Source organism: Vanellus vanellus (genome assembly GCF_965231255.1).
Source record: "Vanellus vanellus genome assembly, chromosome: 1".
Taxonomy (NCBI): Eukaryota; Metazoa; Chordata; class Aves; order Charadriiformes; family Charadriidae; genus Vanellus; species Vanellus vanellus.
In genome coordinates this window covers 94229571-94290518 of record NC_138905.1, presented here as the reverse complement: position 1 = coordinate 94290518, position 60948 = coordinate 94229571, and the positions used below count along the sequence as shown (strand labels likewise).

Sequence of the window (60948 nt, the reverse complement as noted above, 5' to 3'; positions counted from 1 at the left end):
GTGAAGATGAAGTAGTAGCTTTTGGAGGTAATCTGTGCACAGAAGGAAATAAAAATGGATGGATATTTCCTTACTGTGGGATAAGAAGGAGCATTGACTTGTAGCTACCTGGCACAGGATTTAGCAAAGCAGACACATGTAATAGCTTTGCAGCCTTTTTTGCCATTGCAATTCCTAACATTGATGTTTTCTTCATGTTGCTCTGAGTGATGCAGCCCTCTAGTTCAGGGCATAAATCAATTTTAACTTCTAAACACCTTTGTAAGTGCAGCGTGTTTGCAAAGCTGGTTTGATGTAATGTCATCTTTTCAATGTACCAAGTACCAAATTTTCAAGAATTCCTCCAATTCTGACTTTTTTAATAGACAAAATAAATGAGGTTGGATGAGGCTAAAGTTTGCACTTACTCACTCTTGAGAACTTGTTCCACCTAGGCTACTATCTGCTTCATTAATCCCAGTGTGAAAAAGACAAGAGAACCTACTTGGGTCATTGGGTTTTTCCTCAATTAGACCAAGACAAAATACTCAGATCACCAGCTCACTAAGATAATCATTGTATGTGATGCACTCACAATGTTCTTTAGAGCAATTTACCAAAAAAAAATGAAACAAAAAAAAATCCCATGTTATGAATTTTTCAGTTGTACTTACGCATGGAGGAAGCCTGTTCTGACCTCTGACAGTTTTAGTGGTTTGCTTATGTGCTGAAACAAGGAATTTTAGCTCCTGTATAAAAGAAGTAGCTTTAACTGTCACGTATTTCTTGGAGCTCTGAAAGCTATCATTCATTGTGGATATTTGTAAATATACAAATAAAGGGACACTTTCATTTTTATCCTATCTTTTCCTCACTTCTTCAGAGGAAATGCACTGTGATCTTTCCTGTTCTCTTTTACATTTATTGGTTAGGTTTGTTGCAAAAATCTGGTGTTTAAACGACACATTGTATTTCTCTGAAAACAAACAAAACATTGTATACTGATTCCAGCAGGTCTCTTGCTGTAGAGAGAGGAACTGGTACTGCAAACCATGGTGCAATCCAGGGCATTGGTGATAGCTCTGATTCTGCTCCTTAGCACCACTCTCCCTGGTAAGTCTGAAATGCTTTTCTGTCTGCCTGAGACAAGGCTCAGCTCTACAGGTTCTCACTTGCCTTAGAGAAGTCCAACACATCCATAAAGTAGGACTGAAGCCCAGTAACACAGTTCAAGACCATGAATATATAATGCTCAGCAGTGTGAAACAAGTCGGTAGGGGCCTGGCATGAAAATTGTCCATACCTGATGCAAATACTCTGCCATGTAGAGCCCATGACCTAGCTGCCCAAAAATGAGTGATGAGGTGCTGCTGGATGCTACTAGAGTGAATTCTGGGGAAGGCTTTGAATCTCAGAACCTCAAGTCACTTCCCACTGTGCCTGGGGGATGATATCAGCAATACAAGTGACTGGAGAAGCCTCATGTTTTTTGCCTCCTCTTTCTCAGAAGTGCACTCAAAGTCCATCTTTGAGAGAGACCGTCGTGACTGGTTGGTAATCCCCGATGCAATTGCAGCTTACATCTATGAAACTGTGAACAAGATGTCCCCTAAAGTTGGCCAGTTCTTGGTGGATGCTGCCCAGACTCCAGTAGTTGTTGTGACCAGGTATGGAAAGATCTTCTGCATTAGCACTGCAATAGCCATGGGTGGAAAGGGAAAGGGGGGAGTAGGAGAAAGAACAGATTAATCAAGTACCTGTACCAGGATACCCAATGGGAAATGAATCAGCAACCAAAGCCTGATGTGACTACAATGGCAGTGGGGTGCTGGAAAGGTGGGATGGGACGATATCATTTCACATGAAAGTACAAACTCTTCCCAGGAGTGCACATCGAACATGGCAATGCTCATGGGGTTAGTGGGCACTGCTCTTTATAAATGGGTAGTGAGGGTGGGGGCCACTGGCTGGTGGGAGATCAGCCCCCCCTGGAAAGGTGCAGTGGTGCTGTCTGTGAGGGGCTAAGTACTGAAGGTGCCAGAAAACACTGCTGTCACTCAGTGCAAATCACAAAATTGCCTCTAGCTGTAAATACAAACTCCTCAAAGAAGTGGAAAGGGTTTCCTCCCAAAAGGAAAAGCATGATGACCCAAGAGATACAGTTTCATGTAACTCATGGCAAACACGTACTGCTGATTCATGTCTTCTGAGGAAAGCCCCTCTAGGACTGCTGAGGAGCTCTATGCTCTCAGTGACAGGCAGTGTGATAACTACAGCAGAGATTACCCTCATGTATTTGTGTATCTTACCACATACACTGTCATCTCCTGCAGGAACTTCCTCATCAGAGAAACAACTAAACTCAGTATACTGGCTGAACAGCTGATGGAGAAAATAAAGAACCTGTGGTACACAAGAGTTCTAGGCTACTAGCCAGATGAATACAAGTCAGCGTTTCCTGTTGGGAGTTGTTAGCACCCTGCAGTGTCCTCTCTCCCCCTGCCCCTACTACTGACCAAGATCAGTCAATAAGACAGAATCGATGCTCCTCTTCATGCCTCTAGAGGGAACCCAGCTTCAAAGACCAAAAGATGGAAGGCATCTGCTGAAGTCTCCCCCCCAAAAAAAACAAATGCTACTGGGCATGGGGAAGGCAATGAGATTGTAGAGCTCTTCTGTAGCCAAATCCTGAAAATTAATTCCTCCTGAATGGCTTGGTCATTGACCCTCGAATAAAAAAATGTTCGTTGTTACACTTCCTCAGGTTTCCTGTTTGTATTAACTGCTACAAAACCACATCCACCTCAGCATCCCATGCTGTTGAAAATGTAGCTGTGATTCACAAGAAATTCTTGCAGACAATGCTAACAAACCCTGACCGTTCAGGCACATTTAACTAAGCTCAGGTTCTTCTTGTCTAAGGAGTGTGGGGGGTGGGGCAAGGGCAAATAGACAGATGGATGACATGACTAGCTGATCATCTTTTGGGGTAGCCACAACATGGCAACTGTAACCTCACATTGGGAAAGACCATGAAATGTTGAGTCCTACTGATTGTGCTCCTTGGTTAGGTAAGAAGCAAGCAGGTGCACCTGTATCAAGTGTCTGAAAATTTCAGATCATTTGGGAAAACAAGTGCCAGTAAACTGAACTGTCCATCAATCTGAGCATGACTTTGAAAGTACGTTTCATCAGCCCACCACTGAGGCGACTGAATAGCCTTTCCAAAGGAGAAACAAGGGGAAAATTTCTCGCTGTCTTCACAATGGAGGGTGATCAGTTTATGAGAGGGGTACGTATCCCCAGGACTGTCTATGAAGACCTGGCAGGTCCTTGTCAGCCCTGTGTAACAGCCTCATCTCAGATGCCCACACTGCATATAGAAATCCATCTACCTTATCATTAAGCAAGCAGAAACAAGTAGGCAATTTGTCTGAAATCACAATGGGAGACTGCAGCAGAGGCTAAAACAGAACCCTGATATCCTGAGGTCTAGGAATCACGTGCACATGGGCAGAGCCACTGCTTAGATGGGAGACCATCACTACAACTGGCAGAAGGAGATTCCTCTAATAACTGCAAAGCAAAGTTACTGTCTTTTAAGGTGCATTTCCATTTACTTTCCCCTCATTGGTGCCTTAAACCTAAAACTTTGTTCTACTTCAGCATTACCCTTAGCTGTGTGTCAGGGCTTGAGAGCACTGGTAATGGCCCTCACCTGGGACCCTCATACGTGCACCCTGCCTATGGACCCAGGAGCCACATCTAAGCTCAGGCTCTGGGCACTCCGACCTGTGGCTGCTCCCTGCTGTCTTGGCTTACTGGTGGGTTTTCTTGCATGGATGCTGGACCTACATTGTAGGTAGCCTCATTCTATCCTTGATTGTGCTTCCTGGATGGACCTTGGACCCATGCTGTAGCCTTGCCTCCAGCTCTGCCTCCTGCTGTCCTGAGTGGGCTCCCTGGTACAGTTGAAGGCCTCTGTCACAGTTACTACCTCACCTCTGATTGGGTACAGTGGGACTGTGCTGGGAGTGTCACTACCTGTGCTGTGGTCTTTGCTGGCTCCTGGCTTGTCCTCCCTCTTGGAGCAGCCCATCTCTTGCTGCTCCCTGACACTATTTCTAGATTATCAGGTAATCAACAATTGAGTAGGGGAAGCAGGAGAAGCGGAGAAGCCCAAGGAGTAATGGTGAGATGTCAGTGTTTGGCCCTTCCCATGGAAGCATGCAAGACAGCAAAGGGAGAGATGAGTGACAGGGAGAAGGCAGAAGTAATAGAGATTGAAGGAAGAAAAAGAATCAGCAGCAATTGCTCTAAAAGCTGAATGTATTTCCTCAAGGCTACCCCTTCCCTCCCTCTGGGTTTAACTATGGAAATTAAGTCAAATAGCTGACAAAAGGCTAATTAACAGATGAAGGCTATATTTCATGCCGTATCTCTGTGCCAACCTCCACTAGCATTGGTGGGAGAGCTGCCCCCAGGTACACAGTTCCAGATCTTTATTTTAGCCTGTTCTCCACATTTTACAACAGTATTTGACCATCTCAGGAAAGCAGGCTTTGCCGCTGCTGAGCTTCAATACTCCTATTGCTTAGGCAACGTTGGGGGTGGAGGAAGAATGCCCTAAGCTAATAGTACGGCTCTTTCTCCAACCTAAAACGCTGGATACTGAAAATGTGTGTGTCCACTTTCTTTCTCAATGATCAGAAAGACTTACTGCCAGCAGTACCTGATTCTCCAAAGCTTCCTATTGCCCCAGTCTGAATTTCATCTCCCAAGATATTTGCTACTGAGAAGAATTTGCTTCAGTGCAAACCTGAACATGTTGTAGCTGTTATCCTGTTGGAGCAATTTGGTAGGTTATTGATAACACAGGAGAAACAAGTCCCTGATGTTCTGGGGTTGGGTATTCTGTTGTTTTGGTTTGGTTTTGTAATTATCAGTCAGCTCAGCTATCAATATAAACTTCCACTTAACCATTTGCCTGGAATAAAAAAATCTCATTTTGCATTTTCTGTGTCTCAGCAGCTGCTTGGTACCATGCACAACTGGAATAAAATCAGTGTCCCCGTGCAGAGCAGCAAGTTCTTCCATCTCTGGTTGCTTCACCACTTCTGCAGAGGTCTTTTGCAGATTTCTTTATTGCTGCCTGTTTTGCTGAGACTGCCTGTGCTTCCCTGGTCACGCATGGATGCACGCATGCATATGTATTATGTAAATGAACCGGTATTTAGAAGAAGTTTTAGAAAAGCACAGTTTGGGCTGATAAGAGCGTTTACCACATGAAAAAGACAGAAACTTCATCTCTTTTTGCTACATAGATGATTTCCTATCTGCTTGTTTTGCATGTGTCTGCTCAGTCTTTCTTTTTTTTCCCTAAATATAACCCTGGTAAGGAAAAACCCTGCAGCTTAAATCCCCTCTCGCCCCAGGGAAGAATTCAGCATTCTGAGCTTTCTCAGGATAGAGCTTGTTCTTTTGACACTTCAAAAGTATTTATTTCTGAAAGAGTGAAAGTTATGAGTCATCTGAAAGAAATTAAATGTGCCCTTAAGAATTTGGTGTCTTGGAAATCATTGGTTCAGCCTTTTCAATCTATTTGTACGCACTGCCAAAAGGGGCAGAAAAAGGTTTGGAAAGTGTAGGGGGTCATGTCACGTTTCGAGCCTGTGGTGTGACTTCATCAATGAAAACCAGCAGCATTTCTGTATTCCAACACTGCACAGCTGAAGCACAGCAGTACCTGGTATGAATTCCATGCTAAAACTTAACAAAGTTTTGATATTTTATTAAGCGCACTTAATTATCACCTTTTAGTTCTTCTGCAATGTAACCTCCAGAAAATCCAAGCCAGCCACATGCTGATTAGCTGCTTGATATCCGACTGATTTTAGTATACAGGCAAAACTGAATCAGCCCATAGAACTCTGCATTTGAATCTCCTGATCATGTAGCTATCTATGCATTTGTATGCTTTAAAAGAAATAAACAGAAAACCTTCCAGATGGTTAATCTGCTGTACAATCTACAATGTAGGGCAACCTACGAAGAGCAAAGTAGACAACCTCCCACTGCCACTTCTGAACTTGGCGTTACTGGCATCACCCTGTGGTGAGTTCCTTAAAGGCAGAAACCAGCAGCTGAGACAACATTCAGGCTGGGATCAGGTAGGGAAAAAAAAAAGCATTTTATCCCAAAAGGGATCCCGGGGTAAACTGATGTGACAGGTAATGACAGGGCCATGTTTCTCTCTCAAAGTCAAAATATTTCACATCTATTCCCACTTTTCAGTAGGAATTAGCTTATTCTGCAATTTATTTGTAAAATAGGGATGGAAACCACTTCCCAAGTGATGTCTGTGAAAGAAAGTTCACTGAGTGCTTCAAGATTCTTGGAAAGGCTTCATAACTCAAGTGTCCATTTCAGTGAGATTCATGTCACAGAAACTTTCTTTGTGAGTAATCATCATTCACTTAGCAGCTTTGGGAAAGCTTGTGGTATAACTGGTTCAACTGAGTCCATTGAAATGAAATCTTAAGAAATGTCAGTTTTCTGTTGTTTCCGAGATGGCTGAATAACACCTCACTTTACACCATTTTCAGTGGCTTACAGTGTTGATGGCACAGAACCATTTGGCTTTTACACTTCCTAGTTCCCCATACCTCTTACTTTAACACTTGGAAAAATCATGAATTAATGCTAATGAACAAATGCTTAGGGCCCTGCACCGCTGTCAGAAGCAGCAGCTGTCCTTGTTGATGGTGACAAACAGCCCAAGTCCTCCAGCAACAGAAACCCGAACGCGAGGTGTTCTCTCCTTCCAAGGACCGATGATGAAGGCTGAAAGAAGTCATGGAAAATAATCGAAATTTATGGATGGTGGCCACATATTGAAGACCCATGTGGCATTCTCATTCTCCACATACACACACTTTCCATCTAAAGGTATTACATATTTTGTCCTCTGGCGATGGTAGCGCACGGCTGCGCGGGCAAGGACAGAGGGGTGCAGCCGCCGCCATGAGAGAGCGGGCAAAGATGGTGGACGGCTGCTGAGGTGCGGAGCTGACACAGCCTTTCTTCAGATGGTTCAGCGCTTTCCATAGCCTTTCGGCAAAAAAAAAAAAAAAAAAAAGCTTTATGAAAACTGGCACCCAGAGAAAACAGGTGGCTCCAGGTGTCCCGGTCCGGCGCCGTGGGAGGCGGCTGGCGGTCTCCAGCGGCTCTGAAGGACGGGGGCTACCGCCCACCGCCCGGCGGGTTTCCCGGCGGGGGCAGAAGCCCCTCAGGCGGGCGCGTTGGGAGGCTGCGAGGCGAGGGGAACTAAACGGGGGCCGGGCCGGAGGGGCAGCGCCGTCCCGTCTCATCCCGTCTCGGGTCGGCTGACAGAAAGCCTTGCGTGCCAGGCGGCCGGCGGCGGCCGGCAGAGATCAGTCAGTGTCTGTCTCCCTTTCGCTCACAGTCACCGCCGCGGCGAGCGCTGACTCAGAGCGGCACCTTCGCCGCCACCCGCTTCGCACGCGATGCCGCCGGCCTCCCCCCCACCCCCAACACCCCCGCCTGGTTCCCGGCCCCGCTCCCGGCCGCGCCGCCGCCGCCGCACTCCCACCTCCTTGGGAGCCGGGGCGGCGGCACGGCCGGGAGCGGCCCGGGCGCGCAGGTAGGGTCGGGCAGCGGGAGCGCCGGGTCGCGGGGAGAGGTGTGCTGCTGCCAGGGCGCCTCCTCCCCCGTGCACACACACACACTCTCACGTATTTACCTCAGTTTCTCAGTTTTTTTATTTGGGGGGGGGGGTGGTGGTGGTGTTACTTTTTGGGAAGCTGCGGTACCCCAAGCCCCCCGCTTCCTCCGGCCCCCAACAAGGAGCTCGGGCAGCCGCCGCGGGGCTGGGCCGGGGGGAATGGGGAGGAGGGTCTCCCGGCAGCCGGTTGGACACCGCCAGCCCGGCCTGGGAAGGCCACGGGTGTCCCCGGCCCCGAGCCGGGTCTGCGCGGGGAGGCGGGAGTCGAGCAGAGAGCGGCTGGGCGGTGAGGGGGGAGCGGTTATCAATGGCAGTAAACCCGCGTTTAGGTGCGGCTGGGAGGGGAGGCGGGGGGTAAACGGCGCCCTGCCGGCCGGCGAGGGCCCACCCGTGCAGGCCGTGGAAGGGGAAGGGTGTTCTGGCATGGGCCGAGCTGGCGGGGCGGAGGGGGGGGGGGGGGGGGATGTTGAGAGGCCGCGGGTGGGACGGTGTTGGGTGGGGAGGGTTTGGATGTTGTTTGCCATAATATGTAGAAAGGCGGTTTGTCACATACGTTTGCCTGCTTACCTGCATGCTTACCAGCGAGGTGGGAGTTCTGTCCCTTGAGTGTATTAATCACGGCGCCGTGCTTTGCAGACCCTAATTTTTAATTTTTTTTTTTTTTGAGGGGAGGGAGCGTGTGCCAAACCAAATGGCCCCATATTACAGAATTCCTCTTTACACTTAGATTCGGGGGTGATACAGGACTAGGTCACTTCTCAAAAAAAATGCTGTAAGAAACATCTCTGGTTTTGCTATTCAGAAACTTAGAAAATCACAGCTTAAGTGCAAGCTAACTGCCTTGACTTTATTAAGTTTACCAGTGCCATAAACACGGCAGAGTTGGAGTGTGTGCCACAGCGTCAGGTACCATCCATGTCGCGTGGGAGATGCACTGGGTGCTCACTGCCGTGCAGCTGGAAATGGTTTATAAGAGAAGTGGCTATCAACCCCGAGTTGCACTTGTGACCGAAGATTTTAACTGTAGAACAAATATTTACAAGCACAGCTGTGATATATTTCAGTGAAGAGCGCAGATCTTTTATTTTCACAGCTTCCCATCTCCAGGTTTACAGTAGCATCCCCGTTAAACGGGTTCAGATATTGGGTTTGAGACTGCTTTATTCACAGAGTCCACTTAATAGACGAAAGCTGCAGGTGCAAGAGAAAATGTGTAACTCTTGTGTTTGAAAACAAGTGGATTAAGTTCACTGCTTAGAGCAACCACTTCAATATTTTTTTTTTCTAATTGTAATATTTGCTCTTCTCTCCAAAGGCTCCCTTGCCCCTTGCCTTTCTGCAGGGTGATGATGTTGAAGTTCTGCCAGTGGAGGATCGCTCCCTTTGAAGTGGGGTACGGACCCTCCCAGGTAACCTTCCCTCCAGAGGCGTCTTCAAAATGGCGTGCTCAGATCAGATTTGCTGCTTGGAGAGCGCAGAACTGTAAACCAGCCGGCATGGCTGCGTGATCTGCAGGACTAATCTGTTTTCAGTTGTGGTCACTAAAACACAAAGTTCTTTTTTTAAAAAGAAAAAAAAAAAAACACAAATCAAACCTTATTAATAGTTATAGGCTGTTGCATCCTTAGTTTAATAATGTCTTTTGTCTGTTAAACTGCCACTGTAGCCGTTAGCTAATTCAGCATTTTAGGTTTCCCGTGATTCTGAGCCGCTTTGCTTGGTGCGAAAGTGGGAAGTCTCATATTTCTCTTTTTTGAATGTCAAAAATAGTTGGAGTTACATAGCTATACAGTTATTTTAGCGATTCGAGTAACTCATTAAGTCTTTTTTGGCAGGTAAAAGCTTGCGTTGATTTTTAGATTTAAAAGGCGCTTTTAATATTATGATAATAAGGTTCACTCAATAGAAGTCACATTTTGTAAAAATAACTCTGGTAGATATTGCTGGAGGGAGAGAATGCTAATTTTTTTTTACCAAATAGCACTTTGATCCCTCAGAAAAATAAAGATCTAGTATATATAATCAATATACACCTGCATGACATGTAATACTTTAATACTTATTGAGAAACAATGCTTCATCCAAAATAGTCATTCACCTGATTAATTTCTGTATTTGTAGAAACGTCCTTTGTCCATATAAACTCTGTCCTCCCTCTAAGGACTTCTTGTGAGTGGCTAGGTTTAAAAATTTTCCACTTCAATCATAAGCAGCTTTTGCTCCATCATGTGTTACTGTGGAGGGTGCACTGAGTGGCTGAATGAGCAAAGAAAAGAAATATTTCTGTATTGAATTGATTCAATGTAGGTCAGTAATTTTTGCCAGCTCATGTGCAGTGTTGGAAGTACGCTGCAGGTGATTGTCATCTGTCAACCTGGAGAAAAATGCTTGTGGCAAAAAGACAAGAACACCAGGCACTGTGTTACAAGTCTTTTGGGCAACCCATTGGTAGCCAGCCACCGTAGAGGGCTGGCAGGTGATGCAGACATTGCTAATTCATGTTATGTCATAACACATAAAATCAAAATACGGAGCATGAATGCGCAAAGTACTTCAGTAATCCACAAGTGCTTGCTCCCATAGGGTACCAGAGTTTATGATTTACTCCCTTGACTGAGTACATCACAGACCTGACTTACATAACTGAGTAAATAAAAAATCTGGTTTTGAAGCATCTAAACTGGCATGTGGGAGCGTGTCTGTTCCCTGAGTGAACTGACAATTTGGTGATCCTAATAGCTGCTTATGTCTTCAAAGCTTACTGCCTTTCTTTTTAAATGAAGGTTTGTTTCCCCTCCTGTTTGCAAATAAAGCATGTGGTTAAAGGGTAAACCTATGAGTTGAAAAGCAATTAAAAGGATCCTCTGAATATATTTGCATGGCATCTCATGATTTTCAGTGAATTTTGTGAACTCTGAGGATGGCCTACCCTTATGCTTTTTGACAGATACATGTCAAAGATAATCTATGTGTATTTGCTCTTAGTGAACTAGATGATCGCCTGAGGTCTCCTCCAGCTGTGTTGCACTGGTAATGCTGCTTGTGTTAAAGCATGAGTCAGAATACAAGTTTGCTTTCTTAAAATAAAAAGGAAGAAGGCTGCATGTCACTATTTGTCTTTTCTGTGAACATGAGACACTATGTCAAAAAACAGTAGTATTTTACAGCTATTAGCAGACACCTCAGCCTTTGTGTTTTTACACTACAATTGTATCACCTTCACTCTGTGTTTCACACACTAATGGAATTGTGCCCATTGTATGGCAGGAGCCCTTGGTTTCTTTTTCTGCCTGATAAAAACGTCGACACTTCCATGCCGGGTCTGAATTCAGCAGAAGGCAAACTGACAAATGTTTTTGTTGGTTTAGTTTAATTATAAGACTGAAAATGTATACTTTGGTCCTTGTTCACTATGTGCAGTGTTTTGGAAATCCTGTTTTTATTGTAGTCTTCCTTTTTCACTTCCTCTGGACCTTTTCACAAGACTTGATTTAGGGCACATGCTTTCCTATCTGGTCTTAAGGCAAACACAGATTATTTTTTTTTTACTTTTTTTTTTTGGCCACTTAGCCTCACTCATCACCTCTGACTTTCAAGTATGACTCAAGCAGGCATTGTCTGGGTACATGGCCTAGGGGGGCATCCAGAGATAGAGCAGCACATTAGCTGTAGCCCTGCTGCCTGTTTTGCCTGTGCCAGAGGCTTGGAGAGCCGGGCTGGTGGCTGACTACTGCAGGAGGGCTGGGTGTGCAGGGGTGGAGATGCTGCCGGGGAAGGATGGCCTTGCAGCGAGCAGAGTTGGGGGCTTGCTCCCTCCAGCACCCTCCCAGCTGGGTCCCTTTACGTGGTAGAAACCTTGTCACATCCTGAACCCAAAGCTTTGGGCTGGCAGGCTTGGTTTGGCCTGATCTTTTGGGGATGTTCCGCAGTGATCCTTTCTGTCCAGCTGCTGAGCAGTGGAGGAAGGTGCTAGCTTTGTCTGTTACAGAACAGAGAGGGGACTTAGCCTTCAAACAGACAAACCACTCGTGTTTCACTGTGTAATGCACTGGCCTACAGTGCAGCCAGAGCTGTGGTTGCCACGTGGGTTAACATACCTTTTCTACTTTTCATTTGACTAGTTCACAGGCTTGGTGTAGATGAAGAAATGCCAGCATGCACTTCAGTGTCAGCCTGCAACCCAAACGTACAGTCCCAGTCCCCTGAGGCTTGTTCATTCCTTCCCATCACAGCATCTTTGCTGCCTTGCCTGTGGTCACTGCGTTTGGGTGAGCAGGTTCACAGCTTCCAGTGCTGCAACTGCCAGTTCAAGCTGTGGTGCAAATGAAGTCTAATCCAGGCACAAAGTGCAGAGGGACCTGTGGTGCTTGCCCAGGGGAGGTCCTGTGCCTGGCATTGCTCCCTGACAGTGCTGGCTCACCTTACAGCCACATAAAAGCATGCATGCCTTAGCAGAAAATACAGGTGCCTAAATTGGCATGATCTCGTCCTACACTTTATTGAAGTTGCTTAAAGGCAGTTTAAGGAAGGTGCAGCTAATAGCATCAGGAAACCTAGTCCAACAGCACAGCTGGGATCATCTATTCAGATGGCTCCTCTCTATATGGATGAACGAGGCCATATAATTATAGGAGTTTCGTGGATCTTCATATCTTTTGGAGATGAATCATTAGCATGAACTCTGAAAGAGGGCACACTAATCCAGCTGGCTTCACTACTGGGTAAGTAGCCTGTGGGTTAGGCTTCCGATCTGCTCATTCAGCCAAACCCCACCTCTCTTGAAGTTAATCGTATAAAACTGCAGTTGATTTCAATGAAAACAGGAGTTTCCCTACTGACTTTAATTGGTATTTATTATTGGGTGACAGTGGAGGTAAGGACGTGTAAGCATCATTAGCCTAGTTGCACAAGTTCTTAAAAATTAGAATAGTAGGAGACTTACATCTTTCATGAATCAGCAGGCATTTCAGACATTTTTAATAGCCTCAGGATGGTTGCAGCCTCTAAAGTGGCTATGCAAATGTGAGCGTGAGACAGCACCATTGATTCCTGCTGCCAAAACATTAGCCCTAGAACCTACTGAATTGTAAGGGTTGTTCAAGGTTTATTCTCTCCTTCTCCCTAGCTAGATCTAGTTCTTTTTCTGTGCAGCAGCTCTGCGCTGAAATGTTCTCTAAAGTGCTAGCTAGCGTAGTTTCTCATGGGTACCTTGCTTTAGCACATTTCGTATCTACCATATACTCTTTGTTCTACTCTTGTAAAAAAAAAAAAAAAAAAGGTGCTCTCCAGGACTCTCCTCACCTTTATTCTCTTGATTTTTCCCTCAGCCTTTTTCTCCCTCCTGGCAAGATACCCACAAGCCCACAAAGGTTTTTCAATTACTTGAGTGTTCCTAAGTGGTCTGAAGTACCATGTTCTTTGACTAGAAATCAGGATATCTGGCACCTTATCTACAGCTGAGCTGCTGTGAGATCTTGGGCATGCCATTGCACTTTTCAGTGCATTTGTCTGCCCTCTCTCTGCTTCTTAGCACCCGTCCATCCATATTGTCCTTGTTAATTATGAGGAGAGCAGAAGTTTATATACATATATGTGTTTCTTGAAAGCTGTCGAGCTTCTACTCTTACCTGCAACATTTCCTTAGGTGGCGTGATTGTACCCGTGGCAGATAACTGCCACAGGTTCAAAGCTATGCAAAACCAAATATGCACCTCTCTCTTTTTTTTTTTTTTAATCTTTTTGTAATGGTTTTAATGTTTTGCTGTGTATGAGGCGTGGGTAGATGTTTCTGTGGTTCCCAGAGGAGGGAGGGTGAGGAGTGGGTGACAGGGGAAATGGGTGGTGTGGTCATGCAGGTGTTTAGGCAGTGCATATAGGGAAGTCAAGTGAGTGGTCAAGTCAGGTGCATGGTACTATATGGGGCAAATATTTGCTGTGCATTTATTTATACATGGTGTTCCTCAGTGGAAAAAAATGCTCTTTGCATTTTAAGTCTGACTTTCTGCTTGTTTTGTGTATCGGTTTTAAAGCTAGACTGAAAATTTGGATTGATTTAAAAACCACTGACCAAGTTTCATTCTCAAACTGAGCAGAGTGCCACACAGTTTCGCAGTCTGGTTTTCTTTGCCTCAAATTGAAGGTAAAAGAAAGGACATCCTTTGGGGAACAGCTGTTCTTTTATATTCATATTAACTATTTTTATCAGTATAGAAAGAAAGAGGATCTCCTATGCGCAGTAAAAGACAGAAGGGTTTTTTTTCCAGAATTGACTAGCTAGTTTTGGAGGTATCCAGTTATTTCCTGGTATTATCTAACTCATTTATTTTTGAAGGACCTGCTGTTTAGAAAGTGAGTACTCTGCCCTTTCTGGAAATCAGTGCTTTGCAAAGGATCTGAAGCTAGACATTTACAAATTAAAGCCTCTGAATTTTGTAATAGTTTTGTGGGAAGCATTTTCTTTGAACACAGATTCTTACCTTACCTCCCCTGTGCCCTACTCTAGTCCCCAAAGCAGCAAAATGGAGTCCAAATTTCAAGAGGAACATTGGTCTCTTCTGAGATATGTTGTTGAGGTGCCTTTTGTAAAATCCCATGTGCTCTAGAAAATATGAAAAGTAAACAGTAGAGGAAGTATGTTCACTAACTAGACTTAGTGGGAGCTTCTGACTAAGAATACGCTCTCTTACTAATAAGGAAACTGTTTTGAAGTTTGAAAATATGTATTTTGGTCACAATGCATTGTTTAGATGATTGATACTGATAATGTTGCGTGCTCTCAAACCACAACATGCGGCCTCTATTTCCAAAACTGCTGCAATCTGTTGCAAAAACGTAAGAGAGGCAAATTTGGAAAATAAAACCTAAAATTCAATTCATATTTAAAAATAAGTATCAATTCAAGCAGCCTGGCCTTTGGCAGGGCTTTTTTACTGCATCACATATGGAAGGCTGCCTTTCTTCTTGAAGGCTGTTGGTTTCCAATCCACTTGCTTTCTCATCTCCCATGTCTTGCATTCTTTTATTTTATTATGAACTCTGGTCTTAGCTGCATACGTGTTTGGGGCCAAACTCCCTCTGGCTTTTACCGAGAGTGGAGTACCCCAAAACCTCCTGTCACTTGCAGCAAGACTCCAGCAGGATACTGAACACCCACACCTGCAAACTGAGCAGGTGCTTGGGTTGTTATTGAAACCTAGAGTGCGCTAATTGCAGGCTTTGTGGTACAGTATTAAAATATTATATGAGATAACATGGGCTTTTTCTGGTTTTCTAGGGCTACCCAGCCACCTCTGTGTGTGAAATTCGGTAGCATCGTAGTTACTTCTGAGTCCGTTTATTGCACCTTCAGTGCCTGTTTCCATCGGTTATGCATTTAGGTAGCTCTTTCTTTGTTCCTTTTCGTGAACTGATTTCCCTTTCTCTGATGACATGCAGAACACTGACATATTTGGTAAATAGCCTGAGTGGATGGATTTCCCATTGCAGGATTGTCTTTAGGCCATTTCTGGTCAGTGCCTTCTGTTCTTCACTTGCCATGAAATGTGCTCCTTAGCTGGGTGAAGCCTTTCAAACAAGAGAAGAGTTGGAATTGGTTTTCAGTTAGAAATTTTGGGACATGTAATGATTTGTGCTCACAGCTTGCAAATCTACCTGCGAGTCCCTGTTGACCTCTTGAATATAAATGATCATACAGGGATAACAAATTAGTATTCCAGTAGTGTGTCACTGCTAAAAGTGCACATAGGTGTTCCCACCCATGAGTTGAGATGTCTTTCTACTGTATGCCTTGCAAGCACCTGAAAAAAACCCTTCATCTGTCAACAGGCTTACTGTTCCTGTGCAGCAGTCAACAAAGGTATCATGGCAACATCTTTGCAAAGTCAGGAAATGGTCTTACTGTAATTCTGCCTATTCAAAACCTGAGGCACAAACATGCTATGAGGGGCTCTTCATCTCACCAGTCTTACAGAGCCAGGACAAGAAGCTACACATGAAATCTTGATGCTCCTTAATCAGTGGAAGTGTTCCTCTTAGCTTCCAAGAGCCAACCTTTATTGCAGGACTTGTGGAGGGTCAGTCTAGTGCAGTGACTACACCACTTGTCTTACTTGTTTGATGGCAGTAAGTTGGCCCTGCTCCTTTTGGATCTGAAGCTATTCCCTGCGTGACTTTGTCCTCAGTCCTCTGCAACTTAAGTACCATTTATCAGTGGTGCAGTTGTCAGTGTTAGCGCATCTGGCGCTGAAATGAAGATTGCAAAAATTCTGTGCCCATTTAAGTAAGCATCAGATCTAGGTACAATTTTTCATTGTGTTGAGATGAAATACTTTATTTCTGAAAAATGCTGATTCATTGAAGCCAAAATGGAGACCAAGAACTGCATCTAACTAGGTCCTGATTTCTATCAAGAAGTAGAGGCACATCAACTTTGATTGTGCACATCTCAGGAAAGTGCACCAACCTCTATATTGTTGGGAGTGGTGCTGGTGGTGTAGTTGTTTTTGTGAAAAACCTCAAAAGATCTTGATTTTGTTCCAAGGCAGTACAAAAGCATCTTCGAAATCGTGAAAAGGTTTATGGCATAAGCAGGTGAATGCTCCCATCCAGATTTGCTGACAGCTTTTCTAGTAATGCTTTGCTACTTTTTCATGACAATGAAAGGAGAAGTTAGATTACAAAAAACTAAACCATATTTCTTAGCTCCAGTCAAAGTGGTTTTATTTTAAAATAATAAGTGGGGAAAAAAAACCAGTCCAAATTATTTACCAAGATCTTTGGCAGGTATCATATCAGAGTTGCACCATTTCCATTTCACATAGCAAACCACTTTACAGTCATTAAGTTCTTTCAACACAGATAAAATAGGCGTGATGTTATATTACTCAAGTCTACCAGGTTAAATACTTAAAATCACAATAATTTTTGTGTCATCCTAAGCTGTATTAGTGATAACAAATGAATAATGAATATTAACATGGAATAGTAAAAATTCCAGAAGTTTGTTCAAGCATAGGTTGCCTTTTTTTTGCAAGAAATCATTGAAAAGAATGTTTACAGTCGTGAAAATGTCAAATAGATCTGCAGTTTACAAAAGCAAAATAAGTACCTTCATAGGGTACAGTCTTTTGGATGAAAGCCTAAAAGAATCCAGAGAGTTTTGCTTTATTGAATTAGTTACCTCTTTTCTATTTTTTATTTTCATTCATGTGGAGCATTTGCTGTGGCATTTATATGTGGTTTTATTCAAGCCTGTCAATATTTAGCAAGTTTATTTGTTTTTTTCTAGATGTCAGTACTAAAGCTTTAGGCAATGGAGGGAGATCCGGGATAGATTTCCTTGGTCATTGTTCCAAATTGATGTGTTATTTTTAAGTATTAAAAAAAAAAAAAAAACAAAAAAAAAACCTGGCAGCCCTAACTTAAAATTACTTAAAGTCTTGTAGATTGATTATATTCCAAAGATACTCTTCTGCTTTGGGTGGGGATTGAGGAAATAATGAGTCTGACTTACTAAGAAAACCCTCTTTAAAACAAGATGTAAATCTTTTTCTGTAATAAAAATAATACATTAGTTGAAAGACAGGTCTTAGGCTTCTTTTTGTAGTTAAAAAATAAGTCTTGTGTACTAGTAAAGGTAGACGGAGAATAAGAAATTGAGAAGAGACTATTGAGACAGTAGTTTTTGAGGGTCACTGCAAGTAAGATTAAAATTTGAGCTGACACTGTTCTGATTTTCAGCCACTGGAAGGTCTGAAAATGCAGTTGATGTTCTTTACGCATTTGTAAGCCTGAAAAAGGAGTTTGGCTGTTTGGTGTGGGGCGAAAAGTCTGTCACGTGGAGGAAGAAAAAACAAATCTTTTAGAAGAGGTAGTGGGGGAGAAAAAAACCACATGCAGTGAAGGGAGGGGAGAACAAAAAGCTAATGTGTGTCTCTGATGCCCACCTTGTAGCCCAGGCCCATATCCTGCTATCTTACTGTGTGCCAGAGAGCACACAGTGTCACCGCCAATTGCTGAAAGACACTTTTGCCTCTACTGACCCTGCAGTGCTAGCTCTCTGCCTGCTCAAATGAGGGCTTGCTCTGTTAGCCTGTGGGTACAGTAGGGAACTGTCTGGGGAGTTGGGCAAGATGTCCATGCCTCGGTTTCTAGGTTTGCACTGCCCTTGGGTGAGGCGTGTTTTTGTTTCTCTGGCTGCATTGAACAGCATGACCGCAAGGTTCAATAAAAAATGCAAATACCAGGATTTATTTCTAACACTCAACATAGCCATCCCCATTTACAGATGTTTAGAAAATATAGAGGTGCGAAAATAAAAGCTATAGTGAATGTACTCGCGCTGCACATACATTAGAGCAATACCTCTTCTGTCATTCAGTTTACACATTTTTTGCCCTGCTGTCGAGATAGTAGTTGGATCTTTAAGCTTTGCCCATTTCTTTCTGTTTCTCATGAATTATATAAGCTGGTATACCTGTCTTCCCTTTGAAGCCTTTTAGCGGGTCTGCATGGGTGTAACCGTTCACCCTAAAACTCAGTGTCCTCTTCTTAAGTAGGAGAGAGTAAATCCTTTTATTTAGACCACTTCCTGATTAGAATAAAAGTAACTTTCCATAGGTTTGTAAAATGCCTCATTGTTATTCTAGGAATAATCTTCTGCATCTGATTGCCTAGAAAACAATTCTTAGCTTCAATGAAATGTAAAAGTCTCTCTTCTCTGGTGATCAAAGTGATCCAGGGACTATTGCTGCATATCTTTTTGTTTATGAGAGACTTGTCTCTGAGTCCCTGTGTTTAACAGTATGGATTTGTGTGCCAGCTTATTCCTTTCCTGGCAAAGTTGGGAGAAGGGAACACAGAACCAGACTCTTAAAACTTGAAACACTGCCCAGTAACATCATACAGGGTTTGCTATACAGCATGCAAGTTGTTACCAGCTTATTTTACTTCTTAAAAAGTAGACCCAAAGATGTATATTTGCTGACTCTTTCTTTCATTGGCAGAGTTGAATTTGCTTTATCTTACAGGGCTGTAAGTACCATTAAAAATCTTTTACATATTGCAATTCAAGATTTATTTCCATGTATTTTATCACTTAGCAATAAGATAACTTCTACCTCTAGTCAACACCTTTGTGGGTTTCATGAAAGCTAGTTCAAAAGCTTCAAAGGCTAAGTGCAAAAGAGAAGAGAGATAAAAATCTTTAAAAATCAGGAAATAGAAAAGTTTCTAGCAGTCTTTTGACTTAGTCACATTACACATTCTTGATGCTTTATGATAATGATTTATTATATTTATGACAAGCAGTGTTATATTAAGCTAAGCATTTAACAAGAGACAACAGAGTATGAGATACTGCAAAACAGCCAAGGTATCCCAGTGTTTAATTCTTATTTTAACTGTGCACTTCAAAACATTGTACCCTGGTTTCTTTGTTTTAAGCAAACATTTCTATCAATCACTGGCATTTAGAAAGATATGAAAGAGTTAATAAAATATATGTAGTCAGCTTTATGGAATTCCATTACCAGTTTTCTGGTGAGATGCCTAACTCCTTGCTCCACATTTGTTCAGCTTGTATATCTAGGAGATACTACAGCTGTTAAAAATGTGGAGCTTTCTCTGCTTCCCCACCCCATTTGCTATCAGACTTGACACCCGTTGGGCAAGTGATATCTTCCCCTCAGCGTATTAAATGCAAGACCTTTGCGTTTCCCAAAGATTGCTGGATAGGAATGAGCCAACTTTATAGTGCTGTTTTACTTACAGAGCTCAACTCTGTAAATGAATTAAAACATTGGTCCTTTTGAATATCTTTTCTGTGAGCATCCCTGCACACAAGGTTTCTCAGCATTCTCTGTGATGCTCTGTGCTTCTCACAGAGAATCACGCAAATTTGAAACTCTGGCTAATTTTGCTTTTCAGGCACGTGTGCATTTGACTTTGACTCCAGTGGGAGAAAGCACCCATACTGCATATGTCTTTACATAAACCGGTTGCATCAAAACAAAGCAGACATGGACTTTGAATGGCACACAATGTCGTACCATTATATGACAACCCAAGCAGTCAGAAATTGCGTCAGATCCTCAAAAAAGTCTTAAAAAGCACAAGTGGGTTTTGTTGTTTTTTTTTTTTCCTTTAAGAAAAAGGTTAAATGCAGGATTTCTTTTGCTTGTCTTCTGGTTTCTCTACCTTCAGGTTATCTTTTTTTCTGAAATCACAGGGGCTAGTAACATATTTTAATTATTGTGATAGAAACTAAGATTTAATGCTATAATAAGAAGCTGAAACTTAAAGAAAAATGCACAAGACTCAAGTTACGAGAACTGGTAATACACAAATTAATTAAAACATTGCATTTCTAAATTCAGAAAACCTCCAAAAAACCAGAATTGATCAGGTTGGTTGGAGACCATTGTGACACATTTGTGGGTAAGCTACGAACCAAATAGTGTGGTGTTTTTCTTGCTCTGCACAGAATAAAAACCTATATACATTTAAGTTCAAAGCTTGCCTCAGAGCGGCTTTGACTGAATCACGTGATTCTTTTCTGTAGTTTGTAGCACTTGTACTGGGGTTCCAGTGTAAGCATTTGTGGATATTTTTCGGTACAATGGTTTCAGATTTACACTATGCAGTGACACAGCGATCATTGTGAACCATAACTCTGTGGTTAAGGTTTCCTATTCCATTTATCTGCATGTAAAGGGAAGCAGCGTTCCTCCCACCTGAAGTGCCGGCTGCATTTACACTTGCACCTCTGTCTGTCACTTGTTTCTTTTTTTCAGCTTCTCTCGCTTTATTCTTTTCCTGCCATCCTTGAAGAGAGAAGTTCCTTCCTCCGCAGTCCCGGCTCCCAGTCAGAGGGACACAGAGCGCTTCCTCTTCCTAGCGGCATACTCCCCCGCAACAAAATTAGATAAAGAGTGGCTCAGGCGAGTGTCCAGAGTATCAGAGTTGTTGCCACTGCTGCTCATTTTCACCCGCGGGCACAGGCACCGGAGCATGGCTCTGCGGATGTAGTTGTCAAAGCAGTAGTAAATGAAAGGGTTGGCACAGCTATTGGCAAAAGCAAAAGGGCTGCTCACCTTCATGCCCAGCTGGGCAACTGTGTCAGGTAAACAATCAGGTTGCTTCAAAAGTCCCAAAAGGATGGCCATAAGCTTGAAAAGGTTGAAGGGAACCCATGAGATAACAAAAGCCGCCACTACAATGAAGACAATCTTGATGGATTTTCTTAGTTTCTTATCATGTTTCCCAGCTGTCTGATAATGCACACAGAGTCTCTTGGTGATGGAGCAGTAAAAGGTTAAGATACTTAACAGTGGGAAGAAGAAGGCCAGGATTAAAAGCATCAGTGACATGATCTGTTTGGCTTCTGTCACAGCTTTGTCTGTGCAGTAAGTCTTTCCATATTGCTTCTTCAGTTCTCTGGACAAAAGGGTTGGCATCCCTAAGCAGCAGGATAATAACCAGACACAGATGCAGAGTCCACTGGAATAGGATCTTGTTCTGACCCGTCTAGCGATAGAGGGATGCATGATAGCAAGGTACCGGTCTGCACTCATACAAGTGAGGAGGAGGATGCTGCAGTACATGTTGACTGAGATGACATAGGAACTAGCTTTACAGAGGAAAGATCCTACCCTCCAGCTCCCGTCCGACGCCTCCTTATCCACCCAGAATGGCAGTGTGATGAGGAAGATGAAGTCAGATGCAGCGAGGTTGATGATGAAAACATCGATCAGTCTCTGGACCCGTCGCTTGAAGACCAAAGCTACTATCAGGATGGAGTTGCCGATGATGCCCACCAGGAACACAGCAGTGTACAGGATAGGGAGGAAAGTAGACATATGTTGCAGATGCTGATACTGGCAGTTGTCGTCGTAGTAGTAGTCGTAGTTGAAAGTGACTGTAGTCACGGGCGAAAGCTGGGTGGGTTCCATTTCTGGCCAGGCTGTCCTCATCCCCACTCTGAGGAACGTTCTGAGCTCCCCCTGCCCTTCCCCTCAAGGTCTTTAAAAACATGTTAGCGAGTGAGGGGGGAGGAGTAGGGGGAGGGAGGAGGAGAAAAGTGGTTTTGGAGGGGTAATCTATATACGTTCAGCCAATCACATAGGCAACGGATGAGCGACGAGTCTCTGACTACTCAGAACCCTGTCTTCAGAATAAACATTTGCTTCTTTTTTAAAATCAGGTTTAGTTTTACTGATTTTATCTTCATTTTGCATTTGCCTGTATAAGCAAACCAGGTGTGGCTTTTGCTTTTATTTTGGGGGGAGGGAAGGTAGTTTTCAAGATTATGAACTTCTTATTTTTTAAGACAGGATATTGCTAGTTTGCAGAGGTTCGAGCTTGTACCAGCTCAGAAGAAGTCAGAGAACGGTGCCACATTCTTCATCTTTACTCAAAACATTTTGTATAAATTGCTTTTCGGGGCAAGTTCAACTCTTCTGAGGCTTAGAGGTTTTTACTTTCTTTGCCCATTTATTATTGTTGTTTTCTGTTGAGACTAATTCTCTCATATGAACATTTTTAGGGAAAAACATTTCAAACTACCATCTCCATTCTGCTCTGCACTGCTCTGCCAGTGCCCCCCCCTGCCCCGCAGCCCTTCAGTTCCCCTAGCCCTGGGCTCCCCACACCCAGCTTCATGAATGTGTTAGGAACTTAGAGGACACTTTTCCAGTGTCTCGTATATTCTTCTGCAGTTTGAAACTTGATGTTCCCATCCCCACACAGGCTTCCTTATCAGCCACAGTCCTGGTCTCCAGGGCAGTGGTTTGTTCCTTCTCCTTCTGGCTCCTGAGCCATTGTTATGTACAGTGCTTGCTTCTCTTAAAGAGATTATTTTCTTCATCTTTCATTCGCAATATCAGTGTCGCTCCGGCTGTGGCTTACCTTACAGACAGCCTTTTCACCGTTACGTAAATCAAATGAAAATTCTCACTTTTTAAACTACTGAATTTATTACAGCTTTGTCCAGTGCTTACTAATTTGAAACTTCTACTACTTCATCTTCCTTCCTCTCTTCTGCAGATAATTTCATCTTCTCCTTCCTCTCCCTCCCACCTGCATGTTCCCAGACCAAGCGCCTCTTCAGGATTCTCAAAGCTTTGAGCAAATTGCTTACCAGAGCATGCTTGAGCCCCAGCCAGATAGATTGCATCCATGTATATCTCCACAGGCACTCTTTCTTGAGATATGCTGATATCGAATAAGCATCTAGTTATATACGACTGCCTTCTTATCAGTGGGGCACTAGTGGACTCTAGCTGATGATTTTTCATGGAACGTGTAAGGATTTAATTCTCTCAGTGAGTGTAATTCACCCAACACAAAATCTGAAAAAAGATCAAGATAAAAACACTCTGACTTAGATTACCAATTTGTATGACCCAGATGTAAGTGTGAACCTGTAAGGAAGCATAGGCAAAATCATCTTCTTGCTTTCTGAAAATTACAAAATATATTCCTACTTTTCAGCTAAGAGTCGTGTAAAAATGCCTGAGTATCTTATGGTTTACAGAAACGATTTTTGATGGATTCAGCACAGCGGTGAGTTTGGTGTCATCTTTGCTTATTTCTGCTTCAAGGAATGCGTTTCAGTTTTTTTCTTCCAAAAAGCATGAGAAAATAGAGGCATTCTCTTTCTATCAGTACTAAAGTAGAAGATCAGCTGAACCCTATGGTCTGTGGTATAATAGTTCTGCCTCTCTTGCAAAGATGGACCTACATGTTATTATACTCCACGCTTAGATCCTAACACCTTACATGCAGTTGCAAGCTTTAGAAATCAGGCACAAACTTCTCTCCCTCCATCTCACACCACTACATACTCCTCGAAATTCACTCCCTCCCTCTCCCCATCTCAGTGCAGGCAAAAATGTGAGTAAAACTTTTAAAAAAGCGTAATGGAACGACAAAAATAAATATATGTCCATGTATTCTTGTGTTTGCAGTTCCTCACTTTGTTGTCTACCTGCAGTTTAATAGCCTCACTTACTAAAATAAAAAATCAGATAGTAAACCTTTTCCAACAGGGATCAACTCGGTTCTCTTGAATATGCTCCGTATTTCTCGAATGCTCTAAATAGATTTGTGGATGTTGCTGTGTGTTGCCATATTACAGATGTGACATTTCCTTATCTGGACAGAAGATTTGCAAAGGTAGTATGAAGCATTGTCATGAATAATGAAGTGATTTGTAATCATCTGAGTGAACCAGCAGCAGGCGTATTTGATGGTAGCCTGTAAGCCTTGAGGTTTTCTTATGTGGTATTGATTCACTTAGGGCTTCGTGTAGGGCCTGACTCTTCCCAGAGCTCATTTCCCAAGGTAGAGCCAAACTCTCAAAAATACTCAGCATGCAGAAATTCCCCTCATAACACGTCTGCATAGATATTCCAGAAAGCTCAGGACGTGATGTGCTAAGAGCCAAGAGATGAAGTGAGATGTTTTGTCACCAGGAGGACAGCCTCTACCCTCTCCTCACCTTCCTTCTAGGCTTCCCCAGCACTTTCCTCCTCCCAGACATCACCAGACACATGTAAACCTTTTTCCCTGGAACAAAATTTTCTGCTGAAGCAACAGCTACTGGCTTGGCTTGGGTGTACGTTCTTCCATTTGGGGTACCCATCTTGTCCAGCCCTTGACGGAGCTGAGGTGGTCTGAAAAAATGCAGCCGTGGGGTGCCAAGTAATTTTGAACCTGAGAGTGAACCTAAAGCTTTTGTAACCACATGCTCCTGACTGTCATCATGGCCGTGAATTTGGCCAGTTCTGCTTTAAAGCGTATGTTTCTCTGATGGTCCTGCCTTTCTAAAATGCACTTGTGAAGTTTGTTGTGTCTGTACCATTCCTTAAATCTTCCTCATAGGAAATACCAAGGTCTTTCCAACAATAGCAAGGAAAAAGATTTCCTGTCTTTCGTTCAGAGTTCTGTACTGCTTGTGATACATGTATTATGGTAGCCTTATAATGTTATGGCAAAATCAGTAAAAGAGATGTGCAGCAGAACAATCTGCACAGGAAGTGTGCCGAGTTATTGGCGTAGTTTGTTACACACACACACTCCCCTTACACATTTCTGCAGTTGAAGCATTTCTGGTAGCAAGGTGTAGGGTTTGTTTTTTCCCGATTTTTTTTACATTCTCTGTTTTACTGATAGTTTAAATATGAGTTTATTCCAACTTGCACATGTGCTTTTATATAAGCCCAGGCATGTAGGTAAAAAAAGCTGCGTATCTGTAAATTATTAATGATGATAAACGCTGAGAAGGAACAGAGGTTCATTTGGGTGTAAAAGAAAGTGTAGTAGTTTCTAAATGATTGTGCTTCAAAAACCTTCTGTAAGGAATAGAGATTTGCAGACCTAATTAAAAAAAACAACCAAACCCCCCCACCAAATTGGCTGAAACTGCCCTACTATATTATAACCTAGGTGAAGGCAGGCTCAGAGGTAACCAGATGAATACTAACCAATAGAAGTTTCACCCCCGAACAAAGACGAGAGGGTAGAACTGATACAGGTAAACTTGCGTGCACTAAAACAACGGATCGGGGTAGGTTGAAATAGTTATATACTGAGAGCAATGGTCTCCAAAGTGGGGTGCAGGAAGAAAATATTTTGTGTACACTTAATAAAATAACTATTTTAAAAATAGTGTTTATATCCTCTTTATCTCATGCTTTTTTAATGTATATTTTTGTGTATGTTAATATATTAACTACTATTCTGTACACTAATAATAGATTAGTACAGTAGTACACATATATAATTGTTTTAAAAAATGTACATGTAATAGGAGTGCATGCTCAAAAAGTTTTTACTGTGGATGATAAAACAGTTTGGAGTCTTAGAGGACAAGTGGATATCATTAAAGGGAACCTGTGCTATTCATTGTATTTGGAAGAAGCACATCTAGAAGGTCTTCTCTCTGTGAAAACGATAATTATGGTAGGGTTTTCTTAACCTCCTGTGTTCTTTGCCACAGATAGAAAAATACAGATGACAGAAACAAAATCAGGGAGACTGTATAAAGAGCTCTGAGGGGAATCCATGGGATTTTCTGATCATTCTGGCCATGTGACATGCTTGTAGATGGTGCCTAAACCACAAAAACTCAAACTGCCCTTTTTATTATTAAAAAGAGACTATTTGGGAGAGGCAATATCTTGTAGTAATTAGCTAGTAGTACTGGAAGAAACAGGCAGACTTTTGAACACCTTTTTCAGGTCTGAATCTATAACTTCTGAAGCAAATGTAACAGATGAAGAAGGTTTTTTCATTTCTCATCTCATTTCTCATCCTGTATCTACTTCATTTAGTACAGGTAGTGCTGCCTCCTACAAATGTTTACTTACTTCCTTAGACTGTGAGAGCTAAAACGACACAAATTTTGTATGACACAATGTTTTTGCAACATACTAGGGTTTTGTTTATCTTGCTTGTTTTCTTTGCAGCACTCTGGTTTTAAACTCTCTGTGGGTGCCTGAGAACTTCTGTTAGAGGTACTAACAAGCACACGTGATCCAGGTCTGCTAGCCAAAAAACTTCAGTTTTGCAAAAAGCAGGGACAGCATTTAAGCTGTAGCCATCAGCGTTATTCCCTTCGTGCTTTCATGTGCAAACTGCCACACTTTCTGCACAGTAAAACAAACTTTTAGTTTGAAAACCTTCCCAAATGAACCTGGTCTGTAGCTAAACTGATCAACCAGTGGATCTGTTGAGGCGTGCTGAGGAGGTGTGAAAAGAAGAGAAAACGAAAAAAGATAGGTGTTAGCAATGAATGACTGTGCGTTCGTTTTGTAATGTTTTTATTGGCTTACTCTTATTATATGGAGGGGTATTTTTCCAGAAAAAAAAAATCCACGTGAAATCCGTAGAGAAATCTGTATTTGAAATTAAATAAATAAAATGAAAACACATCTCTTCCCTCTAGCTGTTTTCGAGCAGCTGCACACATCATATTGATCAAGGCAGATGATGAAGAAGATGCCGCTGTAGTCTAATTCTATAATGGAAGTAGCAATGGCTGCAAAATTTTCCAGAATTGATTCTCATTTTTATGAGATTAGATCTTTTAGGAGAAAAACCTGTAGACTTGCCAGTAATTCACTATGATTTACAGTAAACTGTTCTAATTCTGCTTATCCCACGGTTTAGAAAACAGAGGGGTTTTGTTGTTTTTTTTTTTTTTCTATTTTTTCTAGCTTCAACTTCTGATAGTTTTGCCAGCTATACTGAAAAAAGTGATTACCGTTTTTTTGTTCCCTATTGCCATTAGGTGTATTTTATGGTCTTGCAACTCCTTATCTCTCTCTTCAGTAAATTAAATTGACTGACCTTCTGTGACATATTTCACTGAGAGAGGTTTTCTAATTGTTCAGTGATTTTTCGTGTCCCTTTTCAGGTTTCTCTCTACTTTATCAGCATGTCAAAACTAGACATGCTATTTCAGCAGCCAGCAGCAACTCCAGATGCGGTACAGCTTCTTTCCTGCTGGTGATTTCTCTGTTTATACGTCTGAGGTTGCAGGAAAATTGTAGGTTTTGGCCACAGCACCATCTTGGCGGTTGGTAATCCACTGTGACCCATTTGTCGTTTTCATTTTGTGCTTCCCAGGATAAAAAGTTTTCTGTCACGTAAGTATATACAGCCTCCACTCTTTGCTCTTAAATGAATGAGCTCATTGATGACCTTATTGAAATGCATGTTTGCTTGCCCCCGGCTGCCCAATGATCAGGTCACCCTGTACCAGTGCTCTCTCCATGCCATTATTTACCCTTCCCCTAGGCTTTGTGTCATCTCTGAAGTTTATCAGAGATACGCTGCTTTCTTCCAGGGCATTGGTAAAGATGTTAAATATTTTAGAGTCTAGCATAAATCCCAGCCAGACTCCAAAATACGTCCTTGCAGACAGTTACGTTACGAGGTGTTGGTGAGAAGGTGGGGTGTATAGGCAGAGGTTTCTTAATTAAACATAATTTCTAATTATTTTTTAAAAGAAAATAAAAAAATATTTTGTCACACCAAGTCAGAGAAGTTTCTTATATCACTGCTTTCACTTTTGCCATCCTAGCGTCTTGGCTTGCTGCAAAAACGCTCCCTGGCTGCGCTGGGAGAGGAAATGGTCAGGATTGTTCCCTTAGATCAGTCCTCAAAAGACGTGAAAACCTCAGACGTGATTCTGTTTTTTCTAAGTATTTGTCCGCTACTTTAGAGGTTGGTAAAATCAAAACTGGGTGTGGTGGTCTCTCAAGCAGGGAGTTGTTAACCACTTTTAAGAGTCCTCTTGTAATTTGCGTGGGTATATGTACCAGGGATGGGGGGAAACGTCCCAACTTGGGGCATGGAGCCAGTGGCACCAGTTTTTGCAATTTTTACTAAATCTTTTTTTTTTTCCTTAATTGGTGTTTTCCGTACTCAATCACCTAGGATATCTTGTCACCGTTTTTACAAGCAATCAAGCAAAAAAAGAAAGAAACGTGAGCATTATGGCTGCAGGGGGAGACCAAACAATAGAAATTACAGAAACTAAGAGTTTGTAAAGGTTTTTTTGTGTGTGTGTTTCTGCAAAAACTTATGGCTGTTACAGCAGGTACAGGACATTGGGACCATGACTCCAGATTCCCAAGCACCCAATTACAGGTGTGCAATTTTGGCATTAATCAGAGCTAATCCTTTACTATGAGAGTGGTGAGGCACTGGAACAGGTTGCCCAGGGAAGTTGCGGATGCCCCATCCCTGGAGGTGTTCAAGGCTAGGTTGGATGGGGCTTTGAGCAACCTGGTCCAGTGGGAGGTGTCCCTGCCCATGGCAGGGAGTTGGAACGATCTTTAAGGTCCCTTCCAACTTGAACCATTCTATGAATCAGCACCGCACCTCAGGCAGGCGAGGGTGGTGTGAGGCCGGGCCGCCGCCATTCCAGCTGAGCCGGGCCTGCGCCGTGTCAGTGGCGAGGCCCTGCTTTGGGGTCTGCAGGTGTCGGCGGGGTGCCAGGCACCAGGCACCCCGCGGACACACCGCCGGTGGCTGAGGGGAGGAGATGAGGCGGGTTGCCCGTCGGCGTCGAAAAGCGAAGGTGGGCAGCCCCGGAGGAGACTACAACTCCCAGCCGGCATCGCGGCGGTGGCGCAGGGGCGGGGCGCCGTGGAGAACTACAACTCCCGTGGTGCCGCCGGGCCGGGCCCCTCGGCGCCGTTCCGGAAGAGGGCGGGAGAACTACATCCCCCAGGGCGCCCTGCGCGGCGCGGCGGGGTGCTGCCCCGTCCCTGGGCCCGGCGGGGCGGAAGCGGCACGGCACGGCGGGGCCGGGCCGGGGGTGCGAGGCGGCGATGGGCGGTGGGTACGGCGGCGAAGGGCCGGGTCGCGCTGCGGCGGTTGTAACCGTTGGAGGGGGCGGTTGTTGAGTGTGGGAGGGGGCGGGGAGGCGCTCTCCTGGGGGTTGTTGGCCGCCGGCGGCCGGTTGCTCCCCGCCACCTCCCTCGCAGGGCTGTCGCCTGAGAGGCCGGAGCGGCCGGGCGGGCGGCCGCGATCTGTGGAGATGGTCCGGCCGGCCTGGCCCCTGCCTCGGTCCTGGCGGCGGGGGGTGAAGCGTTGTCGGCAGGGCTCTGGCGGGCTGCGGCCGGTGGCGGTGCCGGAGGGCGGCCCGGGCAGCCGACCGACTGTGGGAATCGGCGTTTGGAGTGGGCGAGAGCCCTTCGTACGGTCACTTAGCCCGGCGCTGCCTGTCTGCCCGTGTGCGGGATTGATCCTGGTGGGGCATGGTGCTGCTGACTTGGGGGCGCTTGTAGTCATTTCCCACCCACCCCTTACTTTTTTTTTTTTTTTCCTTAATTAGTAACGCTGAGAGATGTCTTTCAAATTCTTCACTTTCAAAGTGAAATGGTGATCTCAAACTATTTGGTTTGCTTTCTGCTTCTAGATCACTTTTTGTGAAGTGATAGTGGTGAAGAAACTGAATGAATGGAACAGTTAGGGCAGATAGGAAGTTTGCATTTCATGCTCTCCGCTTGCCACAAGACATAAACAACGCTGTGTCTCTGAAGTGACCTGGAAGCATTGGAGCTGTGTGTCCTGAGGGACTCTGAGGACCTCTGAAGGTAAAAAGTGTTTGGTAGCATTCTTTCCTAACCCTCCGTTGCCCTAAGTATTAAAAGGAGGATCCTGTTTGCCAGCCCTCTCCTCATATTCATGCCTTCTTTTAGGCCTTCTGCCTATTCCGCTTTCCCAAAGAGCAGTCAGGTTGCAAGCGTGTTTTCTGAGAAAATGCCAGCAAACACAGCCTTGTTCTTTTGTGATGCCAGGTAAAAGGAGTTTCTTAAATAAAGCCTGCTATTGGCTGAAGGGAGTGATTGCTGTAACAGGATAAAAATACGCATGTTTTTGTATCCCCCTCTGCCATTGTGCAGTAAGTTCTTAAAATGCTTCTCTGTTCTCCAGTCTTACTGTTGAATTTTTCCCAGAATACTTGCTATTGTGCTGCTCTGTGTTTTTTCTTTTTCAACTCTACTGACTTGCCCTGTTTTTTTCCCCTTCTGTGAAGTGCATGTATCTAGCCATTCCTTTGAATGTTGCTGCTAGTTTGGCCTTTGCCTTCTCTTTTATGAGCTGGTGCTTTGAAATTTTTATGTCTCACTTCGTTCAGAAATGAGTATAATATCCTGTGAAGCACTTCTGCTTGAGTGCCTGTTTACTGCTGCCTTGTATTGTCTTATATTCATTACACAGCTTAGTTTCAGCCATAACTTGTTTGCAGTAGCTTCTACTGTTACAATAGAATGTGCTGGCAGTGCCATATGAACAAACGTTTTGTAAAAACAATGAAGGTTCTTGCTGACAGCCTGTAAAAGCAAAGTATTTCCATTTATTATCGATCTTTATGTCTTTATAATTAATGTTATTTTTTGGTAAGTGAGCTTATTCTAAGGCACCTCCTACCTATTGTTCTGCATAGAACCTTTTGCAAAATGTGGCATAATCTCGTAAACATGCAGTGTCTTTCTTCATGGTCTTCTCTGGTAACTATTTCTTACTGACCATGTTTACTACTCCCATTGAGTTCTGCCTGGGGCTTGGAAGGGTGGTTCTCTCTTTAACAGAGCAAAGGACACCTCTTTAAGTGGGGGTGTGTCTACTGGAAATGAATATGCATTGGCTGTACACAGTGAATGGGCAGGGTAGTCAACTACACTGTGGCAGGAAGAACTTCTATTTCAAGATTTGCATAAAATTTGTAGAGTTCTTCATCTCTTATGTAAGTAGTTGAAGTGTTAGGCAGAAGCATTGAGGGGACCTTTATTATAAGGAATTGGGGTGTGCTCTTGCCCTGGCACTCTCTTGTCCATACTGAAAATCCACGTGTGTTCTTTCTGGGACAAATGCCACACAAAGCCAGTGGAGAATGTAGCCACCCCAGCTGCTTTCTACCTATCCCTACAGCTATGCGTTGCCAGGATTGAATGTAAATAGCCATGTCCCTTTTACTAAGTGGGTAATTCAGTCCTTTAATTTACTGTTTGATTTTTCATCCTTCATTTTGCTTGTGAACTGCCCTTGGTTGCCAGCTGACATCAGCTCTGCCAAGTCCACTGTAAGCCAATGCACAAAAAGCTGTCTAGAAGCATGTGGTTGTGGTTTAATATTTCCAGCACCAGCGTTCTGCACTTGGCAGCAGGGATGTTGTATCTGAAAGTAAGATTATTTTTTTTTTTAGCCAGTTGTTTTCTTTCTGTATGTTAGGTACAAAGTTGAGAGAACTTTGGTATTGTAAGCATTTATATTAAAAGGCAATGGCAGCAAACCAAAATAATATCCTGCTTGCTTTCTTTTTGCCGGACACTAGTCTGAGAATGGAGCTTGTAGGTTCTTGTGATTCCTCCTTCCAGCGAGAGCCTTTTTAAAGAGAGGAGTTTGTTGCAGAGGGTTCCTCTTGCAGTGAATGTGACTGCAATATAGTGGAAAATCCAGACCAGCCTGCTCAGCAGCCTGTTCTGCTGCTTCCCCTGAGAGTGAGTTTCCAGATGATCTGCTCAGCTCTGAGCTCAGCTGAGCAGTAGCTGGGCAACACAGCTTTGGCCCTGGAGATGCCACTTGCCCTGTTTGCTTTCTGAGAAGTTTGTGAAGGGGAAGGGATCCCTCAGTGAACTCAGTGGGGATGAATAGTGAGGTCAGCCCTATACAGCAACTTGTTCTGTCCCTATTCTGCTTGTCCAATGTCCTGTGTACCTTGAGCTAGATGCTAGGGTATCGAAGGAGAGTATAAGTACAGAACCAAGAATTAAACACTGCACAGAGTGTTTGCTTTCAAGTCTGGATGTGATTCTAGGTCTTCTAGATAAATAAGCCCAGGTACAGTGTTTTCTCCCTCTTAATATTTATCCTAGCTTAAAGAGTTCACAGCTTGTGGATTCTTATTTAAGTACAGTTGTGATAAGCAAACTTTGCAGTATTTTAAATGGATGATGCTTGTCAGTTCACCAAAAATCAGTTCTATTCTTACTCGTTGCTAAGGATGCATTTAAATGAGGCACACTATCTGTAATATCCCTCCTTGAATATGGAAATTAAGCATAGGGGATGATATGGGTACACACGATCTCTCCTCCCCAACCCTGTTAGCCAGTTTCAAGTCAAAGAGAAGACGGGAGGGAAGGGAAATAAGAATGGCATTGTTAGCAGCAAATATCAGTGCCTTTGAAACTCCCTGTCTTAATATGCACCTTCTTTCACAGTTCAGAATTTCTTATTGGCAGGTTTGACTTGAGTGCTCATGTTTTTCCTTGTGAATGTTGTGTTTTAAGGCATTTGGTGTTTCCAGTTGTGGTTCATTCAGTTGGAAAGAAGCTAGACCAAAATATTTTGATCAAAGTATGTGGGAGAAGGGAGGTAGAACAAGCAATAGACAAGAGCTGATTAGATATAAGCTCGTGTAACCAAACTAGCTCTAGCTGCAGAGTTAACTTCAATTGATTTTTTTTTTTTTATTTTTTATGGCAAGTGCATCAAGCCTGATTCATCATAATCCATAAATTTAATCAGGCGTAGAAAACACATGAGCACAACAGGCATCTGAGAGTCCTCTGACGTAGTGCACTATCTGCAAAACATTCCGTGTATTAGCAATCAATTACTCATTAAAGTCACAGCATTGTCATAAGTGTAAGCATGTGGGGTATCTCTATTTTCCCATGCCTCCTCTGCCCCTGAATTTACATGGTTTGTAAGCATGACCCTGCAAAGGAGGACATAAGTGACTGCTAATACAAGGAGCCAGAGCAAGGTCCTCGTGCCAGCGCAGGAAGGCCTTTCAGTTTTGGAAGCTCTTGTCATCCTGTTGCCATGGAACAGGGCACCCCCCCTGCATTGTTTTAGTTCTTCAGAAACACCACGGTATGTATTGTGGCATTATTGCAGCATTTATCATAATTTCCGAATTTGTCTTTCAGTACTTCGTGTTCTGTCTCTTAATGCATAGATACATTCCTTTGCTTCCCTAAGGGCATTTCAGCATCCTGGCATGGCTGCCCTTTGTGAACAGTCTGGAAGAGCTTTTTTGGCATGCTTGTGGTTCTTATCTTTGCTGTAAACACAAGCTGTGAAAGCCTTATGGGATGGCAGGCTAAAAATAATTTCTACCCTTGGTAATCTCTTAAGGAAAGATAAGTCTTCTGCCTGGGTGCTGTGAATGGATTCTCTGTGGTTCCCTACAGTCAGGATCACAAATGGCAGTGAGCTGTGCCATCTGCTTTGGGGACAGAATTGCTGTTGCTCCATCAGCTGCTGTCTCGGAGACAGCAGCTAGTGCAGTGTGGCTGGGAGAAGGGCGATATCCATGCTTTGAATTTGTGAATACTGTAGACTTGCTCAGTTGTTATTTTGATTCCAGCATGTTGGAAAAGGGAGACATGCATATCCTGAGAGGACGTTGCATAAAAGGAATGATGTCACGAGTTTGACACTGCTGGGATAACTCTGCATTCACTGTCAGAGAAGTTACTCACTTGGCCTTCTCTTCCCTTACAGCAGCAAGGGCACAATGATGGATAACCGTTTTGCTACAGCGCTAGTAATTGCTTGTGTTCTCAGCCTCATCTCCACCATCTATATGGCAGCTTCCATTGGCACTGACTTTTGGTACGAATACCACACCCTGTCCCCAGCTGAGAATGTTAGTGAAGCTGGTAGGAGCATCCTGGATGAATTTGTCAGTGAAGAGGCAGATGAGAAGACCTACACAGATGCGCTTTTCCGGTGCAACGGCACGGTTGGATTGTGGCGGAGGTGTATCACTGTACCCAAAAACTTTCACTGGTACAACTCACCAGGTATCTCCAGAACAATTAACACTTCCCTTGCTTGCCTGGGGTGGTATGTGCAAACTTCCTCACAACATATTTGTGCCACTTTTTTCCTCCAGAAGGCTTATTTCTAGCTTATGTGTTGTTTTTTTAGTAAAGACCATCTACATTTTTTAAGAAGTGAAAGGCGAATATGGTCTGTGGCTGTCAGTGCTACAGACTCTGGATTTGACACATGATCCTCGATCTAAATTTAGTTGGGTATAACTTGATTTTTCTTTTGCATCTGCTGTCCAACTGAGGATACAGTTATAGTTGCTCTGCCAGTCATTGTCTTTTTAGGAGAGGTCCTGGGATCCAGCAATGGAATAAAGATACTACTTTTTCAAGGGGGCACTTGCTCCTTTTAGCTAGCTGTTCATTTTGCTTTCATATCACAAACGTCCCACTGTTGCGTCAGCACATTTTGGACTCCTTGTACTGTAGTGTAGAATACAGAATGAAATATTTGTGTTCTTTTTCACAATGGTTGGGGGATAAAGTGTGGTGAGCAATTACTTCAATTGCTTCAAAGTAGATTTCGGACACATACTGTGTGTGTGAAGCCCTTCATTTTGAACCTTCTTAAAAAAGTGTACTTTCAAACACTTTTTCTGGAGAGAAAACATTACATAATTATTTTTTTCTCTAATTAAAATAGTTATTTTGGAAGACCAAAATCTAACTAAGGCATAAAACGGGAGAAATTTAGTGTAGAGAAGCAAATATTTTTAGTCCTTTCTATCCCATTTTTAGTCCTGTTTATCCCATTTTTTAAATGAAAAGTTTGGTATGATACTGCATTCTGCACATGGAGATAAGCCCAGCTCAGTTACTGTGGTACACACTCTGGTACAAGAATACCTAACAACATAGTTGAGCATCATATGCCACATTTCTTTCCCAGTCTGTCAAGCATGGCCCAGTTCTCTGTGGATAACCCAGCTAAGGTTGAAGATTCTACGTGTTTGAATGCTATCCCTCATTGTAGTAACTACGTTATACTAACTACATTATGATAAGGCATCCTACAGATCTGTCTTGAGAGGTAAATTTTTTCTCTGAAATGTGTTTTCTCTAAAATTTTTTATCTGAGGAGCTTCCCAGCTTAAATGGTTGGGAAAGGAGGAATTGAAGGGAGGAGATGGGAGGGAGATTCCTAATGGTAATTTTTTCTCTTTTTCCTCCAGAAACTGGTATGACTACAAACTGCATCAGTTTTTCCCTCTCTGATCAGTTTATGGAAAAGTACATAGAGCCTGGAAATCACAATAGTGGCACAGATTTGAATCGAACTTGTAAGTGTCTTTCGCTTCTGGCAGGTAAACAAGTAGGATGAAAAAAAAGACGCTTCTCAAGTACAGTCACTGGTGAGGGAAGCATCTGTGTCATGCTCTGTTTTGTTGGGGTTTTTTTCGGTCTTCACAGTAGCACAGACAATAGGTCAAAGTTTAAAAGGAAAACTGAAGTGCCTTAGCAAAGGTTTTGCCCATGAATGTGGTACAGGAATTTGGGAGTTAACAAAGTTCTTCCTACTTTAGTGGGGCCTTTGTTCCTTTTTAGTTGTTAATGTACGGCGTCTGATGAAGCAGAAGTAGCGTGGGTAGAAGGGAATATAAGATAGTAGCAGAAGATTGGTTTCTAGTACATTTTCAATAAACTTGTTTTGTATGTTTTTTGTGTGCAGATCTCTGGCGATTGCAGTTTCTCCTGCCCTTTGTCAGCCTTGGCCTCATGTGCTTTGGGGCTTTGATTGGGCTCTGTGCTTGTGCCTGTCGCAGCCTTTACCCTGCCATTGCCACGGGAGTCCTTCATTTCCTAGCAGGTAGGTCTCCTGCCATCCACCAACTTACCCTCTCTCCTTCAGAAGCTCGTGGTGACAGCCAGAACACTTCCAACAGCAAACTCATTATGCTTTACTGCTTCCTTCCTCAGGGCTTTGTACGCTGGGCCTGGTTGGCTGCTATGTAGCTGGGATTGAGCTGCTCCATAAGAAGCTGCCCCTGCCTGATGATGTGAGGGGTGAATTCGGCTGGTCCTTCTGCCTAGCCTGTGTCTCGGCACCTTTGCAGTTTATGGCAGCTGCTCTTTTCATCTGGGCGGCTCGCACCAACAGAAAGGAATTCACTCTTCTGAAAGCATACCGTGTAGCATAAGTGCTGCTACCGAACTACTGGGTTTCCACGTTATAGCCTCTTCTCCCCCAACCCTTACTACTTTTTTCTTTTTGTTAGAATTTTACCTTGTGCTTCATGCTTCTTGCCAGTTGAGACAATTTAGCCTGCGGGGCCTGAAGACAAAGACCTCTGGCCTAAATGATCAAACATTGCCAGAGGTCTGCAGAACTTGAACACCTTTTTAAATTCGTTTTTTTTAAAGAATTATTATTATTTTTTAAGCTTCATCTGGTCGTCAGATATCCCCTTGGTTAGGTGTACGTGTCCCTAATTTTATTACCCTGTCAACCTGGCAGAAATAGGAATGGTGGTGTGGGATAGAAGAGAGATAGGAAAAGAAAAGATGCGGGTAGGCAAGAACGGGAACTGCAGCGCACAAATAATAAATAATCAGGAGCTGTCTGCTGTGTGGCCCAAGCAGGCAGTACCTACAGAGAGCACCCGAGAGACATGGGGGAACTCAGAAACCTCTGTTATGAAAATACTGTAGCTAAATCAGTCCTGTAGCTTTGCTTTGGGTCTCTTATTCTTATTAGTTTGCTACTTTTTGTGGCCTCTGCCAAAACTGATGCAGGCAGAGCAGCCAGCTGTGGGAGTAGCTGCACAAGTACCCTATCCCGAAGTCGCTTCTGCTGTCATGTTTGCCGAGGAGTAGGATAAGTTGGCCCATGTGGAGCTTTGTGCTGCTGTAGCTACACTGCTTCCAGGACAGAGGCTAGTTTTGTATCTGCAATACACATGGTTGTGCACTCTAATCTTAACTTGTGGTGCTTTTGCTTGCTGTGAAATAAGGCTTTCCTCTCTCTTGTGTTGAAAATGACCCTTCACAAGTCTTTTGGTTTTAATTTGGTTTTGTGTGTGTGTATGTACGTATAAAACCTTTTTTTAAAGCTCCCTTATTTATCCTATATAGCACACAACAGGGTTTTTTTAAAAGGTGCTGCTCTTTTCCCATCTTGCCCCAAACCTATTGTTTAAATTAAATAATAATAAAAAAAGCAGCTCAGAAATTTTCAGCGTTGCATTAATCTGATGGGATGGTGATGGAATGGTCTGAAATGAAGTTTACTTGGGGAAAGAAAAGCCAATGTCTAGATCATTCTCTGTTTTCAGGGAAATGTTACCAGAAACAAAGATGTTTGCTTAGTTGTTTTTTTGTTAAATTAAATTCTTGGGCTTCTGCTAACTTTAAATTTTCTCCTGCTCATCGTTGAGGGTGTGCAACATCCCATATTTTCTAATTAGTTCACAGCTGCTGCACATATTTCTTCTAAATTGCTGCAACTCTAGCCAGACTGAGTGGCATGTCTTAGCTAGAAAACAATGTTCCACAACTAAATTGTTTAAGTTTGAGACCTTAACTCCCCTTGTTTCCTTACTCCATGCTTAATAGAAGAAATATGTCTTAGAAGAAATAAATCCTGACAAAATGAATACGTCTGTGATGGCAAGGATTCTGTGAGGTCCTGTTGATGAGAATGACACAGAAATACACGTTTTTAGCTCACAGCTGTTTTTTTTTTGTTTTGTGCTGGTTGTTTTTTTCAACAGGTACTTCTACCCAGGCTGTCTTTGCTGTGTCAGCAACAGCCCTAGTCACTAGTTCCCTGGAGATCAGAGATATCTGCTAGTATCATTTCTTTATTTTTTTTATCATGTGTGTGATAGGGATCAACCTACTTCTCCTTTTATCATCATCATTGGAGTCTCTACAAAATGAAACATGGCTGATGATGAAAACCAGGATCACTGAAAAAGCAGCAGTAGTTCAAGATAATCCTCTTGCTCTTGAGTAATTTTTCACCTTCCTCCTAAGACAGCTTCTTTCCCTCTATGCAACATCTGGGTCAATTCTAATCCTGTGAGAGGGGAATGTGGTACTTTTGTGCAGTACCTGAGTGTAAATGAAAATCAGTGCTGCTGATATGTACTGATATGGTGCTTTTTCAGAGTTGTTAGTTATCTCTGACTTAGGTAGATAAGGCCTAACTGCTCAGCTTGTCTGGTTCCTCATTTGTCAGAAATACTAGGGCATGCAAGCCTCAGCTTGGGTCAAAAGGACTGGAAGGTGCTATTCTGCACTTTGAGAGGAAACACTGCTGGCTATTTTATCTAGTACAGTTTGGGTGGGTTGTTTTTCTTTTTTTTCAGGGGCTAGCAGAATAATCCTATCTTGTGGTTTTAATCTGAGCGGTGGGGATCCTGTATGCTTAATCTCTCCTCTTGTATCAGCACCTATTTTCTGAAATGTAAATCTCGGTTTTTAAACATTCTTGCTTCCAAAAGAATGATTGTTATGGAGAGAAAATGGGACTTTAGAGGTGCTGCCAGTCCTTTCTTGATCACTTTAAGTGTCAGCAAAACCAAGATTGCCCACTTTGGTCTGTGTCTCAGAGAAAGTCAGCAGCATTTATCTGGTCTGAAATGAAGAAAACAGGCTTTAATTGATCCTTGATTTAGAGCATTTACCTAAAATGAGGGTCATCGTTCAGGGTTTTGTGTTTGGGGTTTTTTTTTTTGCCTTCGCTCTTGTTGTAAAGATGTCTTCATCAGAATGGATTTTAGTGAGAAGCAGCTTTCATGCAGAAAGAGGGCTCGCCATCTCCATTGTCTGGGGTGATGGATCTACATGTAGCTATTTTGCTTTGTAACTGTGCGCTTTACTCAAGGTGTCAAGGGAGCAAGAAGAGTTCCTGAACTGCTGGCTTGGGTCCACTAAATGGCGTTGGAGGAGGACAGAGTAGACGCTGAGGGTGGAGTAATTTTATAAAAGAGAGATGATTAAGCGCACTAACAGATAGTGAGACAGATCTTGGTCCTGAGTGTGTGGTACAGGCCCTTCACGCTGGGAGGTCCTCATGCCACATTCACATGTTGGCTGCATTCGAGAGAAGTTTGAGGCCTGTATGTATGCTTGTGGTCACATACATGTATGCAAATGCAGACACCCTTGCTCAAAATAGTGAAGAGTGCTCCAACTCTGTAAAAGTGGTGAGATTACAGGCTGATTTGTGTTCTTCGGTATTTTGTGGTCTGACCATGGGAGATGTTTACAGATACTGGTTCAGTGTTGGAGATGGGGATGAGGCAGATACACAGAGATGAAAAAAGAGATGTCCTTGTGTGTCTGTGTGCACAGGGTAAATAGCACACATCTCTGACACTGTTGTATGAGGCAGTGAAAGTGAAGAGAAGACATATCAAAGGAAAAGCAGAAAAAAAAAGAGGAGGAAGAATGTGGTCCGACTGAGCGTGAGAACCAAGGACTCCTGATGCTGCATGGGAGCAGGCTCCTAAGACTGCAGCATGAACTCCCCATGCGGTACTGTCGCCAGAATGGCAAAGGCCAGCTGCTGCTCCTCCACCACCACTGCTACCTTCCTGCCCACCCACGGCACTGTCACAGCAGCGGCATAAGCAAACGGGTGAACTCTCCTCTTGTGCTCATGAGAAGCCCATAAAGGTTCTGTCCCCCAAATCCAAGGTGGGCAAGCTGCATTTGTCCTTCAAACGTGCCCCTATGACAAAGTTTCTTCTTCGCAGGCTTGGGCTTGTTTTCATGCCAACCTAGTGAAACCACTAGGAAAGCAGGACTAGCAGAAAACTGCACAGAGCAGCGAAGTGTTTAGTCTGGGTAATAGCCTCATATTTTTTCCTCAAAGTGACATTTTCCCTGTCCTCTCCCCCTGCTCCAAATAGCTCTGAGAAGGGACTGGTCAATGAAGCTGCAAAGAGGGGGTTTATTATTGTGGCTGTAACGACACCTCCCACTCGTGTAAGAGGAGAGATCACTGAAAGCTGCAGAATCGTCAATCCCATTTCCTTACTTTAATAAAATAGCAGTATAGAGCAAACACCAAAAAATTGCTTTGTTGTGTAAAAGGAACAGTTCACCACTTACGAAAGGAGAAATACGCTGTGGGTGCAAGCAATAGCATAGTCTTGGATGACCCAAGAGGCCCTTCTAATCTTTTGTCATGCCAGAAACTGCGTGCTGGACAAGTTTTCCCTCTGGATTGTGTGCTGGCCAGGTGGTCCTTTCCTCATGGAAAGTCTGTTGCAGTCGTTTTGCTACGGTGATAATGAATGCCTCTTCTCCCTTCATGTAAAATGCTCTGAAGTGTGTTTTGAGAAAGGTGTTTGGGGTTTGGTTGTGTTTTTTTTTGTTTTTTTTTGTTTTTTTTTTTTTTCCTGTTCTTTGTCACTTATGGTTGGCACCGGGTGATGTACCAGCTCACAGTCTGTCTTTTGTAGTGCTGTTGTAGTTCTGTGATTCAAGGCAATGAGTTCTGAAATGCTCCTTCCTGCTCACTGGTGTGTTGTGTGTACTCAGCCAGCACCTGCGCTTCAAAGAGAAAATCTGAAATGTCAGCACCTTGTCATCATTATATCTTGAGCTGATTGTCCGCCTCTATCTGTGTGTATTTCCTGCTTGAGTAGATTGTGTGTCTCAACAGAGGATAACATCTTGAAGATGCTGCTGCTTTTTTTTTTATTTCCCTCCCATTTCTCCAGGAATAGCTAGAGGTTTGTGCTATAGAGGTCCTTTGTAACCTGGTTTCTAATAGGAAAAGATCAAAAGTTTGCATGCTTACTACTAACTTTTCTATTGCTGTCAATATTATTCTTGCTCTATATTTTTAAACTACAGCTTTCAAAACTGCAGGGTGTAAAGTGAAGCCTTTGTTCAAGTTATGGTTCAGATATGTGACAGTTGAAGAATGGATACTGTGCATATGGAAGACTACAGGTGTCTGGATATGGCAATAACAGCCACAAGCAAAATTACACTTAACAAGCACCTCTCTGCATGCTCATATATGCCAAACCTTTATACAAACCAATGACCACTGGAAAAAAATCTAACAGCAATAACGTATTCCACTCCTCTCTCTCCTCTACCCTTCTAAAATTACTACTTTTAAAAATCACCATAGAGACAGTGTTTTATTTATTGATCAGGTTAGAGCAATGAGTGTCAGATGTCTCTGTGCTTCTTGCTTTCTGTGTACAGACAAGGGTGAAGGAGACTGTAACTGATTTTTGCAGAGGATCCAAGCATCTCTCTAGCTTTGGGGTATCTGAGGTGACGACTGAAAATTTTCAAGGAAATGAAAATCTTTTGTTTAATCAAAATTAATTATTGTTTAATCAAAACTGTCCACAAAAAAGTTAGTGGGTTTTTTAATAGAATTCTTTCTCTTTCCAGCTTTCTCAAGTGTTTCATCTGCATCTTTTAACATGCTTCCTACATTAAATGGTTTTAGAATATTATCTCTTTTAGCTTGATGTTTGCAAAGATGATGATCTCCTGGTGTATTTTGTATCACTATTTGAGAAGAGGAAACCCTTACACATGTAACTTTTTAATGGACCTACCCATTGCATCTGTAATTTGGGCTAGTTCTCAATTTCAGACATGGATTTTTTTAAAAATTTGGAGTACCTATTAAAAATAAGATTGATCCAAACATGCTTAATAGCCTTTCAAAAAGTGGGAGGGAGTGTTTCCAGACCACATTGTTCACCGGGACTCCTATCCCATGTTATGACCTACCATGTGTCTGGGCCTTTACAGTCAGTCCCTTTTCCATTCAGCTTCCACAACTGAATGCACGTGAGTATATTTTGCCGCACATTAACTTGATTGAGCTGTGGTTGAGGACCATTCACTGTTGTAACTTCATCTTTTATCATCCTTGTGATAAAAGGGTTACACTACAATGCCTCTGTTGTTAGAAAGGTGGAAAAGCCCTGTGAAGAAGCAGCAAGTGGTCTCTGTGGAAGAACCATCCCGTTGGCTGTCTGCCTGGAGGAGGCAAGGCAGACCCTTCTCGCTGGAGGGTGTGTTGCTCTTTGCCAGTGCCCCATCGTGTTTCCATACCCGTCAGTTCAGTGGTGGAGACTTGTCTTAGCTGTAAGTGTTAGTATTGGGTGCCCTTCACACTGTGTTGAGCGAGTGTGACTAGAGCCTTTCCCAGCAGTGTCCAGCTGTGATGTGCCATGAGTATGCTCTTGGGCGAAGCTACCGAATCAGTGCTGCACTGAACTATGGGGTTTTTTCCTTCCTCTGAGGCCAAGTACAGCTTGTACCGTTAGCTGATTTGATTCTTTGGGAGATTTCTCTGCAGAGTCTGGATTCTTTGGGAGATTTCTCTGCAGAGTCTGGTAGCTGACACTGTTGGCTAAGTGACCGTGAAAAATACCTTTTCACATTAAATGGTTTCTATGTAAATACTCTGAGAAACCTCCCTCGTTATCAGAGGGTTTGCCTGTGACAAACACATGTAAAGGGCATCAAAGCTGACCATCTGATATATTTACACCGATTTTGATTTAATTGTTGATTGAATCCACCAGTTAATAACCAAACTGATGTGTTTTGGAGCGTTGGCTGGATGAGAGTGTACTGGAGTGGCAGTGCAGAGCGGGTGCTAATTTTCTGCGATGCCTCAGCTCTCCCAGAGCCTTCCTGCCTATGGGCAATACTGATGGCAGACGCTGGAGAACTGGTTCCAAATCCTTCCTGGAGCTGAGCCCTGCACCGTACCGTGTTCCCTTACCACTGCTGATTTCCTAATTTAAACAAACTACTTGTGTGGATGATTTTGTGATCCCAGTGATGTTACTCAAATAGTTTCTCTAACCCTCACAAAATTGCTTTGGTTTGTCTTCACCAGAAATAAGCTCTGCTCTCTGAGTGCTTTCTGGGACTGTTGCAGGTAGTTTCTTTTGCAAACAGATCCCTTTTGTCTTGCGCTCAAGTGACATGTTTAACTAGCTAGGTTTGATTTGCATTTTGATATTTACTTCCAGACAAACCAACAGCAGCAGTGGTATAAAACCACAGCGTCTGCCCGGTGCTAGAACTGCTCAGGTCTCAAGCTCTAAAGGTCTTTGAGTTCTGAGAAGTGATTAACTGTCCACAAATGATGAGGATATCACAAATGATGAGGACATCACAAATGATGCCAGCCGTGGGATGCTGCTGCCATATTTGCCCCTGCCTCCCAGTGCTGAACTGAGAGGTGAGGCAGGAGGAGCTGGTGAGCGGGACACAGGCTGCAGGGGAAAATGGGAAGCCCCTGAGAGTGGGTCGCAGGTTTTGGAGCAGCTTCAGTCTTGAGCCACTGCAGACCTGCCCCGGGACAGCACTGGGACAAATGTATCAGCCACGTGAGGGACAGCATGGACAATACTCAGCGACTTCCCCTGCGTGCCTGGAGGTGAAGAGGAGGCTGTAGCAGCCAGTGCTGTCCTCTATGGGGAGCACAAGGAAGCATGTAGCGTGTTATGGGGAGAGGAAGCCAAACCTGTTCTGCAGTAGACAGGTGTATTTTACCTCCAGCCACCTTTGTGAGCTGGCAGGAGTGTCATCGTCCCGGAGATAGACTTGTTGTTCCCCTTCTGTATCTCCTTGCTTCCTTCTCCCAGTTCTCCCCTCTCCGTTCTGTCATGGCTTCTTTTACCACAATAAACAAACTGGCAACACTCTTTAGGGGCGCATTGGGCCATATTCAAAAGACCTTAAGTCTGTCCACATCCCTGTTACCCGGTTTGGTGCCTCTGGGAGCCTAGAGCCAGCTAACTGGGAATGCTGGGCACAGGAACATTTGTTAGGGTATGTGGCTATGGCCCAGAATGCCTTTAAAGCACTGGCACCCTTTTAACATGGCCTGGATGCTGTGGGCTCTGCTCAGCCAGGCGCTCAGCTTGTGGTTTAAATTCTTTGCATCCAGTGTTTACAGAATGAGAATTAAGACCTTAAATTTGCAGTAAAAGATTTGCGTTGTACAGTCTGGGCTAAAGGAGCTCTTGTTCATGCCAGCTGTCTGCTTCTGTTACGCTCCCTACCCTGGGTCATCTTCACCCCAGGAGGTGCTGGTAGGGAGCTGACAGCTTCTTGATATTTGGGCATTGTTTGTGTTCAACAAGCTGGCGTGGAAGCAGGGAACAACTGATTGATCAGTAAAGAAAACCCCTGTGGTGCCATCATGCGCAAGGCAAAGATTCTGGTTTATAGGTAAAGACTGGGGGGAATTTTTTCCCCCATTTTTCAGGAGCTGTATCAAATATTCATCTCAGTTTTTTTCCTTTATTACCAGTAACTTTTAGATTAACTGTTAGAGTTTCTAAAAGTTATGGGAGTCACCTTTGTCTTCTCACTGAAAAGGAAGATTTTCAACAAAGATGTCACTAATTTCAAGCTCCCCGACCCAATGAAAAATCTTGAGAGTTACTTGAAGCAGTGAGAAAGAAGTGGGACAAAGAAAGTCACCGATGATGAAGATTCAGGAAGATGAATTTCACGCAAAGGTAATGTTTCCTGTAGTCTTCCTATTCTGGGATGTATCAGCTTGGGAGATGCATAAAAGATGCAGGAAATGGTTGTTCTTCACTGAACCGTATTCAGCCTTTGCTGATGTTGTGTGTTGAGGTTGTAGATAGTTGTGTTGAAGTTGTAGATGGGGGTATCCCGAGAGGAGTGAAGAGTACTTCTAGAAGGTTGGGAAACCATAACCTACAAGATAGGGAGCAACGGAGGCTTTATGCAGAAGGAAGGACACTTTGGGTGGGGCAAAGTAATGTTTTTTGCAAAAGGAATTGATACAGACAATGGGTAGTAGATCTCCACATCCACTGGTGACAGGTACCCAGCTTAGTTTGTAGTAAAGGAGAACTAAGGCAGTGGACACACAAAAAAAATTGGTCTAGACATGCTTGATCCTGAGCTAGATGGTGATTTGTCCTTTCCAGCCCTACATTGTTATATTCCTTGTTCAAACCATCTTCAGGAAAAAATTCTACCTACCCAAGGGCTAATCTGCTGAGTGTTATCAAGAGATACCATTTCTGAGGGACTGTCTTGGCTTATTCTGTCACAGAATGTACAGAATACAAATGCCAAGAAAGGTAATTGAGCATGGACCCTCAAATGAGTGTTGTGAAATTCAGTGACGATCCACCTACTCTTTTTACCTGAAACACTGGCTCAGGATGTGTTCCAAAAAGTCACTTACGTAGACTTTCATAGAATTTTCATTTATTGTATTTGTTTGAGGCTTATTTAATCTAGTACCTAAGTGAGACACACCTGAGGAAACTATGATGTCTATGTGTTTATTATTATTGTCCTTCCTTCCCCTTTAGAATCCCTTGGCCAGTTCCAGCTGGATTGCTGAGATACTGTTTCTTAGAATTTTCCTGTAGAGGGGCCTCACAGAGGCCAGGGACTCTCTTAGTGCCTCCACTGAAGGAGGCATCGCTGTTCGAGTGCTTACTAAACAGAACAGCCCTTTGACTAGCTTACAGTTCATCATCATCTTACCCTTTTTTTGTTTAATCATTGATGCCACTGCTAGCTAATACCTCTCATTTATTATATATCGGGACTTATTTAGGTGATTTTGCAAGGGATGAATGAAATGCATTGGGAGTTGCTCCCCCTGCTTTTAGAACAAACAAAAGATTAGCCTTGAAATCCTGCAGGTACTTGAGTGATGCCATGCAGATCTGGTCTGTAAAATTCTCAGACACACACACACACATATATATATATAACTGTTTTGAACCTTGGTGCAGCATTTTAAGGAAATCAGACACAGTGTAATGAAAAATTGCCTACTGATTCACTCTTCACAATGCGTCTCACATTAGATTCCATTTATAGCATTTCCTGTAGAGGTCAAATGAGTCTACATGTACCTATTGTTTGTAGCCAAGAATTGCTCTTTTTTAGGCATTGATGAGTTAGTTCATATGGAGCGACGTTAAAAAGACCAGATATTTGGTATGCAACAAGACTTTTTTTTTTGATGATGTTATGCTGAGGCAGGCTGAAATGAAAGCGATCAAGGGAATGCATCAGAAATAAGACATGACAGAGAACTTTACAAAAGCATGGTTTGGAAAATAAGTCTGAACTGTGAATAAAAAAGCTGGTATTTCTCCTGGCCTTGCAGGAGAGAAGGTAGCTTCATGTTAGTGATACATCTGTTCTGACACAGTATTATTCTTGAGCTTGTTCACACAGAATTATTTGTCAGCTGGCTTCCCAAAAACTTCTTTGCAATTTGCCTCTGAAAACAAGGCTAGTTAAGAAAGATCTCTTCTGTCTTAGAAATCAGTAACACTGAATTAATTATCTTTCAAAGAGGAAATAATTTGTTTCTCCTGATACACTTTTTCTAATGATAGGTTCTGCCCTATCTGGATTCATTGTGCCTTATCAGAGGTGCTCCAATCTTGAGCTCCCCTTTGTTCTCTGTGTCTTTATTTTTTTAAGTAAGGATCTTTCCAATCTACAAATAGCTTCTCTTGGATGAGTTCTTTGAACTCTTTCCAGCTCGTGTTATTGAACACGGCCCAAATCTTCTCCCAGTGACAAAATTTAACAAACAAGAAGACAAAGAGTAACGAAGAGGTAAGTAAATTAAAATCATGAGCAGTGAAGCCCAGAGAGAAGAGCTGGGTCCAACTAGAAATAACCAAATTTGAAGAGAGTTGCTGGCAGGTCAATGTTACCGTGGTGGGCACGTTATGTGCTTTGTGGGTATACGAAGCTGAGGTATGTGGAGCTGATGCAGTAGCTCTCATATTCAAAAGTTACAAGGAAACGGTGTGAGTTCCAACTCCGGTATGACCAGATCACACATTTAAGGGCTTTAAATATAAATTTAAGATTTTAGAGTTAGATGTTAATTTTGTTTCAAAATCTTGCCTGAAGTCTTACTGAAAAGTAAGGAGAAACTTCGGGGCTTTGTTGCTTACCTAGAGTCAGTGGTATAGGGAGTTTGTTTTGAAACTGTATTGTGGTTTTGCAGCTTATGGGGTTTGTTTTGTTTTGAGGTTTTCTTTGTTTTTGAGGCAAAGAAAATCTTAGTATGTGGTTCTATGTAGGAGAAACGTCTCCCCAGAGATCACTGCACCAACACATTTAATTTCTAGGATTACCTTGCTTTGTACATTGTCATAGTGCATTGAGGCTGTCAAATTACCTTTTCTGAGGCTTTATCCTATAAAGACTTATGAAAATATTGGTGAAGGGTAAGTGCCTGCAGCTGAACATTTCCAATCCTTATTTTTTCACAATGCACCCTGCCATTAGCCTGTTAATATCCGGCTTCCAATTCCAGTGCTGTATGATGGTACAGAGATACTTCAGCAAATAGCACAAGGGAGCCCTGAGTAGACAAGGAAAAATAAGTGCACAAGTACAGAACTACAGCAATGAGCAAAAAACTCAGACTTGACGCAGTCTCCCCAATCCCACATGTAGGAATTAAGAAATGCAAATTCAGAAATGTTCTTTTACTAGCCAAGTACAGTAATTGTAGCCGGAAAAGGTACGCAGAGAGAAAAAAAGGAATGAAAAACTTTACTTTTTTTTTTTTTTTTTTTTTTTAAAGAAAGCAAGCAGTGACTCAGAAAACAAGACTTTGGTCATATCGCTCCACCAGGGAAAGCCAAACTGCAATTCCAAGGAAAATTACATAAGGTTAAAATATCAGGAAGTATAGAGATTACTGAGAAATATGTTTTGATTGATGGATGCATTTTTTACAGTTAAACTTAGGAAATGAGTGGCAAACAATGCCCTCAGTAGATCTGCAAACCAAACAAGTGCTACTGGAAGAGCATGCATGTGATTTTGGCTTTTCCCTAGCAAAGCTGCAAAAAAATTTTAATGTTTCGGAAAGAAAACAAGTAACATCTTGTGGATAAGTTACTCCAAGAAGTAGACTGCTTGTGCCACTCATTCCAGCAGAGCTTTCGGAGTACTTATTGAAGGAAAAAAAAAATATGTATTTCTAAAGTAAAGGAAGAATTTAAGCAAACGGACAGTATCCTTATCCTGAAGTACATAAAGCCAGGTGACCAGCTCTGAAAGCCCTAGGAAACTCAGCCAAGATGCATGTTTGCCTAGGCCCAAACAATTTAACCAAAACGCCCTGAAGAGTTGACTGCTGGATGCATGTAATGAAAGAAATATGATCTGATTTGCGGAAAAGCTGCAATATTTCACAATTTGGTGCCAAAAATTAGTATCAGCAATTTGGACAGATTTCTCCTTTACCATACTAAGAACACTAGTAACAGAGCAGAGGGGTTGAGGATGCCCCTGGAGACCTGATTTAGGGAATATATGAACCCTCACAGCACAGTAGCTGTTATATTAGAATGTCATCTACCATGAAAATTTGTATGACTGTGAGGACAACTGGTTGAATGATTCTTGCGTTTCCTAGAAGGAGCCAACAAAGCAAAACGGAAATGTTTAAAGCATAAGTACAACATCACACATGGCAGACCTGCTCATCACCAAGGTCTATGACAACAGTCTGGAAAAATCACCACAAAAAGTCTATGTCTGTAGCTCCTGTATGTTGTAATATGCTGCCTGCCCAACAGGAGAATTTGAGAACCAAACAATTCTATGTCCAATAGATGTAGGAGTAAATATCAATCACGCTCACCTGTGAGCTAATTTCCAGGCAGAACCTACTGTGAGTAGGCAAAGAAGTGGCATGAGCTTTACCAGTGGTGATGCTGCTTCTTCTGACTGGAGAAAAGAGAAGCTTCATCTTCCTATGTGTCCCAAAATATCCATATGGATTGAGTGTCCAATATAGCATTGTTTATGAAGACACTGAAACCTTCAATAAATCTTATGTCAGAGAGTTCAGGAGCTCATTGCAACATGTATTGGAGCTGTTCGGAATGAGAAGAATGCCTCCAGGCGGAGACAGATGTCGCTTACTGTGCAAATATGACTGATAGAGATCAGGGACTTGATGTCCAGTGGGACATGCGCATAGGGATGAGATGCAAAAAGAGACAATTAAAATACACAACTTCCAACCGTACAACAGAGCAAAGTGGGAAGGATGAGGAGCTCAACTGTGGGGAAAATGCACTGAAGTTGTACAGAGCCATTCTAACTAGGGTTAATAGAGTTGACCCACTCCTTGCTGCCCAGCCTAGAAGGCCAAACACCCCACATGAATTTATCTACTTTATCACTGCAGATCTTTTCCTGCTAACAATACAAGCATTCTTATTGTAGGCAGTTTCTTGGTGCGCTGGGAACTGGGTGAACTCCTGAACTCCCAAGCAGTGACTGGTACCAACAAAGTGACAAGGCATTTCAGCAGGCACAGCTTGCTGTCTCGTTCCACCACAGCACAACCAACAACATACTAATGATAAATTAGCACTTACAATTTTAATTACACTATCTATGTCCTTCAGTTTGGTTTTAAGTATACTGTAAGGTCCAGGACCAGTATGAGCAACAGTCAGGTGAGCCAGGTAAAAGCTGAAATCTTTTTGTAGTAGTAAGCAAATGACTACATGAAATCATAGCCAAAATGCCTTGTCAGGATTATTTGCTCAGCATAAAAGAAGCAGTTTTACTGGGAATCGAGGAGCTCTCTCTGGGACTGGGAGCTTCCCATGTTGGCAGTTCCTCACTATGGCTTGAGGGCTGTTGGTCACATGGAGGCACTAAACTGTTCAGATTTCAGAGCACAGCAGCATGCAGTCCTCACCTAACCTGTCCTTGGGCACAAAGGTACAGGCTTTGATCAGATAAATCCTTGTCATGTAAGGGAGGACTGGCACCGGGACCGCAGATGTGGTTGGTTACCCACAAAAAACACGAAGCCTGAAGATGAGATGCAACACATGCAGTGTGCCCTCAGCTGGGGGCTGGTCAGAAAGGAAAGAAACACAAACCAATGAGGTGACCACGGTGACCAGCTCAGAGCATTGCCTCCCCAGCAGAACAAATTGCAGAGCCACTGCCTCTTTTCCTCCTGAAAGGTGGAGCTCTTTTGACTATCCTTATGTTTCTTCCTTTTCTTTTTTTCCAAACCTTTTTATATACCAAGTATGAAACCCAGAAGACAACATTTTCCACAGCAACGAGGAGGTGATGAGTCATGAAACAAAACCAAGGTGGTGGTGGCAAATATGAGTGTTGGTGCAGGGTTGTATACTTGTATAGAAAGAGAGAGGGTTTGAAAGGCCTGTGAAATTATATTAATTGTGAAAGCAGAGTACAGTATTCGAATTTGGGTTTGATAATTCAGATTGGGATTGGGGAAATAGTAAAAAAGAGTTTCCCAATAGAGTACTTTAATAAATAAAAGCTTAATTGTATGTCTCTGTAGGAGTTAACAAAAGCCTGGCCTGACTAACAGCAGAGGCATTCTGGGAACACTTAAACACTTGCCATATGCAGCGCTGGTTGATGTCAAGAGAAGAGAGTAGCTAGTTCTCTAGTGTCTCTCCTAATAAATCTATGGCAGAAATCTTTCGCTCATGGCCAGCCTTCAACAGGACTACAGGAAAGCAGATCCTGAATCATCATAGTAGCACCTTTGGGGAATGCTTGATTTCACATGTCCCATAGGAGTAGGAACACCACCTAAAATTTAGCCCGTTATTGGCTTTCTCTTTATATACTCAGGTATCAAACATAAAAGATACTAGTTTGTACACTGTATGCATCCTAATAAAGCAGCCTGGAAAATGGAGTGGAGGTAGTGTAACGTATATCTCCTTTTCTTCAGGAAGTCTCCAATTGCCCATCCTCTTAAAAGTGGAAGATTCAGAGCTCCCAAGTGCTCCATGATCTAGACAGGTCGGACTGTTGTTACGAATGGAGGCCTTCCATAGAAAAGCATTTTTCTCTCTCTGTTGGTACCTGAGGCTTGAGACAGTACCAGCACGAGTTTTCAAGCTATTTATGATGTTGTAGGTGCAAGTGCTAAGTTGGGACAAAAGATGGAAGGAGAGAAGTATGAGATGGCAAGTGAAGAAGCAGAAAAACTTTTAGCGATTGAAAAAAGGAAAATGAAACCTGAACAATGGGGAAAAGAGAAGCTAAAGCAGACAGCATTTGGAGGAGATGACTCAATGCACAGCAGACTACATAGATAGGCAGCACTGGAATATACCGGCAGAACTGAGTGAGGGTGGTGGTCTAGAACAGTCAGGGTTGAAATATATTTGCAAAGGTGGAATAAGAATTTTATGTGCTCCTGATCTGTATTACACCTTCCCCACCCAGGCCATCCCTTCCTCTCTTTCCCAGGAGGACCTATGAACACACCTCTGTTTACATTATCTTTACAACCAGAAAAGAACAATGTAATTTTACTCTGTTGAGGACTGCCCATGAATTTAAACAGCAGACTTCAGAACACTGACACATCAAAACAAGCATTTTAATGGGCTTCAGAGTCATTGGTACGAACTGGTATCATGGGTCTTCTAGCTTTGTCTCTGACAGGGGTTCCTGTTAAATGGACACAGACATTTATGTTAGCCATTCCTTTTCAGGGAACTCAGAGGCATTTCAGGAACTTGTCTTGGATATCAGACTGTATGTTCATCTCCCTGTGTGTGTGTCCCCTCGGCCTCCTATCAGATGAAGCAGCCCAGCCTCTTGGTGGATCTCATAAACTAAGCAGCATGAGGTGGTGTCAGTATTTAAATAAGATGGCTTTATTCAGCCTGTTCCTGTTTTAGGTGTACTTTAATTCTGGTAATGTATCCTCCGTTCTAAGTGGGAAATGTCACTGGGGCTCTAAAATGAGAGCCAACTGTGTAAGGTTGTTCAGCTGATAAATGGTTATGTCACCACAAATCATGTGTCAGTCTTAGATATGGGTTTTTTTTTTCTTCTGAACAGGTAACGTGGAGTTTGTTTACTTTTAGAACTGACTTTACCTTCTAACTCCCACTACCCAAACTGTCATTCGGTATCCTTGAGTCTCTTGTCATCCTCCTATAAACCAGTCTTTGGGGGGGCAGTTCCTTTAGGGAACCTCTAACGCCCATAGTATTGCAGGAAAGCTTCCTCTGCCCTTTGTGGGAAAAGCCCTTGGCCTGGGCAGCAAACACTTCGTTGAATCTGTTGGTGCTGACCAGACACCTCTTCTCGTGGTTGGTGGTGACATCCACAGAGATGGCTGGGTATTTCATTTGAGGAAGAACAGCCTCTATGGGATGAAGGACAGCGCAGCTTCTACAAGAACCGCTGACATCTTGAACCTCATTGGGTAAACATCATTAAAAACTGTGGAGGCCTTACGAATTCTTCTCCCCTTCAGCTGAAAACTTTTCCCTAACAGTGTCTTTCAACAATAAGGAGCCCCAAGAGCATGAGGTAGAATCATCCCTGAGGACCATCTGCTTTGGTGCTGCAAACCGGGGGAACTCCGTTTGCAACAGACCTCAGAGTTTATCTGAAGAAATAGCCCTCCAACACTACGGCTTGATTGCCCCATGCAAGTGACCTGAGGCTCAAAGTAAGTTTATTCTCTATGCAGTTTTGGAGAGCCAGTAGTCTGTATAGCTCAGTTTGCTGAGACAATATTCAGCACCCTCATGTGCTGCCTCTCACTGCTAGTGAGAAGTGGAGCTCAAGCAGGTAACATGAAAAACACATGGGAATTCATTTTGTTTCCCTAAATGGTAATAAAAATGCCTTCATGGTCTCAGTGCACTTGCCATAACATAGTAGGACCACAATTAGCACTTAATAAATTAGCACTCTTTAATAAATATGCTGATTAACTTAGGCAACAGTAATCAGTAATTGCACAGAGAAATAACAAACTTGACCGGCCAGCAGTGTGAAACCATCACAAGGAAACGATGCATTAATTCTGCTTCCCATTTTAAGTTTGAATTTGGGCATCCCCCCTAATGTCATGCAAAAGTCTGCTTCCAACATTGCAGATACATTTGGCTATGAAAGGAGCCAGTATTTCTTTATTTTGTATTTTTTTCTGAACTGGGGACAGAAACCTCATCTATTATTTGAGAGCAGGGGGCTGTGAAAAAGGGAAGAATAGAATTAAACTGTGGTCTGAAAATTTCCAATGCCTTTTTTTGGTCAGGTTTGTCATTCAGGAAGGCTTTGAAAGAACAAGATTAAACGTAAATTTGCAAACCCAAACCGACTCTGATAAATCCAAGTCATAGAGTAGACACTCTGGGCACTTGAAGGCACTTTGCTGGGCTTGGAAACCCCAGGAATCCCCTAAAGCATCTGCAGAGGTTCCTCACAATTCCCCCTTGGTCTCCACATAAGAATGGGGCCCACCAAACACCTGTCAGGGATGGTGCTTTCTCTAACAGGATGTCTTGTTCATCCAGGCCCCACATGGTGTTCCAATGCCTGCTGCCTTCTTTGCACTTCTCATTTTGAGCACTTGCATCCACAGAGCCCTCGAATACGGCACACCCGCCCTCCAGCATCCTCCTTCTGCAAACTTATATTCTTAAGGTTAAATATTAGCCAGCAACAGCTCACATACATAGGATTTGGCATTATTACTTGAGTAAATGTATAATTACTGAAGGGAGTTTCCGAGGGAGGAGTTGTAAGCTGCAGGCCTCCTCCGGGCCCCTCCAACATGGAGGAGCCGGGGCTCAGGGCAGCTCCCTTCGTCCTCCTCCCTCCCCTGCTGCCAGCACACTGCCCATCGCGGGGGCAGGCAGGGGATTTCGGGCTCACAGTTGTCGTGAGAGTTACCCAATTCTGTCATCTCATTTGCCCTGTATCGAAGGCATCTGATATATACTCGATCTTGAAAACTTGCTTGGCAAAGAGTGCCAGCTGCTGTGGCGGGGCTGGTTGCAGCAGGAGGCTGCCCCGTAAACGACTTGCTGCCGACCTTTGATTGGAGTACCAATATTTAGCAAGAAAATATTTAAAACCACACCGTTAAGGAGGAAGGCACAGCTTTACCATGGGGCACGTGGGCAAGGGGTGCTTCTGAGAAGGGCCTGGACTGCACAGGGGAAGGGGCAAGCGGCCTTCATCCCCTCCTCTCCCTCTCCCAGCAGAGCAGCCATCCCTGCCTGTCGTGCCCACACTGGGGAAAGGGCGGATGCTTAGACCCCAACAAGGGAGGGTGGATGGCTGCTCTACCAAACAAGGCAGGAGCTTTTAAAGCCCTGCAGGGCTGGGAGAAGCTGTTTCAACTCCAAAGGCAAAATAACAGTGGCCATCCCTCCTGCTCAGGTTGCCTGCTGCCCCCGCACGAGCGGAGGCTGTGAGATGGGGAGGCCACCTTGCAGATCCGGCTGGCCCCGGGGGACTGTCCCCACCCTCTGGTCTGTTGCCCTGGCTTGGAACCACATACTGGCGAGTCTTCAAGAAATTAATTAGCCTCGGTGAAGTGCAGCAGCAGGCCAAGAGGATATTTTTCCCTCGGGAGCAGTGCAGAATTAGCTCCACTTGGTTGGTTTATAATTAGATACTTGCACCCAACAGTATTCTTTCTGTTGGTTTTTTATAGCTTTGTCTCTTCTTTTTTAAATGTGAAAAATAATCAGTCTTAAAATAAAATAATTTTAAAAAGGAAAAAAAAATTACCCTGGAAAGAGTGATCTATAAAAAGAGAAAACCCTTGCCAGGGGGACGCCACAGCGGTGAGCCCAAGCCACAGAGAGCCCGGCTTGCAGGCTTCCCTTTTCCGCAAGCTACTCAGAGGTTAACCAGGGTCTGTAAGCAAACAGCTTAAAGAAGGAGCCCGGCTTAGTGCCTGGGTGTCTAGGGCTGTCCTGGGGACCGCCAGCCTAATGCCCTTCCAGCAGCCCCTCCCTGTCTCCCAAAGGCGATGGGAGGCAAACAGAGCCAGCCCTTCGCCCTCTGCCCACGTAGCGCCGAGTCCCACTGTGGGGACAGAGGGGGGACCCAGGCTGGGGCTCAGCAGCATCGCTGAGAAGAGGGTGTTTCACTTCAGACGGGCGCAGAGCCATGTGTATATAAACCCTGGAGCAGCAGCCCGGGGAGGATTGCTAAGCACACCCACACCTCGGCTCACTTGGCAGCCTGGCCAGGTGCCACCAGCCGTCCCGGCGGCCGAAACCCCAGCGTACAGGAGGACGGGAGCGTTCTGCCCATGGGATCCCGCCTGCTGCTGATGCTGATGCTGCTTCAGGCAGGTAAGTACCACCTCTCGGTCCCTCTCTTTCCCCATGCCTCCCACCCCACCCCCAGGTCTCAGGACAGCCTCTACCCAGGCTGTCAGCTTTCCCTGCTGTGCAGCAGGGACCTCAGTGAGGTTTGGCCAAATGAGGAAAAAAAAAAAAAAAAAAGCGCTGCTCAACTCTTTTCAACTGTGTAGAGAGGGGCTGTGTGAGGCAGCCTCCAGCCCGCTTCACTTCCCTGGCAGGTGACAGAGCTGGGGTGGTGTAAACACAGGTCATTTTCTTTTTTGGGTAATTTTCTGCTACAAAGTTGTTGGCTTTGGTGTTTCTTTATAGAAGTATCCTCTTTTTATACCAGTGGCTGCCAAGTAAGCAGTTTTCAATTCATCTCAATTTAAAATAATTTTTTAAAAGCCGGTTAAAAAAAAAGCCATAAATGCCTGCTAACATAAAGCCCCTACACACAGAGGCAACACAACATTAAACTGGCAGGTCTGAGGTTAAACCTGCAGCACAGCTTGAAAATAAACCTGAAAATGTTGCCTTTATCTACAGCAAAGGCTGCCTGTTCAAGCAGGAAATAAAAGTGTATGCTCACCTCCCCACAGGTACGTCCTCTGCTAAGGTGCCCCATTAGTAGTATAGCTAATGATTGGACAAGCTCCTAATGGGAGATAAGGCTCAATGCAGGCTGCTGCGGAGCCTCGGACTTTTTCAAGGCTTTCCCAGCTGCATTGGCTTGGCTGCCCAGCATAGAAAAAGCAATTTCGATTCTTGGTCAAGTTATTAGCCACGCACGTGAATATTGAAAAGTACTTGCTGGGGCTGACCTCTCAGCTGCAGTGACCTGCCGTCAGCTCAAAACCCAGCCATCTTTCAAAGAACAAAACAGGAACATCAGAGGCCACCTGGATGCCTGCATTATCTCAAGCTCTTGCAGAGCACGCAGCCCGACGCACCATCTTTTGGACTCAGTTCCCTTTGGGGCTTTCTCTCCGCTTTCATGAGCAGCCCTGCACTGTAATTACAGCTTCTTGATCCTCAGAGATAGCCTCAAAAGAAGAATGGCCTTTCTTCTTCTGGGTGAGGTGCAGTTACTTTACACCAGCCTCAGCTGTTTTCAGCCAGCGGCCAACAGACCAAGCCTAGCGGTCCTGGCTTAAGGGGTCAGCGAAAGCTAAAAAAAAAAAATGCAAGCGGCTCGTCAGGAGGCCTGAATGCCGACAAAGAAGTTTTTGTCTCCATTGGAACTTTTTCAGGATCTGCAAACTGCAACAGGTTGAAAAAGCATGGGTTTTAACCCCAAATCCAGAGCAGCTCACTGCTTGTGATTTCCCCTGGGGAGCCTGAGAGCTGAGACAGCTTCTAACCCAGGAGCCCCAGCTGTTTAGGCAAGGGAAATAGGTTGTCTCTTTACTCTCGAATAACACGCGCCTAATGTGTTTTTAGCACGAAACCTGAACACTCAGGCAGTGTTGAGGTGAGCAGGGCGGTTACTTTTTCAGGAATGTGCATTTAATCCCCAAGGAATGCCCTGGGAAGCATAAGGAGGCTGTGTGAAACCCCCACTCCACGTCAGGACGGCCTGAGGTGCCGATCGCCGGCATAAAAACTGTGGAGGAAGCACCCGTTCCTGCTGGGGGCTCGGGCTGCAGAGAGAGAGCAAAGCCCTGCCTCGTCCTTCATGGGGAGAGACCCTCGTTGTCCTTGCAGGGGGTTTGGATCAGGCGGGGAGGGCGAGCCAGCCCAGGAGATGTGGGGAGAGACCCAAGGATGGGGATTAGAGGTGAGGTTTTAAAAGGAAAGCAACGGTTTTAATAATAGTATTGAGTCCTCGGGTGGTTTAGGGGATTAATTAGTCCATGTTTGCACAGCACTTTGAAGAGGTCAAGCGTGCTGCCACAGCCGGGGGCAGGCGGCAAAGCAACTTCGGTGGCAGGTTCCCTGCTCCCAGGCATCACCGCCCTCTCCATCCGAGCCTGCCACAAAGCCCCCCTGTGCAGGCAGGCTTTTATTTTCGGAGCTTTTATTTGTGCACGGATGGGATGAATAGATGGGTTGGGCAGTCAGTCTGAGGGGTTTGGTGCTACTGGCGAGTAGCTTTGCCACCCACCATAGAGCAGCGCAAAGCGCGCTTGGTCCTTCATGGTAAACCCAGGCAGTAAGTACTCTCATCTGTTGCTATCGTTAACATGATAAGCATCAAAGTTTTCAGCTGAGCAGGACAGTGGTTTGAGTATTAGGGGCAGGGTACTCTTGGTTTCTGTAGCAGTTACTGCAAGGCAGAGCCTGTGGTTTCTAAAGAAGTTGCAAATTAACATGTGAAAGCATGGCACTCTTTGAAAGGCTCGTAACTCAAAAAACTCCAGACGGGTTTGGGTGGCCATCCACACATTTCAGCTGACACAGAGCTCCCTTTTTTATTTTTCCAAATTAATGCAGCCAACCTGACGTTACGACTTAAATGGAATGTAATAGGAGGCGGATGTAAATGTTCATCCAAATGCTCAAAAGAAAGCCAATATACATACATGTCGGCTAGGCTAGAGTAGGCACTCTGTCCTTGACAAAGTATGCCTTAAGGGCTCAGGGACTTGTAGCTATGCCTGTACGCAAATTAATAGTACAGTCAGCTCTTTGCCATCTGGAGAATGGGTTAAAATATGCTGAATAATAGAGGAAACGGGTAATATAAGACATCTTGGGCAACATAGAAACCTCACATTTTTTCCGTAGAGCCCAGGTTAGGTCTGGTTGTGCTCTTGTCCTCTGCTGCTTCCCATCTCACTTGGGACCGCAGCATAGCTCGTAAGCTTTCCCAGGTTTGGGAGCTCTGGGACGCAGTGGAGCCCAGTTGGCTCTGTGTGGTGCTGGCACAGGTCCTGCAAAGCTTAACAGCTTGGGCTCCACCATCTGCAAAACCAGGCACGCTGCTCCCGGGTGCAATATAGCTGCAATCACACACACAAGCACACCAGAGCCAGTAAGTCCTGCTTGAGCTGGGCTCCCTCTGCAGAGATACCCTGCTTGGGTAGAGTGCTGTATCTGCCTCTTGGGTATCCCAGCCCTCCGGGGAGGCCCCCACAGAGTCCCCTTTGCAGGGTGAATGTCGTGCTTAACCAGATTGTCAAGGCTGCACCCAACCAACCAGTCAAGATCAAAAAAATTTCCCCTTTAAGGACTTTAAGAAAATCAACATCAAGTGTGTTTAATCCTTGTGTGTGAAGTCGTGTTCTGTCTTTGCAGTTTGGAAAGGTGCTTTAGGAAAATCCCATTCACTGCACACTCGAGGAATCATCGAATTGGCAGGAGCTATATCGTGTGGCACGGGACGGTCTCCCTTGGCATATATCGGCTATGGATGCTACTGTGGACTGGGAGGACAAGGCTGGCCTAAAGATAAAACAGACTGGTAAGAAGAACCTCAGCTATGTGTCCAGAAGCAGTGCAGATCTCCCCAGCCTTCCCTGTTCATACTCCTGTGACTCCGTGGACTTGTTACTGCCTTGTGGAGGGGGAACTTAGTATATATGAACAGCACTGGGGAATTGTGAGTGAGGATACATGTATCGCTTGGGGTTTGAATGAGGGTTTAACCACCTTCTGGGTGAGAGCAGAACTCTTGGGACCTTGTACTATGTGGGGTGGAGGGCAAAGGAGGAACCAGAATATTTCCTGAAATAGCTGCATGTCTATTCACAGAGTGCAAGCTCTGCCTGAAAAAAAATGGGAGTGACCAAAGGATTTTGAGGGTTATTTCACCCAGGTCCTGATGGAATATCACTGTTTGTCATCTGGAGAAATCCAGATCATTGGAAGGAGTAATCAAACATGTTGCCTTCATTGCCTGTTAGTTCACACTGAATCAAGGAAGAACAACAACAGGGTAGAGCATGGTGTTATTTCCCCTCTTTGTTAGCGGGGAAGATGCCGTGCTTGTTATTCTCGGGGCTAAAAGCAATGACTCTAGGAGGTGTTGCAATCAGAGGTTTCTTTCCTGTACTTTGCAATTAGCATACATGTAAATCTTGATCATGGTGGACTCGCGTATGCTCTGAGCCGGTTATTTGCAATCTTGTCTGGTTTTAAACCTCAAAGACAGAGGACCCAAGTCTATCTATTTACCTACAGCCAACAGAACAGGTGTTACCGATAAGCAAGCACTGCTTTTAGCAGGGATGAAGGCAGCGCGCAGCTCACTGGGGAGGAATCCAAGCTTCCCAGAATATCCAGCCATTGGAGACATTGCGTATTGCTACAAAACCAAACTTTTGCTAAATTGGCAGGACAGAAAAAGGCAAAAAAAAAAGGAAGAAAAGGTGCCAAAATTAAAGACCAACTCCTCTGTGGGCATAAAAGAGCAAGTGTCCTTTAAAACTAGTGGAGATGTCTTCATTAATGCAGTGAGAAGTTTCACTCCCAAAGCTCTCCCTTCACGTCCCTGGTTTGTACCTATGAAACATTTAATCTATGAAACAGTCAATATGGGACTTACAAATAATGAGTGTCATGGCTTTCAGGTGTAGAGACTACTTGTAGTTTTCAGTAATCTCTTGACCTGCTAATTACCACCTACATCAGTGTCTATAAACGTGTTTATTATTTTTGATAGCCCCTTACCAACTCTCATAATCAAGCCTTTAAAGTAAAACACAGCTTCATTAGTTTGGAGTACTTTTACCAAAGAGTTGAGTGGGGTCACCTAAAAGCTGTTTTCCATAGACATTGGGTGACCCCCAAGTTTAGGTGACTGCTGGAGATGTGAGTGGTCAGCACTCAAGCAAAACAGACAGAGAGAGTAAAATATGGCTATGTGTCCATCGGCCAGTGTTTCTGCTGCTGTGTGATTTCCATGGGATGTGGATTGTACCCTAGCGGCAGCAAAGGAGGACTCCACAACTGAAAATGCCTCAAAATACCAGATATTTTGTAAAAAAGAAGGTTGATCCTTTAAGTGCATTCAGTATTATTCCTTAGCTGCAATGCTTGGCTGAAAAAACAAACAAACAAACAAACAAAAAAGAAAACAGCAAGGTTTGCCGTTAGGTTCTTAGCAAGGAAGAATTGGCAATGCCCCAGCAGATTTAGCCCTAAAAATTTCCATTTTATGTTTGCTAGAGTAATCTTCTGATATCCATTACTGAGAATTACTGCAAAAAATCAGTGTGGTTGAGTACCCCATGCCTGTCAAAATGACCAGATTATTTTCCATATTTGCCATTCTAAAAAAGAAAGAAGCGGAATGGCAAAACTACTGTCCATGAGTGACAAACACTTTGAAATTACTCACCCCCTTGACACTTCTAGCTTTATTACTGAGACCCTTACAAAAGGAGTAATTTTCTTGTGAGTAGTTCAGTCAATCTGTCTAGACAAGGCTAGAGTGCTTCTAAGTGCCTCTTTTTTATGGGAAAAGAGAAAAAGCCATCGAGTGCATAATCCTTTTATAAGGTTTATTCCACACACTGACTTTGATGTGGCATTGTCAGTAATTACCTTTTCCCTTTTGTTCCCCTCTCACAGTTCCATCACTTCAAGACATAATGGCATCTCTTCTGCATAAAGTCAATAGATTTGTTTCTCCTTCCCCTTTCTGGTCCCTGGGATTGCTGCAGCACCCAATCTGTCAAGCAGGACCTGAAGGTGCTCAGCATCTCCCTGAAAACACCGCATGCTGTGAAAGGCAGGGTGGCATATATGGCTCACCTGAGCCCTGGCAAACTCATAGGGAAGAGTAAGATTTCCCCTC

At 43.7% G+C, this 60948-nt stretch overlaps 4 protein-coding genes across 4 annotated transcripts in view; 3 read left to right on the top strand and 1 right to left on the bottom strand.

Moving 5' to 3' along the window:
- Nucleotides 1-1031: 1031 nt before the first annotated feature.
- Nucleotides 1032-2412, top strand: LOC309685277 (apovitellenin-1; the record flags this gene model as incomplete). Its single annotated transcript, XM_082498295.1, has 3 exons — nt 1032-1092; nt 1487-1646; nt 2313-2412. The coding sequence occupies 3 exons, from the start codon at nt 1032-1034 to the stop codon at nt 2410-2412; spliced, it is 321 nt and encodes a 106-aa protein (XP_082354421.1).
- An 18174-nt stretch (nt 2413-20586) lies between these two features.
- GPR15 (G protein-coupled receptor 15) lies at nt 20587-21693 on the bottom strand (the record flags this gene model as incomplete). Its single annotated transcript, XM_082484833.1, has 1 exon — nt 20587-21693. One exon carries the CDS (start codon nt 21691-21693, stop codon nt 20587-20589), a length of 1107 nt encoding a protein of 368 aa, XP_082340959.1.
- Nucleotides 21694-29659: 7966 nt separating this feature from the next.
- Nucleotides 29660-37846, top strand: CLDND1 (claudin domain containing 1). The gene is made up of 5 exons (XM_082496214.1): nt 29660-29832; nt 33755-34056; nt 35259-35366; nt 35756-35893; nt 36004-37846. The coding sequence occupies exons 2-5, from the start codon at nt 33768-33770 to the stop codon at nt 36222-36224; spliced, it is 756 nt and encodes a 251-aa protein (XP_082352340.1). The 5' UTR covers nt 29660-29832; nt 33755-33767; the 3' UTR covers nt 36225-37846.
- Nucleotides 37847-55098: 17252 nt separating this feature from the next.
- Nucleotides 55099-60948, top strand: part of LOC309671788 (phospholipase A2-like) — a gene marked incomplete at its 3' end in the record, with an annotated part of 13610 nt that continues 7760 nt past the window's right edge. The window contains exons 1-2 of the mRNA XM_082483084.1: nt 55099-55214; nt 58446-58611. Coding sequence (XP_082339210.1) covers nt 55172-55214; nt 58446-58611 — 209 coding nt within the window. The 5' untranslated portion in view covers nt 55099-55171. The remainder of the gene's footprint in view (nt 55215-58445; nt 58612-60948) is intronic.

Coding starts and splice junctions, on each gene's coding strand:
- CLDND1 (XM_082496214.1), top strand. CDS start 33,768: ATGATGGATAACCGTTTTGCTACAGCGCTAGTAATTGCTTGTGTTCTC. Junction 35,367..35,755: donor CACAGATTTGAATCGAACTT/GTAAGTGTCTTT, acceptor TTTTGTGTGCAG/ATCTCTGGCGATTGCAGTTT. Junction 35,894..36,003: donor AGTCCTTCATTTCCTAGCAG/GTAGGTCTCCTG, acceptor TTCCTTCCTCAG/GGCTTTGTACGCTGGGCCTG.